General features: G+C 45.2%; 1 protein-coding gene across 3 annotated transcripts; it reads left to right on the top strand.

Annotated features, from left to right (window-relative positions):
* The first annotated feature begins 28,083 nt into the window (after positions 1-28,083).
* Positions 28,084-67,101, top strand: LOC109887334 (dual specificity tyrosine-phosphorylation-regulated kinase 2). Of its 3 annotated transcripts, none has more exons than XR_004209575.1 (4): positions 28,084-28,536; positions 29,270-29,400; positions 60,071-62,163; positions 62,319-67,101. XR_004209575.1 is itself a non-coding variant. In XM_031822035.1 (3 exons), the coding sequence occupies exons 1-3, from the start codon at positions 28,497-28,499 to the stop codon at positions 61,679-61,681; spliced, it is 1,782 nt and encodes a 593-aa protein (XP_031677895.1). In that variant the 5' UTR covers positions 28,084-28,496; the 3' UTR covers positions 61,682-67,101. The 3 variants fall into 3 exon arrangements, 1 of the variants encoding a protein (XP_031677895.1); XR_004209574.1 differs by having other exon boundaries at positions 60,071-64,479; positions 64,570-67,101; XM_031822035.1 differs by having other exon boundaries at positions 60,071-67,101.
* Positions 67,102-72,089: the final 4,988 nt, after the last annotated feature.

The raw sequence follows: 72,089 nt of genomic DNA, 5'->3' as shown, positions 1-72,089 counted from the left end.
CACACACACATACACACACACACACACACACACACACGAGGCCTCCTCTACATGTGACCACCCGCTGAGGGCAGAGGAAAACAGGGTAACAGTAGAGGTAGATTATCCTGAACTAAAGAAAGCTGCCCCAGAATAAAAAGGACTGGGGGGGGGACGACAGCTGGACGGGCCATGCCACGAAATGGCTGCCAAAAATAAAATGATTTGTTTCAGAGAGGTTAAGTCGGTCTGTTCGCACTCCGTTCCTTAGAGAGAGTGAGAGAAAGAACGAGAGAGAGAGAAAAAGAGAGAGAGAGAGAGAGAGAGAGAGAAAGCCAGTCAGCAATCTGAATAGCTATATAAGGAAGCTCTTCTGGAGCAGTGGGGGTTTCTGGGAAGAGAGCTGCTGGTATTGGTGGGGTATTAGAGTGTGTGTGTGTTTGGGTGCGTGTGCGTGCTTTTGTGGAGGAATGCCACGTAGGCTCAGCTGATCACCACTACTGTCCTGGAAACAGGTCAGCACCAGGTCACGGCCATGACCTTTCACCTCTGACCTACTTCTGGTATAGTTACAGCCCTGCTAGTCTACATAGTTACATTATAGCCCTGCTAGTCTACATAGTTACATTATAGCCCTGCTAGTCTACATAGTTACATTACAGCCCTGCTAGTCTACATAGTTACATTACAGCCCTGCTAGTCTACATAGTTCCATTACAGCCCTGCTAGTCTACATAGTTACATTATAGCCCTGCTAGTCTACATAGTTACATTACAGCCCTGCTAGTCTACATAGTTACATTACAGCCCTGCTAGTCTACATGGTTCCATTACAGCCCTGCTAGTCTACATAGTTACATTATAGCCCTGCTAGTCTACATAGTTACATTACAGCCCTGCTAGTCTACATAGTTCCATTACAGCCCTGCTAGTCTACATAGTTACATTACAGCCCTGCTAGTCTACATAGTTACATTACAGCCCTGCTAGTCTACATAGTTACATTACAGCCCTGCTAGTCTACATAGTTACATTACAGCCCTGCTAGTCTACATAGTTACATTACAGCCCTGCTAGTCTACATGGTTCCATTACAGCCCTGCTAGTCTACATAGTTACATTACAGCCCTGCTAGTCTACATGGTTCCATTACAGCCCTGCTAGTCTACATAGTTACATTACAGCCCTGCTAGTCTACATAGTTACATTACAGCCCTGCTAGTCTACATGGTTCCATTACAGCCCTGCTAGTCTACATAGTTACATTACAGCCCTGCTAGTCTACATAGTTACATTACAGCCCTGCTAGTCTACATAGTTACATTACAGCCCTGCTAGTCTACATGGTTCCATTACAGCCCTGCTAACAACTTAAACTTAAAACTTAAAACAAAGCCAGTTCTACTTCTTTTTTCCAGTCTTGCCCTCTAATCAGGCACAGATTTGCTCTGGTGGTGTTATTTGGCAGGCTACCACAGCATGAGGGACAGGAAATAGCTAGCTAGCTAATGGTAGAATAAGCATCATGAGGGGCAGGAAGTAGCTAGCTAACAGTAGAATAAAAATAATGAGGGACAAGAAATAGCTAGCTAGCTAATGGTAGAATAGCATCATGAGAGACAGGAAGTAGATAGCTAGCTAATGGTAGAATAAGCATCATGAGGGGCAGGAAGTAGCTAGCTAACAGTAGAATCAAAATAATGAAGGACAAGAAATAGCTAGCTAGCTAATGGTAGAATAGCATCATGAGGGACAGGAAGTAGCTAGCTGGCTAACGGTAGAATAAAACTAATGAGGGACAAGAAATAGCTAGCAAGCTAATGGTAAAATAGCATCATGAGGGACAGGAAGTAGCTAGCTAGCTAACGGTAGGCAGAAATTGCTTCTCCAATAGAAATTCCTGATCGCACTTGTAGGCGCTGTCATGGTGATGTTGGCTAGCGAAGCTCATGCGCACAAACACGTCATCGCGTCTAATGGTGATGAACAAATAAGGAAGAATGTTTCAGTGTGTGTTTTCAGTAATCACTGTTTTGCCATGTAGCATTGTGGCTAACTACTGGAACTACACACTACTTTTTTTTAATGCCAAAAATTAAAATAAAATTTTGGGCGAAGTATGCAATCATTTCCGTTCCTTTTCGGCATCAGAACTGCCTAATTCTAATTTGAAACATAGTTTTTGTGCTTAATAATAATATATTTACAAAATATGTTAGAACATTGATCTGATTTACAAAATTTGTAGTCTTTGATATTTCAGATTTACATAATTTTTCACAAAGTAGTTTGGAGGTAGTGAAGTACTTTTTCAAACTAGCTTTAGTGTAGCTTAACTTCTTCCAGTGCGAAACTATATTGTCAGAGTAGCATTCCCGACACTGCTAGCTAGCTAACAGTAGAATAAAAATCACGAGGGACAGGAATCAGCTAGCTAACAGTAGAATAAAAGTCATGAGGGACAGGAAGTAGCTAGCTAACAGTAGAATAAAAATCATGAGGGACAGGAAGTAGCTAGCTAACGGTAGAATAAGTATCATGAGGGACAGGAAGTAGCTAGCTAACAGTAGAATAAAAATCATGAGGGACAGGAATCAGCTAGCTAGCTAACTGTAGCATAAGCATCATATCCCAGGAAGTAGCTATCTAGATATATAACGGTAGAATAAGTATCATGAGGGACAGGAAGTAGCTAGCTAATACTAGAGGGTTATGTAGTTGATGAAGAGCCAAAGCCATACTGTCTGTGTGACACTGCTTGATGTTCACAGTAACCAAGCAACAGGGGTTCTAGTTCTCTAAGGGGAGTGAAGTCGAGCTGGAGAGCATCCAGTCAGACTGGGCCAAACAATTCTATCCAATGGTATTCTCTCTAAACATCTTGAATTCCTTACATAATTTACATTAGTGACCAATCACTGTCATGGAGAGACGCATGGTGCCTAGGCATTTTGTACCTGCTCAGCATTACCACACCCGATTCAACAAATCAAGGTCACTGATGAAGTGTTGAGCGGGCTATCTTCATGTTCCTCCCTGAGCAAAAGTATACAATCTTTAATCGCTGTAGACTACAGAACCAGGGTAGAAGTGGTGAACGTAACAGTCTATGGTGGATCAATTAATCACCTATAGATGCTTTCCTGTTGCCACAGACAGTTCAGTTGACATGTCCCTAACTGATGTATATTGACAGCTTGTAGGGCATCTATAGATGGACTCTCCAAATAACTTGTTAGTCCATATTATGTGTCTATCTAATGATTCATTTGGTTGTCAGAAAATGGCCTCCAATCTCCTCTCACAAAGTCATGGTTAATCCCTCTCTCCAGAGACCCTGATATCCCTGTCCATATGGCCAAGTGTGTGTGGTTGCATCTGTGTGTCTGTGTGTATGCGCGTGTGTGTGTGTGTGTGTGTGTCTATGTGTGTGTGTGTGTGTGTGTGTGTGGTGTGTGGTGTGTGTGTGTGTGTGTGTTGTGTGTGGGGGGGGGGGGGGGGGGGGGTCCATATGTCCTCAGACCAGAGGGAGTTAAAGAGGGGATGAGAGAGATGACAGTTGTGGGGGGAGAAAGACATAGAAAGGTCCTAGTTATAACTGGATTAACTCTCCAACAGGAGAAAGGAGGAGAGGAGAGGAGGAGGAGGGAGGAGGAAGAGGAGGAGGAGGATGAAGAGGAGCGGAAGAGGAGGAGGAGGAGGAAGAGGAGGAGGAAGAGAAGGAGGAGGAAAGGGGGAACAGAGTCTCTAGCTGGTTACTGAAGCTTGTGGACTATCTATCACCCATGGTGAGATCCCATCTGTCTTGGAGTTTGATCTGAACCCTGAAACACCACCACCCTCCAACCACCTGCTTGCATCCCAAATGGCACCCCATTCCCCTTAATAGTGCACTACTTTAGAACCAGGGCCCATAGGCTCTATAGGGAATGTAATGCCTATTGGGACAGAGACACCATCTTCTCCAGGCCCACTAGTGTAACAGTTAACTTTTGTCCGTCCCCTCGCCCCGACCCGGGCTCGAACCAGGGACCCTCTGCACACGTTGACAACAGTCACCCACGAAGCATCGTTACCCATTGCTCCGCAAAAGCCGCAGCCCTTGCAGAGCAAAGGGGGACTACTACTTCAAGGTCTCAGAGCAAGTGATGTCACTGATTGAAACGCTATTTAGCGTGAACACCACCGCTAACTAGCTAGCCATTTCTCACATCGGTTACACCAGCACCTCCAACCCTCATCCCTGGTGTCTGGCTGCCCATTGGACAGTACATGAGGCCATATGTCTTGGTGGAGACAGCCAGGTAGAGGCTGGTGTCTGGCTGCCCATTGGACAGTACATGAGGCCATATGACTTGGTGGAGACAGCCAGGTAGAGGCTGGTGTCTGGCTGCCCATTGGACAGTACATGAGGCCATATGACTTGGTGGAGACAGCCAGGTAGAGGCTGGTGTCTGGCTGCCCATTGGACAGTACATGAGGCCATATGACTTGGTGGAGACAGCCAGGTAGAGGCTGGTGTCTGGCTGCCCATTGGACAGTACATGAGGCCATATGACTTGGTGGAGACAGCCAGGTAAAGGCTGGTGTCTGGCTGCCCATTGGACAGTACAATGAGGCCATATGACTGACTGACTGACTGACTGTGTGACTGACGGACAGACTGACTGACTGACTGACTGTGTGACTGACAGACTGACTGTGTGACTGACTGACTGTGTGACTGACAACTGACTGACAGACTGTCTGCACACAGTCTGCACAGTGCTGGCCCAGTAGACACAGAGAGAGAGAGAGAGAGAGAGAGAGAGAGAAGAGGTTGGCTTTCATGTTGACAGAAAATCCCGCCTGCTAGTGACCACATTAGGCTGATTGGGCTGTTTACTCCTGATTTCAGCCCTAACATCACTCAGACCCTGTTGATTGGTAAATTGTCCTCTCGATTGACAATGCCCATCTGGTTGATTGATTGTCTGTACTGATGAATCAGAGAGATAATTACATAATCTACTGCTGTACCATCCCACGTCTCATCATCTCCTCTCCTCTCCTCTCCTCTCCTCTCCTCTCCTAGTCTGTTGCAATGAGCTCTCCTCCCCTCTCCCAGTCTGTTATAGTGGGCTCTCCTAGTGGGCTCTTCCTCCCCTGCCGTTTCCCAGTCTAAGTCTATACAGTAGTAGGGACAGGATAGACACAGGCTAGGGACAGGCTAGAGGCAGGCTAGAGGCAGGATAGGTACAGGCTAGAGACAGGATTGAGACAGGATAGGGACAGGTTAGAGACAGGATATAGGCAGGATAGGGACAGGTTAGAGACAGGATATAGGCAGGATAGGGACAGGCTAGAGACAGGTTAGAAACAGGATAGAAACAGGTTAGAGGCCCACAACTTCCCAATCCCTCCTGCTGCTTGTTCCTCTGTCAAGCTGGTGGATGTGGGATCCAGGCTTCCCATGAATGGGCTGCTGCCCTCCCTCCCTCCCACCCTCCCACCCTCCCTTCCTGCCTGCCTGCCTGCCTGCCTGCCTGCCTGCCTGCCAGCCTCCCTCCCTCCCTCCCTCCCTCCCTCCCTCCCTCCCTCCCTCCCTCCCTCCCTCCCTCCCTCCCACCCTCCGTCCCTCCCTTCCTTCCTTCCTTCCTTCCTTCCTTCCTTCCTTCCTTCCTTCCTTCCTTCCTTCCTTCCTTCCTTCCTTCCTTCCTTCCTTCCTTCCTTCCTTCCTTCCTTCCCTTCCTCCTTCCCTCCCTCCCTCCCTCCCTCCCTCCCTCCCTCCCTCCCTCCCTCCCTCCCTCCCTCCCTCCCTCCCTCCCTCCCTGATGCTGCTCTCCCTCCCTTCCTCCCTGCCTCCCTGTCTCCCTCCCTCCCTGTCTCCCTCCCTCCCTCCTTCCCTCCCTCCCTGCCTCCCTGCCTCTCTGCCTCCCTCCCTCCCTCCCTGCCTCCCTGCCTCCCTGCGTCCCTGCCTCCCTCCCTCCCTCCTTCCCTCCTCCCTGCCTCCCTGTCTCCCTCCCTCCCTCCCTCCCTCCCCTCCCTGATGCTGCTCTCCCTCCCTCCCTCCCTCCCTCCCTCCCTCCCTCCCTCCCTCCCTCCCTCCCTCCCTCCCTCCCTCCCTCCCTCCCTGATGCTGCTCTCCCTCTCTTCCTCCCTCCCTTCCTTCCTTCCTTCCTTCCTTCCTTCCTTCCTTCCTTCCTTCCTTCCTTCCTTCCTTCCTTCCTTCCTTCCTTCCTTCTCTCCCTCCCTCCCTCCCTCCTTCCCTCCCTCCCTCCCTCCCTCCCTCCCTCCCTCCCTCCCTCCCTCCCTCCCTCCCTCCCTCCCTCCCTCCCTCCCTCCCTCCCTCCCTCCCTCCCTCCCTCCCTCCCTCCCTCCCTCCCTGATGCTGCTCTCCCTCCCTCCCTCCCTCCCTCCTCCCTCCCTCCCTCCCTCCCTTCCTTCTTTCCTTCCTTCCTTCCTTCCTTCCTTCCATCCTTCCTTCCTTCCTTCCTCCCTCCCTCCCTCCCTCCCTCCCTCCCTCCCTCCCTCCCTCCCTCCCTGCCTTCCTGCCTTCCTTCCTTCCTCCCTCCCTCCCTCCCTCCCTCCCTCTCTGACTTCCTCCCTCCCTCCCTAGAGACAGGTTAGAGACAGGATAGAGACAAGATAGAGACAGGTTAGAGACAGGATAAAGACAGGTTAGAGTAAGATAGAGACAGGATAGAGAAAGGTTAGAGACAGGATAGAGACAAGATAGAGACATGATAGAGACAGGTTAGAGACAGGATAGAGACAAGATAGAGACAGGTTAGAGACAGGATAGAGACAGGTTAGAGACAGGATAGAGACAGGTTAGAGACAGGATAGAGACAAGATAGAGACAGGTTAGAGACAGGATAGAGACAGGTTAGAGACAGGATAGAGACAAGATAGAGACAGGTTAAAGACAGGATAGAGACAGGTTAGAGACAGGATAGAGAAAGATAGAGACAGGTTAGAGACAGGATAGAGACAAGATAGAGACAGGTTAGAGACAGGATAGAGACAGGTTAGAGACAGGATAGAGACAGGTTAGAGACAGGATAGAGACAAGATAGAGACAGGTTAGAGACAGGATAGAGACAGGTTAGAGACAGGATAGAGACAAGATAGAGACAGGTTAGAGACAGGATAGAGACAGGTTAGAGACAGGATAGAGAAAAGATAGAGACAGGTTAGAGACAGGATAGAGACAAGATAGAGACAGGTTAGAGACAGGATAGAGACAGGTTAGAGACAGGATAGAGACAGGTTAGAGACAGGATAGAGACAAGATCGAGACAGGTTAGAGACAGGATAGAGACAGGTTAGAGACAGGATAGAGACAAGATAGATACAGGTTAGAGACAGGTTAGAGACAAGATAGAGACAGGTTAGAGACAGGATAGAGACAGGATAGAGACAGGTTAGAGGCAGGATAGAGACAGGTTAGAGACAAGCTAGAGACAGGATAGAGACAGGTTAGAGACAAGATAGAGACACGTTAGAAACAAGCTAGAGACAAGCTTGAGACAGGTCAGGGACAGGTTAGACACACTCCCTCCAACTCCCACTCTCTCCTCTTCACCTCAACCAAAAGCTCCACACTCCCACTCTCTCCTCTTCACCTCAACCTAAAACTCCACACTCCCTCCAACTACCACTCTCTCCTCTTCTCCTCAACCAAAAGCTCCATACTCCCTCCAACTCCCACTCTCTCCTCTTCACCTCAGCCTAAAGCTCCACACTCCCTCCAACTACCACTCTCTCCTCTTCACCTCAACCAAAAGCTCCACACTCCCTCCAACTCCCACTCTCTCCTCTTCACCTCAACCTAAAGCTCCACACTCCCTCCAACTCCCACTCTCTCCTCTTCACCTTAACCTAAAGCTCCACACTCCCACTCTCTCCTCTTCACCTCAACCTAAAGCTCCACACTCCCTCCAACTCCCACTCTCTCCTCTTCACCTCAACCAAAAGCTCCACACTCCCTCCAACTCCCACTCTCTCCTCTTCACCTCAGCCTAAAGCTCCATACTCCCTCCAACTACCACTCTCTCCTCTTCACCTCAACCTAAAGCTCCACACTCCCTCCAACTCCCACTCTCTTCTCTTCCCCTCAGCCTAAAGCTCCACACTCCCTCCAACTCCCACTCTCTTCTCTTCCCCTCAGCCTAAAGCTCCACACTCCCTCCAACTCCCACTCTCTCCTCTTCACCTCAGCCTAAAGCTCCACACTCCCTCCAACTCCCACTCTCTCCTCTTCACCTTAACCTAAAGCTCCACACTCCCTCCAACTCCCACTCTCTCAGGCAGAGCTAAGGACACAGTCAGTCTGTCTCCTAGCTTCTGTGCTGATGAGGACATATCAACATCGATGACCTTCCGGGCGGAGAGTACTTTGGTGAGATGGTCACAATCACAGAGAATCTCCTCTTATTGTGAATGTGTGGGATGTACATTAGGACATATGGATGTTTGGTCAGAAAATAGCAACACAATGTGTAACTGCCTCAGAGTTTATTTCCACACCGAAATAGCATTGAACAGGGATGATTTCGAGATCGATAGATTTTGAGTTTTTCAAGCGTTTTCACCAAACGCCCACCAGATGTCTTTATGAATAAATAGTGATGCTAAATTTCGGGCTGGCTGTGTGGGAGAGACATGACGGCAGAACGGACAGAGATACGTTCCTCTCTCTCTGGCTTTATGAATAAACAGTGATGCTAAATATGGGCTGGCTGTGTGGGAGATGAGCTCTCAGCTCCAAGTCATAATGTCTCACGGTCTGGGAAAATATTCTCACGTGTACCGAGAGCTGTCTGTCTGAACTCATACAGGAGATGAATGATAAACTGATAGCAGTCCGTCTGAACTCATACAGGAGATGAGGAGTTTAATGATAAACCGATAGCAGTCCGTCTGAACTCATACAGGAGATGAGGAGTTTAATGATAAACCGATAGCAGTCTGTCTGAACTCATACAGGAGATGAATGATAAACTGATAGCAGTCCGTCTGAACTCATACAGGAGATGAGGAGTTTAATGATAAACCGATAGCAGTCTGTCTGAACTCATACAGGAGATGAGGAGTTTAATGATAAACCGATAGCAGTCTGTCTGAACTCATACAGGAGATGAATGATAAACTGATAGCAGTCTGTCTGAACTCATACAGGAGATAATTGATAAACTGATAGCAGTCTGTCTGAACTCATACAGGAGATGAGGAGACATAAACTGGTCACAAACGATGTGCTCAGTCTTTCTATCTCTAGTCCAGTGTATATATATACTGATTCTACACATTCTATAGCATCCAGTCTTCTATTTCTAGTCCAGTGTATATATACTGATTCTACACATTCTATAGCATCCAGTCTTCTATTTCTAGTCCAGTGTATATATATACTGATTCTACACATTCTATAGCATCCAGTCTTCTATTTCTAGTCCAGTGTATATATATACTGATTCTACACATTCTATAGCATCCAGTCTTCTGTGTGTGTGTGTCTGTCTGTGTTCTCTCCCAGGGCTGTTATGGTTGCTAGGTGAACATGAATCGGTCAGGTGATTTATGTAATATTCTCTCCCAGGGCTGTTATGGTTGCTAGGTGAACATGAATCGATCAGGTGATTTATGTAATATTCTCTCCCAGGGCTGTTATGGTTGCTAGGTGAACATGAATCGATCAGGTGATTTATGTTGTGTTCTCTCCCAGGGCTGTTATGGTTGCTAGGTGAACATGAATCGGTCAGGTGATTTATGTAATATTCTCTCCCAGGGCTGTTATGGTTGCTAGGTGAACATGAATCGGTCAGGTGATTTATGGAATATTCTCTCCCAGGGCTGTTATGGTTGCTAGGTGAACATGAATCGGTCAGGTGATTTATGCAATATTCTCTCCCAGGGATGTTATGGTTGCTAGGTGAACATGAATCGGTCAGGTGATTTATGTAATGTTCTCTCCCAGGGCTGTTATGGTTGCTAGGTGAACATGAATCGATCAGGTGATTTATGTAATATTCTCTCCTCACCCCATTGGGTTCATTTGTTCAGTCCCTCTCCTCAGTCCTAGTTTTGTAGACCAAACCGCTTGGACGCTACAGACGATTTAGTGAGAAGACTGATTTTCGGGGATGTCTCACGGTCTGACAAACATCTCTCCTAGCTCTACCACCTTTCACTACGGATGTCTCTCAGTCTGACAAACATCTCTAGCTCTGTCACCTTTCACTACAGATGTCTCTCAGTCTGACAAACATCTCTCCTAGCTCTGTCACCTTTCACTACAGATGTCTCTCAGTCTGACAAACATCTCTCCTAGCTCTGTCACCTTTCACTACAGATGTCTCTCAGTCTGACAAACATCTCTCCTAGCTCTGTCACCTTTCACTACAGATGTCTCTCAGTCTGACAAACATCTCTCCTAGCTCTGTCACCTTTCACTACAGATGTCTCTCAGTCTGACAAACATCTCTCCTAGCTCTACCACCTTTCACTACAGATGTCTCACAGTCTGACAAACATCTCTCCTAGCTCTACCATCTTTCACCATGGATGTCTCACAGTCCGACAAACATCTCTCCTAGCTCTGTCACCTTTCACTACGGATGAGGAAGTGCGACATCGGTGGATTGAGATGCATCCAATGCAAAAAAGAACAGATATGTATAGTTTAAACTGATGGATTTTGATGGGGATTTATTAATTATGCTAATTCAATTTCCGGGGAGCTGCAGTAATCGACTCTAGGGGGTTAAAAGTGGAAATAAAAACAGATGAGATGACCAGCAGGAGGCCATGCAGGCCAAGGACTCTCCTCTGTAGCTGACTATATTATAGGATAGAATAGAGAGGGTGCTTCATGTTCCTGTTCTCTCTGAAGTCAATCCCTCTACCTCTCCTTCCTGGTCTCTCTGAAGTCAATCCCTCTGCCTCTCCTTCCTGGTCTCTCTGAAGTCAATCCCAATACCTCTCCTTCCTGGTCTATCTGAAGTCAATCCCTGTTTATAACCTATTCCTAACCTGTTCATAACCTATTCCTAACCTGTTCATAACCTATTCCTAACCTGTTCATAACCTATTCCTAACCTGTTCATAACCTGTTTATAACCTATTCCTAACCTGTTCATAACCTATTCCTAACCTGTTCATAACCTGTTCATAACCTATTCCTAACCTGTTCCTAACCTATTCCTAACCTGTTCCTAACCTGTTCATAACCTATTCCTAACCTGTTCATAACCTGTTCATAACCTATTCCTAACCTGTTCATAACCTATTCCTAACCTGTTCATAACCTGTTCATAACCTATTCCTAACCTGTTCCTAACCTATTCCTAACCTGTTCCTAACCTATTCCTAACCTGTTCATAACCTGTTCATAACCTATTCCTAACCTGTTCCTAACCTGTTCATAACCTATTCCTAACCTGTTCATAACCTGGTCATAACCTATTCCTAACATGTTCCTAACCTGTTCATAACCTGGTCATAACCTATTCCTAACATGTTCATAACCTGGTCATAACCTGGTCATAACCTATTCCTAACCTGTTCATAACCTGGTCATAACCTATTCCTAACCTGTTCATAACCTGTTCATAACCTGTTCATAACCTATTCCTAACCTGTTCATAACCTATTCCTAACCTGTTTATAACCTGTTCCTAACCTATTTATCTGTTTATCCTAACCTATCCACACCATATCTATCCTACACCAACTCGTTCAGGTGTGCTTAATTATGATTTAAAAATGTAACCTTTATTTAACTAGGCAAGTCAGTGAAGAACAAATTCATGTTTACAATGACAGCCAAACCCGGGACAAACCCGGGCCAAACGTGTGCCGGCCTATGGGACTCCCGATCACAGGTGATGCAGCCTGGATTCGAACCAGTAGTGTAGTGACAGGTCTTGCACCGAGATACAGTGCCTTAGACTGCTGCGCCACTTGGGAGCCCAGCAACAGCCTGAGGGGAGCCTGTAGCTCTCTGTGTCTCCGGGAGACTGAGTGGTGCTTCAGGTGTAAAAGCTCCACTCTCCTCCATTTTGGATCATAATGAGCTGATTTGTCCCTCAGCTTCATTATTACTGCAGCAGATCACAGAAGTGCAGGTTCAGGGTACATTTACACACACAGATCATTATAACACCAGGGCGTCTCTCTCTCTCTCTCTCTCTCTCTCTCTCTCTCTCTCTCTCTCTCTCTCTCTCTCTCTCTCTCTCTCTCTCTCTCTCTCTCTCTCTCTCTCTGTGTCTCTCAATTCAATTCAATTCAAGGGCTTTATTGGCATGGGAAACATGTGTTAACATTGCCAAAGCAAGTGAGGTAGACAACATACAAAGTGAATATATAAAGTGAAAAACAACAAAAATTAACAGTAAAACATTACACATACAGAAGTTTCAAAACAGTAAAGACATTACAAATGTCATATTATATATATATACAGTGTTCTAACAATGTACAAATGGCTAAAGGACACAAGATAAAATAAATAAGCATAAATATGGGTTGTATTTACAATGGTGTTTGTTCTTCACTGGTTGCCCTTTTCTCGTGGCAACAGGTCACAAATCTTGCTGCTGTGATGGCACACTGTGGAATTTCACCCAGTAGATATGGGAGTTTTTCAAAATTGGATTTGTTTTCGAATTCTTTGTGGATCTGTGTAATCTGAGGGAAATATGTCTCTCTAATATGGTCATACATTGGGCAGGAGGTTAGGAAGTGCAGCTCAGTTTCCACCTCATTTTGTGGGCAGTGAGCACATAGCCTGTCTTCTCTTGAGAGCCAAGTCTGCCTACGGCGGCCTTTCTCAATAGCAAGGCTATGCTCACTGAGTCTGTACATAGTCAAGGCTTTCCTTAATTTTGGGTCAGTCACAGTGGTCAGGTATTCTGCCGCTGTGTACTCTCTGTGTAGGGCCAAATAGCATTCTAGTTTGCTCTGTTTTTTTGTTAATTCTTTCCAATGTGTTAAGTAGTTATCTTTTTGTTTTCTCATGATTTGGTTGGGTCTAATTGTGCTGCTGTCCTGGGGCTCTGTAGTGTGTGTTTGTGTTTGTGAACAGAGCCCCAGGACCATCTTGCTTAGGGGACTCTTCTCCAGGTTCATCTCTCTGTAGGTGATGGCTTTGTTATGGAAGGTTTGTGAATCGCTTCCTTTTAGGTGGTTGTAGAATTTAACAGCTCTTTTCTGGATTTTGATAATTAGTGGGTATCGGCCTAATTCTGCTCTGCATGCATTATTTGGTGTTCTACGTTGTACACGGAGGATATTTTTGCAGAATTCTGCGTGCAGAGTCTCAATTTGGTGTTTGTCCCATTTTGTGAAGTCTTGGTTGGTGAGCGGACCCCAGACCTCACAACCATAAAGGGCAATGGGCTCTATGACTGATTCAAGTATTTTTAGCCAAATCCGAATTGGTATGTTGAAATTTATGTTTCTTTTGATGGCATAGAATGCCCTTCTTGCCTTGTCTCTCAGATCGTTCACAGCTTTGTGGAAGTTACCTGTGGTGCTGATGTTTAGGCCAAGGTATGTATAGTTTTTTGTGTGCTCTAGGGCAACAGTGTCTAGATGGAATTTATATTTGTGGTCCTGGTGACTGGACCTTTTTTGGAACACCATTATTTTGGTCTTACTGAGATTTACTGTCAGGGCCCAGGTCTGACAGAATCTGTGCATAAGATCTAGGTGCTGCTGTAGGCCCTCCTTGGTTGGTGACAGAAGCACCAGATCATCAGCAAACAGCAGACATTTGACTTCGGATTCTAGCAGGGGGAGGCCGGGTGCTGCAGACTTTTCTAGTGCCCTCGCCAATTCGTTGATATATATGTTGAAGAGGGTGGGGCTTAAGCTGCATCCCTGTCTAACCCCACGACCCTGTGTGAAGAAATGTGTGTGTTTTTTGCCAATTTTAACCGCACACTTGTTGTTTGTGTACATGGATTTTATAATGTCGTATGTTTTACCCCCAACACCACTTTCCATCAGTTTGTATAGCAGACCCTCATGCCAGATTGAGTCGAAGGCTTTTTTGAAATCAACAAAGCATGAGAAGACTTTGCCTTTGTTTTGGTTTGTTTGATTGTCAATTAGGGTGTGCAGGGTGAATACACGGTCTGTTGTACGGTAATTTGGTAAAAAGCCAATTTGACATTTGCTCAGTACATTGTTTTCATTGAGGAAATGTACGAGTCTGCTGTTAATAATAATGCAGAGGATTTTCCCAAGGTTACTGTTGACACATATTCCACGGTAGTTATTGGGGTCAAATTTGTCTCCACTTTTGTGGATTGGGGTGATCAGTCCTTGGTTCCAAATATTGGGGAAGATGCCAGAGCTAAGTATGATGTTAAAGAGTTTTAGTATAGCCAATTGGAATTTGTTGTCTGTATATTTGATCATTTCATTGAGGATACCATCAACACCACAGGCCTTTTTGGGTTGGAGGGTTTTTATTTTGTCCTGTAACTCTTTCAATGTAATTGGAGAATCCAGTGGGTTCTGGTAGTCTTTAATAGTTGATTCTAAGATCTGTGTTTGATCATGTATATGTTTTTGCTCTTTATTCTTTGTTATAGAGCCAAAAAGATTGGAGAAGTGGTTTACCCATACATCTCCATTTTGGATAGATAATTCTTCGTGTTGTTGTTTGTTTAGTGTTTTCCAATTTTCCCAGAAGTGGTTAGAGTCTATGGATTCTTCAATTGCATTGAGCTGATTTCTGACATGCTGTTCCTTCTTTTTCCGTAGTGTATTTCTGTATTGTTTTAGTGATTCACCATAGTGAAGGCGTAGACTCAGGTTTTCCGGGTCTCTATGTTTTTGGTTGGACAGGTTTCTCAATTTCTTTCTTAGATTTTTGCATTCTTCATCAAACCATTTGTCATTATTGTTAATTTTCTTCGGTTTTCTATTTGAGATTTTTAGATTTGATAGGGAAGCTGAGAGGTCAAATATACTGTTAAGATTTTCTACTGCCAAGTTTACACCTTCACTATTACAGTGGAACGTTTTACCCAGGAAATTGTCTAAGAGGGATTGAATTTGTTGTTGCCTAATTGTTTTTTGGTAGGTTTCCAAACTGCATTCCTTCCATCTATAGCATTTCCTAATGTTACTCAGTTCCTTTGGCTTTGATGCCTCATGATTGAGTATTGCTCTGTTTAAGTAGACTGTGATTTTGCTGTGGTCTGATAGGGGTGTCAGTGGGCTGACTGTGAACGCTCTGAGAGACTCTGGGTTGAGGTCAGTGATAAAGTAGTCTACAGTACTACTGCCAAGAGATGAGCTATAGGTGTACCTACCATAGGAGTCCCCTCGAAGCCTACCGTTGACTATGTACATACCCAGCGTGCGACAGAGCTGCAGGAGTTGTGACCCGTTTTTGTTGGTTATGTTGTCATAGTTGTGCCTAGGGGGGCATATGGGGGAGGGAATGCTGTCACCTCCAGGCAGGTGTTTGCCCCCCTGTGTGCTGAGGGTGTCAGGTTCTTGTCCGGTTCTGGCATTTAGGTCGCCACAGACTAGTACATGTCCCTGGGCCTGGAAATGATTGATTTCCCCCTCCAGGATGGAGAAGCTGTCTTCATTAAAATATGGGGATTCTAGTGGGGGGATATAGGTAGCACACAGGAGGACATTTTTCTCTGTTAGGATAATTTCTTTTTGAATTTCTAGCCAAATGTAGAATGTTCCTGTTTTGATTAATTTAATGGAGTGAGTTAGGTCTGCTCTATACCAAATTAGCATACCCCCTGAGTCCCTTCCCTGTTTCACACCTGGTAGTTTGGTGGATGGGACTACCAGCTCTCTGTAACCTAGAGGGCAACCAGTGGGTCCATCTCCTCTATACCAGGTTTCTTGCAGGATGTCTCTCTCTCTGTCACTCTCTCTCTCTCTCTCTCTAGGGATCATTTGTTTACTGATGCTTCTAGTCTGTCTCTCCTCTGATGCACTCAACCCTACAGCATTTTTCCATATTAGAGAGGAGAAGACAAGACGTGAACTGTGTCCCACATGGCACCCTATTCCCAACACAGTGCACAACTTTTTACCAGGGCTCATGTCTAAAGTAGTGCACTACATAGGGAATAGGGTGCAATCTGGAAGGCAGCCATGGTCTCGGAGGATGGTGTGACTTCTGACACTGCATGTCTGTTGCATGCCGTAGATTTCTCTGAGACAGAGGCTGAGTTCCAAATGGAACTCTATTCCCTACAGACAGAGGCTGAGTTCCAAATGGAACTATATTCCATACAGACAGAGGCTGAGTTCCAAATGGAACTCTATTCCATACAGACAGAGGCTGAGTTCCAAATGGAACTCTATTCCCTACAGACAGAGGCTGAGTCACAAATGGAACTATATTCCCTACAGACAGAGGTTGAGTTCCAAATGGAACTCTATTCCCTACAGACAGAGGCTGAGTTCCAAATGGAACTATATTCCCTACAGACAGAGGTTGAGTTCCAAATGGAACTCTATTTCTTACAGACAGAGGCTGAGTTCCAAATGGAACTATATTTCCTACAGACAGAGGCTGAGTTCCAAATGGAACTATATTCCCTACAGACAGAGGTTGAGTTCCAAATGGAACTCTATTTCCTACAGACAGAGGCTGAGTCCCAAATGGAACTCTATTCCCTACAGACAGAGGCTGAATGGAACTCTATTCCCTTCGTAGTGCACTACATTTGACTCGGGGCCCTAACATAACAGGAGGTTGGTGGCACCTTAATCAGGGAGGACAGGCATGTGGTAACAGCAGGAGCAGAGTAAGTGTGTTATGGTATCAACTACATAGAGGACATGGTTTCCATGGTGTTTGATACCATTCCATTTACTCTGTTCCAGTCATTATTATGAGCCGTCCTCCCCTCAGCAGCCTCCACTGTGCCCTACGGTCCCTGTGCCCTACGGACCCTGTGCCCTAAGGGGCCTGGTCAAATATAGTGCACTATATAGGGAATAGGGTGCCAGCTGACAGAAGGTGAAATACTGGAGGTGTACGACTCATTAAGAACAGGTTAAGTAACAATATAATAACTCATACATACTGTACCACACACTGGAATGTAATAACTCTCAGATACTACACACTGGAATGTAATAACTCTCAGATACTACACACTAGAATGTAATAACTCTCAGATACTACAGACTATAATGTAATAACTCTCAGATACTACACACTAGAATGTAATAACTCTCAGATACTACACACTAGAATGTAATAACTCTCAGATACTACAGACTGGAATGTAATAACTCTCAGATACTACACACTAGAATATAATAACTCTCAGATACTACACACTAGAATGTAATAACTCTCAGATACTACAGACTATAATGTAATAACTCTCAGATACTACACACTAGAATATAATAACTCTCAGATACTACACACTAGAATGTAATAACTCTCAGATAGTACATACTAGAGTGTAATAACTCTCCTATATAGTACACTACTTTAGACCAGAGCCCTATGTATAGTGCACTACTTTGGACCAGAACCCTATTTCCTATATAGTGCACTACTTTAGACCAGAGCCCTATTCCCTATATAGTGCACTACTTTAGACCAGAACCCGTATCTGATCAGCCACTCTTCAATGACTAATGCCTGATGTGCATTGAGACACAGAACAGCTCTCGGTTGGAAGGGAAGGAAGAGACGGCCGCAGCCTCCCAAACAGCCATATGTCACCGAAGCTCTGTTACGCTGTCAGTGTCTGTAGAACGAGGTGGACGGATGGTACGTGTGAGCAGAAGGCTGAACAACACAGGCTGTGTTTATAACGTAGTAGTCTCTGTTATCATCACGTCTCACCAGAGGGGGAGTGCTGCGGGCCGCGGCGCCGGGCCCAAGCCTGATTGAAATGGATGTTTTGATTTGTTTTGAAGGACATAGTAAGTGGAGCAGGGACCTTTTCAGCCATACAACAAGACATGTCTGTTTATCTGTTGAGAGTAGTAATTCATCTAGCCTGGTTCCCAGGTCTGCTTGTGCTGTCTTGCCAACTCCTACTGTATATATGGATACTGTCGTGGTGACAAAGATCATATAGGAGGGTGGCAAGACAGCACTAACTTGAGAAGCATACAACCAGGCCAATAGGCATTGTGAGGTAACTTGAGAAGCATACAACCAGGCCAATAGGCATTGTGAGGTAACTTGAGAAGCATACAACCAGGCCAATAGGCATTGTGAGGTAACTTGAGAAGCATACAACCAGGCCAGTAGGCATTGTGAGGTAACTTGAGAAGCATACAACCAGGCCAATAGGCATTGTGAGGTAACTTGAGAAGCATACAACCAGGCCAATAGGCATTGTGAGGTAACTTGAGAAGCATACAACCAGGCCAATAGGCATTGTGAGGTAACTTGAGAGGCATACAACCAGGCCAATAGGCATTGTGAGGTAACTTGAGAAGCATACAACCAGGCCAATAGGCATTGTGAGGTAACTCGAGAAGCATACAACCAGGCCAATAGGCATTGTGAGGTAACTTGAGAAGCATACAACCAGGCCAATAGGCATTGTGAGGTAACTTGAGAAGCATACAACCAGGCCAATAGGCATTGTGAGGTAACTTGAGAAGCATACAACCAGGCCAATAGGCATTGTGAGGTAACTTGAGAAGCATACAACCAGGCCAATAGGCATTGTGAGGTAACTTGAGAAGCATACAACCAGGCCAATAGGCATTGTGAGGTAACTTGAGAAGCATACAACCAGGCCAATAGGCATTGTGAGGTAACTCGAGAAGCATACAACCAGGCCAATAGGCATTGTGAGGTAACTTGAGAAGCATACAACCAGGCCAATAGGCATTGTGAGGTAACTCGAGAAGCATACAACCAGGCCAATAGGCATTGTGAGGTAACTTGAGAAGCATACAACCAGGCCAGTAGGCATTGTGAGGTAACTTGAGAAGCATACAACCAGGCCAATAGGCATTGTGAGGTAACTTGAGAAGCATACAACCAGGCCAATAGACATTGTGAGGTAACTTGAGAAGCATACAACCAGGCCAATAGGCATTGTGAGGTAACTTGAGAAGCACTGGGTGTTTAAATTAGAGCCTGTGGATCTTGAGTGATTTAAGAGACTTCCATATTGATCACAGCTCTTAATGTTGCCTGAGTGGATGGAACCAACTGTCATCAATATCATACGACGACAACTGCTCCTATTCCGATAGTAATACAGTCATATGGGCTGGCAGGGTAGCCTAGTGGTTAGAGCGTTGGACTAGTAACCGAAAGGTTGCAAGTTCAAATCCCTGAGCTGACAAGGTACAAATCTGTCGTTCTGCTGGCCTACCTGGTATTTATGTATATTTTAACATTTTATTTCACCTTTATTTAACCAGGTAGGCCAGTATATACTACTAATACCTGGACTAAGTCATGTAGTGACGACACAGACAGAAGATCAACTTGGTTGAGGGAAAGAAGCTGCATTCCTTCACAACTGACAGATCATCAGAGCAGTCAAATACCTGAAGCCGTTGTCCGTCCAAACCTTTTGGAGTCCAGGGAGTTGATACAGACTGAAGGCTGCTGTTTCTGATTGGCTAAGGCTTTACACTAGTCACTACTGGGTCTGTTTCTGATTGGATAAGGCTTTACACTAGTCACTACTGGGTCTGTTTCTGATTGGATAAGGCTTTACACTAGTCACTACTGGGTCTGTTTCTGATTGGATAAGGCTTTACACTAGTCACTACGGGGACTGTTTCTGATTGGCTAAGGCTTTTCACTCTTCACTACTGGGACTGTTTCTGATTGGCTAAGGCTTTACACTAGTCACTACTGGGACTGTTTCTGATTGGCTATGGCTTTACACTAGTCACTACTGGGACTGTTTCTGATTGGCTAAGGCATTACACTAGTCACTACTGGGACTGTTTCTGATTGGCTAAGGCTTTACACTAGTCACTACTGGGACTTTTTCTGATTGGCTAAGGCTTTACACTAGTCACTACTGGGACTGTTTCTGATTGGCTAAGGCTTTACACTAGTCACTACTGGGACTGTTTCTGATTGGCTATGGCTTTACACTAGTCACTACTGGGACTGTTTCTGATTGGCTAAGGCTTTACATTAGTCACTACTGGGACTGTTTCTGATTGGCTAAGGCTTTACACTAGTCACTACTGGGACTGTTTCTGATTGGCTAAGGCTTTACATTAGTCACTACTGGGTCTGTTTCTGATTGGCTAAGGCTTTACACTAGTCACTACTGTGTCCAAGCCATGGACGAGATATCGATTCAGAAGTGTTGTGAGGCGCACACACACACACACACACACAGACAGACAGACAGACAGACAGACAGACAGACAGCTCACGAGGCCCCAGCCATGACCTTAACAACGCACCACAGTCCCCATTATACATACCTGCTGGTTCAGTTCACAGCAGGAACAGCAGTACTTCAGCCATACGCATAAACAAATGGCTCTTCATTGCACTTGGTTTCAAACATAATGTTTTGTATTATTACGGCCAATAGTGAATATACAGTCCCATAGTGTTGTGAAGGCTAGTGTGTAAACACATGCTGCTTATCTGTTTATTTCCTGGTTGCTTCAGGCTCTCTGTCGCTCTGCTGTTGATTTGCATGAAAGCAAAACTGCCATATCAAAGACTTATAGATGACCTGGAGCCAGTGGGTTTGGCGACAGATATGTGGTGAGGGCCAGCCAACGAGAGCATACAGGTCGCAGTGGTGGGTCGTATATGGGGCTTTGGTGACAAAACGGATGGCACTGTGATAGACTGCATCCAGTTTGATGAGTAAATGACATCGCCGAAGTCAAGGATCGGTAGTTAAGTCAGTTTTACGAGGGTATGTTTGGCAGCATGAGTGAAGGAGGCTTTGTTTGCGAAATAGGAAGCCGATTCTAGATTTAATTTTGGATTGGAGATTCTTAATGTGAGTCGAAGGAGAGTTTACAGTCAAGCCAGACACCTAGGTATTTGTAGTTGTCCACATATTCTAGGTCAGAACCGTCCAGAGAAGTGATGCTAGTCGGGCGGGAGGGTGCCGGGCAGCGAATCGGTTGAAGAGCATGAACTTAGTTTTACTACTCTGACTCAGAGGGACGACATGCTAGTGTGTATGGAAGGATCTCACTGCTTTTATTTAGACTTTCAGAGAGGTGTGTGTGTGTGTGTGTGTGTGTGTGTGTGTGTGTGTGTGTGTGTGTGTGTGTGTGTGTGTGTGTGTGTGTGTGTGTGTGTGTGTGTGTGTGTGTGTGTGTGTGTGTGTGTGTGTGTGTGTGTGTGTGGCGTGCATGTGTGTGTGTCTTCACTCCTGAATCCTGACTCCTGTATGGTCAGGGCTGAGACTAGGGGAGTAGACAGACGTTGTGTGTGTGTGTGTGTCTCTTCTCTCCTGAATCCTGACTCCTGTATGGTCAGGGCTGAGACTGGGGGAGTAGACAGACGTTGTGTGTGTGGCGTGCGTGTGTGTGTGTGTGTGTCTTCACTCCTGAATCCTGACTCCTGTATGGTCAGGGCTGAGACTGGGGGAGTAGACAGACGTTGAAGGAGCTAAACCCTTCTAGTAGTCGGTACATTCGTCCATTCCACCAAGCTTCCACCCACACTTCCCTTGGGGAATATTACAATAGTTTGCAGTCTGACAGACAGACTCCATGCCGTATTTTCAAGGTGGGTTGCTCAGCAAACACAGCACTAATTCACTACTAATAATGCAGATTTGTAAACGGTTTGCACTTAAATTGCACTCTAGCTGCAACTCAAATCAGAGTTTATTTGTCACGTGACCCTCAGGATGTAACAGAACTAAACAGTACAGTGAAGTGCTTGCTGGTGGGCTCTTCCTTAACAACGCAACTATACTATATCACCAAAAAGGAAACGCAAACATGAATAAGAAAGTTCTCGAGAATAGAAGACCGGTCAGTATCAGAACCAACCAATAGAAGACAGGTCAGTATCAGAACCAACCAATAGAAGACCGGTCGGTGTCAGAACCAACCAATAGAAGACAGGTCAGTATCAGAACCAACCAATAGAAGACAGGTCGGTATCAGAACCAACCAATAGAAGACAGGTCAGTATCAGAACCAACCAATAGAAGACCGGTCGGTGTCAGAACCAACCAATAGAAGACCGGTCAGTATCAGAACCAACCAATAGAAGACCGGTCAGTATCAGAACCAACCAATAGAAGACCGGTCAGTATCAGAACCAACCAATAGAAGACAGGTCAGTATCAGAACCAACCAATAGAAGACCGGTCAGTATCAGAACCAACCAATAGAAGACCGGTCAGTATCAGAACCAACCAATAGAAGACCGGTCGGTGTCAGAACCAACCAATAGAAGACCGGTCGGTGTCAGAACCAACCAATAGAAGACCGGTCAGTATCAGAACCAACCAATAGAAGACCGGTCAGTATCAGAACCAACCAATAGAAGACCGGTCAGTATCAGAACCAACCAATAGAAGACCGGTCGGTGTCAGAACCAACCAATAGAAGACCGGTCGGTGTCAGAACCAACCAATAGAAGACCGGTCAGTATCAGAACCAACCAATAGAAGACCGGTCAGTATCAGAACCAACCAATAGAAGACCGGTCAGTATCAGAACCAACCAATAGAAGACCGGTCAGTATCAGAACCAACCAATAGAAGACCGGTCGGTATCAGAACCAACCAATAGAAGACCGGTCGGTATCAGAACCAACCAATAGAAGACAGGTAGGTATCAGAACCAACCAATAGAAGACCGGTCGGTATCAGAACCAACCAATAGAAGACAGGTCGGTATCAGAACCAACCAATGGAAGACAGGTCGGTATCAGAACCAACCAATAGAAGACAGGTCGGTGTCAGAACCAACCAATAGAAGACAGGTCGGTATCAGAACCAATCAATAGAAGACCGGTCAGTATCAGAACCAACCAATAGAAGACCGGTCGGTATCAGAACCAACCAATAGAAGACAGGTCGGTATCAGAACCAACCAATGGAAGACAGGTCGGTATCAGAACCAACCAATAGAAGACAGGTCGGTGTCAGAACCAACCAATAGAAGACAGGTCGGTATCAGAACCAACCAATAGAAGACCGGTCAGTATCAGAACCAACCAATAGAAGACAGGTCGGTATCAGAACCAACCAATAGAAGACAGGTCGGTATCAGAACCAACCAATAGAAGACAGGTCGGTATCAGAACCAACCAATAGAAGACCGGTCAGTATCAGAACCAACCAATAGAAGACCGGTCAGTATCAGAACCAACCAATAGAAGACCGGTCAGTATCAGAACCAACCAATAGAAGACCGGTCAGTATCAGAACCAACCAATGGAAGACCGGTCAGTATCAGAACCAACCAATAGAAGACCGGTCAGTATCAGAACCAACCAATAGAAGACAGGTCGGTATCAGAACCAATCAATGGAAGACAGGTCGGTATCAGAACCAATCAATGGAAGACAGGTCGGTATCAGAACCAACCAATAGAAGACAGGTCGGTATCAGAACCAACCAATAGAAGACAGGTCGGTATCAGAACCAACCAATAGAAGACAGGTCGGTATCAGAACCAACCAATAGAAGACAGGTCGGTATCAGAACCAATCAATAGAAGACAGGTCGGTATCATAACCAACCAATAGAAGACAGGTCGGTATCAGAACCAACCAATAGAAGACAGGTTAGTATCAGAACCAACCAATGGATGACTGGTCAGTATCAGAACCAACCAATAGAAGACAGGTTGGTATCAGAACCAACCAATGGAAGACCGGTCAGTATCAGAACCAACCAATAGAAGACAGGTCGGTATCAGAACCAACCAATAGAAGACAGGTTAGTATCAGAACCAACCAATGGATGACTGGTCAGTATCAGAACCAACCAATAGAAGACAGGTTGGTATCAGAACCAACCAATGGAAGACCGGTCAGTATCAGAACCAACCAATAGAAGACCGGTCAGTATCAGAACCAACCAATAGAAGACAGGTCGGTATCAGAACCAACCAATGGATGACCGGTCAGTATCAGAACCAACCAATAGAAGACCGGTCGGTGTCAGAACCAACCAATAGAAGACCGGTCAGTATCAGAACCAACCAATAGAAGACCGGTCAGTATCAGAACCAACCAATAGAAGACCGGTCAGTATCAGAACCAACCAATAGAAGACCGGTCGGTGTCAGAACCAACCAATAGAAGACCGGTCGGTGTCAGAACCAACCAATAGAAGACCGGTCAGTATCAGAACCAACCAATAGAAGACCGGTCAGTATCAGAACCAACCAATAGAAGACCGGTCAGTATCAGAACCAACCAATAGAAGACCGGTCAGTATCAGAACCAACCAATAGAAGACCGGTCGGTATCAGAACCAACCAATAGAAGACCGGTCGGTATCAGAACCAACCAATAGAAGACAGGTCGGTATCAGAACCAACCAATAGAAGACCGGTCGGTATCAGAACCAACCAATAGAAGACAGGTCGGTATCAGAACCAACCAATGGAAGACAGGTCGGTATCAGAACCAACCAATAGAAGACAGGTCGGTGTCAGAACCAACCAATAGAAGACAGGTCGGTATCAGAACCAATCAATAGAAGACCGGTCAGTATCAGAACCAACCAATAGAAGACCGGTCGGTATCAGAACCAACCAATAGAAGACAGGTCGGTATCAGAACCAACCAATGGAAGACAGGTCGGTATCAGAACCAACCAATAGAAGACAGGTCGGTGTCAGAACCAACCAATAGAAGACAGGTCGGTATCAGAACCAACCAATAGAAGACCGGTCAGTATCAGAACCAACCAATAGAAGACAGGTCGGTATCAGAACCAACCAATAGAAGACAGGTCGGTATCAGAACCAACCAATAGAAGACAGGTCGGTATCAGAACCAACCAATAGAAGACCGGTCAGTATCAGAACCAACCAATAGAAGACCGGTCAGTATCAGAACCAACCAATAGAAGACCGGTCAGTATCAGAACCAACCAATAGAAGACCGGTCAGTATCAGAACCAACCAATGGAAGACCGGTCAGTATCAGAACCAACCAATAGAAGACCGGTCAGTATCAGAACCAACCAATAGAAGACAGGTCGGTATCAGAACCAATCAATGGAAGACAGGTCGGTATCAGAACCAATCAATGGAAGACAGGTCGGTATCAGAACCAACCAATAGAAGACAGGTCGGTATCAGAACCAACCAATAGAAGACAGGTCGGTATCAGAACCAACCAATAGAAGACAGGTCGGTATCAGAACCAACCAATAGAAGACAGGTCGGTATCAGAACCAATCAATAGAAGACAGGTCGGTATCATAACCAACCAATAGAAGACAGGTCGGTATCAGAACCAACCAATAGAAGACAGGTTAGTATCAGAACCAACCAATGGATGACTGGTCAGTATCAGAACCAACCAATAGAAGACAGGTTGGTATCAGAACCAACCAATGGAAGACCGGTCAGTATCAGAACCAACCAATAGAAGACAGGTCGGTATCAGAACCAACCAATAGAAGACAGGTTAGTATCAGAACCAACCAATGGATGACTGGTCAGTATCAGAACCAACCAATAGAAGACAGGTTGGTATCAGAACCAACCAATGGAAGACCGGTCAGTATCAGAACCAACCAATAGAAGACCGGTCAGTATCAGAACCAACCAATAGAAGACAGGTCGGTATCAGAACCAACCAATGGATGACCGGTCAGTATCAGAACCAACCAATAGAAGACAGGTCGGTATCAGAACCAACCAATGGAAGACAGGTTAGTATCAGTACCAATCAATAGAAGACAGGTTGGTATCAGTACAAACCAATAAAAGACAGGTTAGTATCAGTACCAACCAATAGAAGACAAGTTAGTATCAGTACCAACCAATAGAAGACAAGTTAGTATCAGTACCAACCAATAGAAGACAGGTTGGTATCAGAACCAACCAATGGAAGACCGGTCAGTATCAGAACAAACCAATAGAAGACCGGTCAGTATCAGAACCAACCAATAGAAGACAGGTCGGTATCAGAACCAACCAATGGATGACCGGTCAGTATCAGAACCAACCAATGGAAGACAGGTTAGTATCAGTACCAATCAATAGAAGACAGGTTGGTATCAGTACAAACCAATAAAAGACAGGTTAGTATCAGTACCAACCAATAGAAGACAAGTTAGTATCAGTACCAACCAATAGAAGACAAGTTAGTATCAGTACCAACCAATAGAAGACAAGTTAGTATCGGTACCAACCAATAGAAGACAAGTTAGTATCAGTACCAACCAATAGAAGACAAGTTAGTATCAGTACCAACCAATAGAAGACAGGTTAGTATCAGTACCAACCAATAGAAGACAGGTCAGTATCAGTACCAACCAATAGAAGACAGGTTGGTATCAGTACAAACCAATAAAAGACAGGTTAGTATCAGTACCAACCAATAGAAGACAAGTTAGTATCAGTACCAACCAATAGAAGACAAGTTAGTATCAGTACCAACCAATAGAAGACAAGTTAGTATCGGTACCAACCAATAGAAGACAAGTTAGTATCAGTACCAACCAATAGAAGACAAGTTAGTATCAGTACCAACCAATAGAAGACAGGTTAGTATCAGTACCAACCAATAGAAGACAGGTCAGTATCAGTACCAACCAATAGAAGACAGGTTAGTATCAGTACCAACCAATAGAAGACAGGTTAGTATCAGTACCAACCAATAGAAGACAGGTCAGTATCAGTACCAACCAATAGAAGACAGGTTAGTATCAGTACCAACCAATAGAAGACAGGTTAGTATCAGTACCAACCAATAGAAGACAGGTCAGTATCAGTACCAACCAATAGAAGACAGGTTAGTATCAGTACCAACCAATAGAAGACAAGTTAGTATCAGTACCAACCAATAGAAGACAGGTTAGTATCAGTACCAACCAATAGAAGACAGGTCAGTATCAGTACCAACCAATAGAAGACAGGTTAGTATCAGTACCAACCAATAGAAGACAGGTTAGTATCAGTACCAACCAATAGAAGACAGGTCAGTATCAGTACCAACCAATAGAAGACAGGTTAGTATCAGTACCAACCAATAGAAGACAGGTCAGTATCAGTACCAACCAATAGAAGACAGGTTAGTATCAGTACCAACCAATAGAAGACAGGTTAGTATCAGTACCAACCAATAGAAGACAAGTTAGTATCAGTACCAACCAATAAAAGACAAGTTAGTATCAGTACCAACCAATAAAAGACAGGTTAGTATCAGTACCAACCAATAGAAGACAGGTTAGTATCAGTACCAACCAATAGAAGGGATAGTTGTAGTCCTGTGAGAACGAATACCACAACGGTTTAGTAAAGTTGATGAACATTAATGTGTAGATCCAATGTTGTGAATCTGTAACAGACGAAACACAGTTGTACCCCTTTGCAGTCTGAAATACCTGCAACTCAAACACTAATGAGAGAGTCTGCGTGCTAAAAGCTCATTATTCCAGTAATGTACAATAGGGATTCCAGTTGCTATTGTCTGAAGAGAATGCATGTTGAAGTCCCATAGTGTGTTTCCTGGTGGCCTCATGATGGGCTCGTTAGACACATAGTGGTTCAGTGGGGCACCAAAGTGGGGCACCACAGTGCAGTAGAGTATCATATGTGTTTAGGGCTATACAGACTATTCTGATGTGCAAAACGATATTTAATTTCAGAATGTGATAAGAATGTGGTTAGGGGGGTGGTCAAGTGTTTGGTTAAGGGTTAAGGTAAAAGTTCTGTTTGAGTTTTTTTGGATCGTTGCGAGTCAGAAAAGTCCTTATAGATCTTCCTATCACGTTATATTAATGAATGGGCCGGTTGGGTTTGGGTTCGTGATCACCAAGTGACCAAGAGGACTTCCCTAATGTAGGCTGTCTGTCGGTTCCTGCTGGGACATTGGCTGGTGGTGCGTCGCCAGCTTAGCAACCGATCCAACCACATCTCACGCTCATTAGTGAGTGAGAGAGAGAGAGAGAGAGAGCGAGGTGGATGAGTGCAAGGACGATAGATAAGGAAGAAGGCAACACCCAAACTTGTTGCCCGACTATGTATTTGCAGTGTAGGTGAGAGAGAATGATGGCGCTTCTGTTGCATCTAACGTTAGAATGTTGCTTGTGTTGAAGAAAAAAACAAAACACGGAGTTTGTTTGTTGTTGTATTGATCTACAGTAGCCTCGCGTGGGATATTTTTTTTTGTTGTATCTATAGGTTCATGTTTTTGGGGTTGTATTTCCAAGCGATGGTGGCAGCAGAAGCAACATTTCAGCTGGTGTTGATGGAAGACTTCCCAGTTTTGCAGAGTTGCACGTTGCGAATGCAAGACTGGATGTAGCTGATTGGAGTAGCGAAATTGGTGATCACACAGCCGAGTGGGAGGAGGGGAGATTCTGAAAGTGGGTTTTTCCGTGTGTGACTCTCCAGCGGCCATGTTATCCAAGAAGCCGTGCGCTGCCGTCTACCCAACTGGTAAGGAACAACAATATGGAGCCGAACGGGCTAAACAATACGGTTAAACTCACTTTGATCGCCGGAGGAATATTGTTGATGGATTTTATGCCTTTTTTGTCGGGTCCTTTGTAACAAGTTTATTACACGTTTACGCCGAGTCTTGCTTCGGGTTTTCCCTGGTCTGTTGAAGAGGGGGGGAGCCTTTGCTAAAATAGTGTATCCCTGCTCTATGTTTTGAGTAGTTAATGGCGATACATTCGGGGATTTTTTTTCTTTCTTTCTCTAAAGCCTGAAGTGGGCTGTGTGCAAAACCAAAGTCAAATGCTGGTGTGTTATTTATCCCATATGACAGTATGTGTGTCAAGAGAGAACACAGGTTTATTTCTGCAAGCACGACGGAATCATATGCCCACTGGTTTCTGTGTTGTTTTTTTCCCGATCTCTATATGCTACACGACTATGGGGCGCAAAAGGATCTTAAAACCAACGACAGCCTACACTCTGGCGGTCATCATCTGTTGTTCCAAGCACACATAATGTGGAATTAACCTACCTGTTTTGCCGAAGCCATTGTCGCAAGAAGGATTTCCACCTACAATGACCCCCTAAATGCCTGATTAAATTACTATCCTTAAAAGGGATTAAGACCATAGCCTACTCTACAGCCTGATAACTCTGAGGTGGCCCTATGTGGGTAAATAGGCCCATTCAGATTAACCTCATTTCCTGTGTCATTTTGTACGATCTGCAGGCAAAGGGGGTGAGATCTGCCAGCTACAGTCTTCCCCCGGAATCGGAGTCGGGGGTCCCCGGGCCGGAGCAGCGACAGACCCGCCATCGCCGGTCACATTACCACCCCTCAGGAATATCAAGTCGCTCACGGTACGTAACCTACAGAGCCATGCTTGCTTGTGGGTTTACTGTGGACTAAACATCGGCTTCTTATTATAATACTAATAATGGTGTGGACCTGCTGCCTATTGCAATGGGATACAGTAGTTTCATTTACATCGTGCATCGCTTATCTATAGGCTATAGAGACCGGAAATGGTGTCTAATAACAACATGTTTTGTTGCGAACAGGGAGGGTTGTGTCGTTACATGGTTGTTACAACGTAGCGCCGCTGTTTGGTTTAGATTCAGCTCAACGGAATGCAACCACGTAACAAGTTGTCCTGCCACACTGTCACGTGAGGTGTACATTATAGGGCATTAGCACGTGTAGGGTACAGCAGACAATACATAGATATCAAGCTATATATCGTGTAATCCTAGATAACGCGTACGGTGGTAGCCTATGTCACGTGTGCTTATAGTTTTGTTTATGACCGTGGAAGGGCTACACGGTATTCGTTCTTTACGGTGCTGTAACTTTTACGATGATCGTAGCAGGCGGCATAGGCTAGATTTCAAGCTTGGAGCTTTAACGTTAGTTAGACTACTCAGTGATACAGTTGCAACTTGCAAAATCCCAGGCACCATATTTAGGATTTGTTGTTGTTGCTGTTGTTGTTGCTGTTGTTGTTGCATGCCTACAGCGTTGTTGAGTTGACAGTTAGTTACGATGTTTAGCATGTTGTCAGACTGGTATAAAATGTGAGGCCACACGATAAGAGTCTTGTCTAGAAGCCATGGCCGGTGTGTGTGTGTGTGTCTGGGGGGAGGAGGGGGGCGTTCCTCCCTGCTCGGTTTGGAACGCACGGGGATTCAGGGAAATAGAAGGTTGAGATTTAATATGAGTTTGCATGCTGTAGAAAAAGATACCGTTTTATTTATTGTTATGATAATCACGTTGACAGAGATACTCAGGTAAGCAGAGGCTATGTGTCTTGTGGAGGTTGTAGCTACGTTAGCCGACTGACTTATAGCCTACCCGATGTTTGCACATGATCTCCGACTGATATGTATTTATTTGATCAATCGAGACTATAAGGGCCATATGTTGGGAGGGATGTGTAAACATGACCCACATGTAAACATGATATTGTAATGTTTTAACACTGGTGGATAGTTGGTCCAGCAGGCTCTATAAGCGTGTCCTGAAGTAATGGAGGATTTGGACTCCAGTTAAATGAAGGAGGAGTCTCCAGGCCTTTATTTAGTCCTTCCTTCAAATAGATATAAATATAGACTCGGCCAGAAGGACGAGCTCAGCAGCTCAGCAGCTTTCTCCTGACAGAGGATTTTATTGGGCCCTTGTGTTTATCTTCAACTATGATTTAAGGAAAATAAAACCTGACCAGGAAGTTCAAATCAAAATGAGGAAGATTTATATTGGTCCTTCCTGAAATAGCCCCAGGGACAACGTTGTTAAGTTGTAAATAAACCACAGATATATTCCTCACCAGTGTCTGTGCTGTGAGGAACAGACATATTACTCACCAGTGTCTGTCTCTGTGCTGTGAGGAACAGACATATTACTCACCAGTGTCTGTGCTGTGAGGAACAGATATATTCCTCACCAGTGTCTGTGCTGTGAGGAACAGACATATTCCTCACCAGTGTCTGTGCTGTGAGGAACAGACATATTCCTCACCAGTGTCTGTGCTGTGAGGAACAGACATATTCCTCACCAGTCTCTGTGCTGTGAGGAACAGACATATTCCTCACCAGTGTCTGTGCTGTGAGGAACAGACATATTCCTCACCAGTGTCTGTGCTGTGAGGAACAGACATATTCCTCACCAGTCTCTGTGCTGTGAGGAACAGACATATTCCTCACCAGTGTCTGTGCTGTGAGGAACAGACATATTCCTCACCAGTGTCTGTGCTGTGAGGAACAGACATATTCCTCACCGGTGTCTGTGCTGTGAGGAACAGACATATTCCTCACCAGTGTCTGTGCTGTGAGGAACAGACATATTCCTCACCGGTGTCTGTGCTGTGAGGAACAGACATATTCCTCACCAGTGTCTGTGCTGTGAGGAACAGACATATTACTCACCAGTGTCTGTCTCTGTGCTGTGAGGAACAGACATATTCCTCACCAGTGTCTGTCTCTGTGCTGTGAGGAACAGACATATTCCTCACCAGTCCCTGTCTCTGTGCTGTGAGGAACAGACATATTCCTCACCAGTCCCTGTGCTGTGAGGAACATACATATTCCTCACCAGTGTCTGTCTCTGTGCTGTGAGGAACAGACATATTCCTCACCAGTCCCTGTCTCTGTGCTGTGAGGAACAGATATATTCCTCACCAGTGTCTGTCTCTGTGCTGTGAGGAACAGACATATTACTCACCAGTGTCTGTCTCTGTGAGGAACAGACATATTCCTCACCAGTGTCTGTCTCTGTGCTGTGAGGAACAGACATATTCCTCACCAGTCTCTGTGCTGTGAGGAACAGACATATTCCTCACCAGTCCCTGTCTCTGTGCTGTGAGGAACAGACATATTCCTCACCAGTGTCTGTGCTGTGAGGAACAGACATATTCCTCACCAGTGTCTGTGCTGTGAGGAACAGACATATTCCTCACCAGTCCCTGTCTCTGTGCTGTGAGGAACAGACATATTCCTCACCAGTCTCTGTGCTGTGAGGAACAGACATATTCCTCACCAGTCCCTGTCTCTGTGCTGTGAGGAACAGACATATTCCTCACCAGTCTCTGTGCTGTGAGGAACAGACATATTCCTCACCAGTCTCTGTGCTGTGAGGAACAGACATATTCCTCACCAGTGTCTGTCTCTGTGCTGTGAGGAACAGACATATTCCTCACCAGTCTCTGTGCTGTGAGGAACAGACATAATCCTCACCAGTCTCTGTGCTGTGAGGAACAGACATAATTCTCACCAGTCTCTGTGCTGTGAGGAACAGACATATTCCTCACCAGTGTCAGTCTCTGTGCTGTGAGGAACAGACATATTCCTCACCAGTCTCTGTGCTGTGAGGAACAGACATATTCCTCACCAGTCTCTGTGCTGTGAGGAACAGACACATTCCTCACCAGTCTCTGTGCTGTGAGGAACAGACATATTCCTCACCAGTGTCAGTCTCTGTGCTGTGAGGAACAGACATATTCCTCACCAGTCTCTGTGCTGTGAGGAACAGACATATTCCTCACCAGTCTCTGTGCTGTGAGGAACAGACATATTCCTCACCAGTCTCTGTGCTGTGAGGAACAGACATATTCCTCATCAGTCTCTGTGCTGTGAGGAACAGACATATTCCTCACCAGTGTCTGTGCTGTGAGGAACAGACATATTCCTCACCAGTCTCTGTGCTGTGAGGAACATACATATTCCCCACCAGTCTCTGTGCTGTGAGGAACAGACATATTCCTCACCAGTCTCTGTGCTGTGAGGAACAGACATATTCCTCATCAGTCCCTGTCTCTGTGCTGTGAGGAACAGACATATTCCTCACCAGTCCCTGTCTCTGTGCTGTGAGGAACAGACATATTACTCACCAGTCTCTGTGCTGTGAGGAACAGACATATTACTCACCAGTGTCTGTGCTGTGAGGAACAGACATATTCCTCACCAGTGTCTGTCTCTGTGCTGTGAGGAACAGACATATTCCTCACCAGTGTCAGTCTCTGTGCTGTGAGGAACAGACATATTCCTCACCAGTCCCTGTGCTGTGAGGAACAGACATATTCCTCACCAGTGTCTGTCTCTGTGCTGTGAGGAACAGACATATTCCTCACCAGTCCCTGTCTCTGTGCTGTGAGGAACAGATATATTCCTCACCAGTGTCTGTCTCTGTGCTGTGAGGAACAGACATATTACTCACCAGTGTCTGTCTCTGTGAGGAACAGACATATTCCTCACCAGTGTCTGTCTCTGTGCTGTGAGGAACAGACATATTCCTCACCAGTCTCTGTGCTGTGAGGAACAGACATATTCCTCACCAGTCCCTGTCTCTGTGCTGTGAGGAACAGACATATTCCTCACCAGTGTCTGTGCTGTGAGGAACAGACATATTCCTCACCAGTGTCTGTGCTGTGAGGAACAGACATATTCCTCACCAGTCCCTGTCTCTGTGCTGTGAGGAACAGACATATTCCTCACCAGTCTCTGTGCTGTGAGGAACAGACATATTCCTCACCAGTCCCTGTCTCTGTGCTGTGAGGAACAGACATATTCCTCACCAGTCTCTGTGCTGTGAGGAACAGACATATTCCTCACCAGTCTCTGTGCTGTGAGGAACAGACATATTCCTCACCAGTCTCTGTGCTGTGAGGAACAGACATAATCCTCACCAGTCTCTGTGCTGTGAGGAACAGACATAATTCTCACCAGTCTCTGTGCTGTGAGGAACAGACATATTCCTCACCAGTGTCAGTCTCTGTGCTGTGAGGAACAGACATATTCCTCACCAGTCTCTGTGCTGTGAGGAACAGACATATTCCTCACCAGTCTCTGTGCTGTGAGGAACAGACATATTCCTCACCAGTCTCTGTGCTGTGAGGAACAGACATATTCCTCACCAGTGTCAGTCTCTGTGCTGTGAGGAACAGACATATTCCTCACCAGTCTCTGTGCTGTGAGGAACAGACATATTCCTCACCAGTCTCTGTGCTGTGAGGAACAGACATATTCCTCACCAGTCTCTGTGCTGTGAGGAACAGACATATTCCTCATCAGTCTCTGTGCTGTGAGGAACAGACATATTCCTCACCAGTGTCTGTGCTGTGAGGAACAGACATATTCCTCACCAGTCTCTGTGCTGTGAGGAACATACATATTCCCCACCAGTCTCTGTGCTGTGAGGAACAGACATATTCCTCACCAGTCTCTGTGCTGTGAGGAACAGACATATTCCTCATCAGTCCCTGTCTCTGTGCTGTGAGGAACAGACATATTCCTCATCAGTCCCTGTCTCTGTGCTGTGAGGAACAGACATATTCCTCACCAGTCTCTGTGCTGTGAGGAACAGACATATTCCTCACCAGTGTCTGTCTCTGTGCTGTGAGGAACAGACATATTCCTCACCAGTCCCTGTCTCTGTGCTGTGAGGAACAGACATATTCCTCACCAGTCTCTGTGCTGTGAGGAACAGACATATTCCTCACCAGTGTCTGTCTCTGTGCTGTGAGGAACAGACATATTCCTCACCAGTCCCTGTCTCTGTGCTGTGAGGAACAGACATATTCCTCACCAGTCTCTGTGCTGTGAGGAACAGACATATTCCTCACCAGTCTCTGTGCTGTGAGGAACAGACATATTCCTCACCAGTGTCTGTCTCTGTGCTGTGAGGAACAGACATATTCCTCACCAGTCTCTGTGCTGTGAGGAACAGACATAATCCTCACCAGTCTCTGTGCTGTGAGGAACAGACATAATTCTCACCAGTCTCTGTGCTGTCAGGAACAGACATAATCCTCACCAGTCTTTTCCAATACAATTGTGAGACAATGTAGTCTATCAATCAGTAGTCTAACGAAGAATTCTGCAACTTAACGCAGCTACACTGGTAGTTGGAATTATGTCATTGTAGCTACGCTCCCTGTCAGGCCTGTCATTTGTTCAAGTAGTCCTGGTGTCCATTCAAGTAGCTACGCTCCCTGTCAGGCCTGTCGTTTGTTCAAGTAGTCCTGGTGTCCATTCAAGTAGCTACGCTCCCTGTCAGGCCTGTCATTTGTTCAAGTAGTCCTGGTGTCCATTCAAGTAGCTACGCTCCCTGTCAGGCCTGTCCTTTGTTCAAGTAGTCCTGGTGTCCATTCAAGTAGCTACGCTCCCTGTCAGGCCTGTCATTTGTTCAAGTAGTCCTGGTGTCCATTCCAGTAGCTACGCTCCCTGTCAGGCCTGTCATTTGTTCAAGTAGTCCTGGTGTCCATTCCAGTAGCTACGCTCCCTGTCAGGCCTGTCATTTGTTCAAGTAGTCCTGGTGTCCATTCCAGTAGCTACGCTCCCTGTCAGGCCTGTCATTTGTTCAAGTAGTCCTGGTGTCCATTCCAGTAGCTACGCTCCCTGTCAGGCCTGTCATTTGTTCAAGTAGTCCTGGTGTCCATTCAAGTAGCTACGCTCCCTGTCAGGCCTGTCGTTTGTTCAAGTAGTCCTGGTGTCCATTCAAGTAGCTACGCTCCCTGTCAGGCCTGTCCTTTGTTCAAGTAGTCCTGGTGTCCATTCCAGTAGCTACTGGTTCCGGAACAGATGAAGACATCTGTTGTGCCCCCTGTCAGGCCTGTCCTTTGTTCAAGTAGTCCCGGTGCCCATTCCAGGCAGGTCACTGGCAGTAACAGTTGCTCCATGTGTTCCAGACAGTCATTGTTATCCAGAGAGGAGGAGGACAGAGACACAATAAGGTCACATGTTCAGGTGTTATTAGTGGTAGAATTGGCCCATCTAATGCTGTCAAGGTTGCTAGCTCTCTGTCCACTCAGTTATTGACTGTTCTGTTTCTTCTCCTGTTTGTCCCGACCTGAACTAACCTCATTAGTGTTGACACAAACACATCTGTTCTGGAACCAGAACCTCTACAGTACAGAGAGGTGGTGTAGACATCTGTTCCGGAACCAGAACCTCTACAGTACAGAGAGGTGGTGTAGACATCTGTTCCGGAACCAGAACCTCTACAGTACAGAGAGGTGGTGAAGACATCTGTTCCAGAACCAGAACCTCTACAGTACAGAGAGGTGGCGAAGACATCTGTTCCGGAACCAGAACCTCTACAGTACAGAGAGGTGGTGTAGACATCTGTTCCGGAACCAGAACCTCTACAGTACAGAGAGGTGGTGTAGACATCTGTTCCGGAACCAGAACCTCTACAGTACAGAGAGGTGGCGAAGACATTTGTTCTGGAATCAGAACCTCTACAGTACAGAGAGGTGGTGTAGACATCTGTTCCCGGAACCAGAACCTCTACAGTACAGAGAGGTGGCGAAGACATTTGTTCTGGAATCAGAACCTCTACAGTACAGAGAGGTGGCGAAGACATCTGTTCTGGAATCAGAACCTCTACAGTACAGAGAGGTGGTGTAGACATCTGTTCCGGAACCAGAACCTCTACAGTACAGAGAGGTGGTGTAGACATCTGTTCTGGAACCAGAACCTCTACAGTACAGAGAGGTGGTGAAGACATCTGTTCCGGAACCAGAACCTCTACAGTACAGAGAGGTGGTGTAGACATCTGTTCCAGAACCAGAACCTCTACAGTACAGAGAGGTGGTGTAGACATCTGTTCCCGGAACCAGAACCTCTACAGTACAGAGAGGTGGTGTAGACATCTGTTCCCGGAACCAGAACCTCTACAGTACAGAGAGGTGGCGAAGACATCTGTTCTGGAACCAGAACCTCTACAGTAGAGAGAGGTGGCGAAGACATCTGTTCTGGAACCAGAACCTCTACAGTACAGAGAGGTGGTGAAGACATATGTTGTGGAACCAGAACCTCTACAGTACAGAGAGGTGGCGAAGACATCTGTTCCGGAACCAGAACCTCTACAGTACAGAGAGGTGGCGAAGACATCTGTTCCGGAACCAGAACCTCTACAGTACAGAGAGGTGGTGAAGACATATGTTGTGGAACCAGAACCTCTACAGTACAGAGAGGTGGCGAAGACATCTGTTCCGGAACCAGAACCTCTACAGTACAGAGAGGTGGCGAAGACATCTGTTCCGGAACCAGAACCTCTACAGTACAGAGAGGTGGTGAAGACATCTGTTGTGGAACCAGAACCTCTACAGTACAGAGAGGTGGTGAAGACATATGTTGTGGAACCAGAACCTCTACAGTACAGAGAGGTGGCGAAGACATCTGTTCCAGAACCAGAACCTCTACAGTACAGAGAGGTGGCGAAGACATCTGTTCCAGAACCAGAACCTCTACAGTACAGAGAGGTGGCGAAGCAAGGCCTCTTACTGGAACACAACGCTGGGAGCAAAACACAGCTCTCCTCTTCCCAAATGGCCCCCTATTCCATATCTAGTGCCCTAGCTGTGACCAAAGCCCATCGGCTCTATATGAGAATAGGCAGCTATTTGAGACATATTTGCAGTCAGATATTATCACTCTCTTAGTTGGGGCACTGGGGGTGGTGAGGGGGGTGATAAATGACTGAGGTACCCCCAGCCATCTGCAGAGAGCTGGGTCTTGTTCATCGTGCCCCAAACGGACTGAAACAGGGAGGGACTGACTTGCTACCGACTTCTACTGAACACGTGTGGTTTGTGTGTGTGGTTTGGGCTACAGACCAGTGGTATCCTGTAATATGCAGCTGTCGTCCTCTCTACCCTCTCCCTGACCTGCCCCCCAATCCTGTCCACATCATGTCCCTGTTATCCAACCAAGACACAGGGCAAGTGTTAAAAAGACAGCATTTAGAAGAGCTATTTAGACACACACACACACTGTAGATTGTCTCAGAGGCATGGCTGATCATTTCACAGACACACTAGTTGAACATGATGTGACTGTGTATAGATAAATATTTTAGTAAGTGTTGTATAAGTATGGTGGAATAACTCTAGTTGACATGGTGGAATAACTAGTTGACATGGTGGAATAACTAGTTGACATGGTGGAATAACTCTAGTTGACATGGTGGAATAACTCTAATTGACATGGTGGACATGGAGGAATAACTCTAGTTGACATGGTGGAATAACTCATGTTGACATGGTGGAATAACTCTAGTTGACATGGTGGAATAACTCTTGTGAACATGGAGGAATAACTCTAGTTGACATGGTGGAATAACTCATGTTGACATGGTGGAATAACTCAAGTTAACATGGTGGAATAACTAGTTAACATGGTGGAATAACTAGTTGACATGGTGGAATAACTCTAGTTGACATGGTGGAATAACTAGTTGACATGGTGGAATAACTAGTTGACATGGTGGAATAACTCTAGTTGACATGGTGGAATAACTCTAGTTGACATGGTGGAATAACTAGTTGACATGGTGGAATAACTAGTTGACATGGTGGAATAACTCTAGTTGACATGGTGGAATAACTCTAGTTGACATGGTGGAATAACTCTTGTGAACATGGAGGAATAACTCTAGTTGACATGGTGGAATAACTCTAGTTGACATGGAGGAATAACTAGTTGACATGGTGGAATAACTCAAGTTGACATGGAGGAATAACTCTAGTTGACATGGTGGAATAACTAGTTGACATGGTGGAATAACTCTAGTTGACATGGTGGACATGGTGGAATAACTCTAGTTGACATGGTGGAATAACTCTAGTTGACATGGTAGAATAACTCTAGTTGACATGGTGGAATAACTCACGTTGACATGGTGGAATAACTCACGTTGACATGGTGGAATAACTAGTTGACATGGTGGAATAACTCACGTTGACATGGTGGAATAACTCTAGTCGACATGGTGGAATAACTCACGTTGACATGGTGGAATAACTAGTTGACATGGTGGAATAACTCACGTTGACATGGTGGAATAACTCACGTTGACATGGTGGACATGGTGGAATAACTCTAGTGGACATGGTGGAATAACTCACGTTGACATGGTGGAATAACTCTAGTTGACATGGTGGACATGGTGGAATAACTCACGTTGACATGGTGGAATAACTAGTTGACATAACTCTAGTTGACATGGTGGAATAACTAGTTGACATGGTGGAATAACTAATTGACATGGTGGAATAACTCTAGTGGACATGGAGGAATAACTAGTTGACATGGTGGAATAACTCTAGTTGACATGGTGGAATAACTAGTTGACATAACTCTAGTTGACATGGTGGAATAACTCTAGTTGACATGGTGGAATAACTAGTTGACATGGTGGAATAACTCTAGTTGACATGGTGGAATAACTAGTGGACATGGAGGAATAACTAGTTGACATGGTGGAATAACTCTAGTTGACATGGAGGAATAGCTCTAGTTGACATGGTGAAATAACTAGTTGACATGGTGGAATAACTCTAGTTGACATGGAGGAATAACTCTAGTTGACATGGTGAAATAACTAGTTGACATGGTGGAATAGCTCTAGTTGACATGGTGGAATAACTTTAGTTGACATGGTGGAATAGCTCTAGTTGACATGGTGGAATAACTATAGTTTATAGCTCCCCCACCTCTCAATCCTGTTCTGTAGTACAGAGACCAGCTGACAACCACCTCTCAACCCTGTTCTGTAGTACAGAGACCAGCTGACAACCACCTCTCAACCCTGTTCTGTAGTACAGAGACCAGCTGACAACATACAGGCATCAGGAACAGGGTGACATGCTGAACATTTCAGAAGGGGTCTATAGTTTATGACCGTGGTGCTTTAAAAAGACACACAATGTAAGCCTGTGCATTTACATCAAGGACATGCTGGGACTGACTGTCCCCTTAACCCAGAGGACTAGTACCAGCTCTGTCCTGTCTCTGTTCCAGGGGACTGACTGTCCCCTTAACCCAGAGGACTGGTACCAGCTCTGTCCTGTCTCTGTTCCAGGGGACTGACTGTCCCCTTAACCCAGAGGACTGGTACCAGCTCTGTCCTGTCTCTGTTCCAGGGGACTGACTGTCCCCTTAACCCAGAGGACTAGTACCAGCTCTGTCCTGTCTCTGTTCCAGGGGACTGACTGTCCCTTAACCCAGAGGACTGGTACCAGCTCTGTCCTGTCTCTGTTCCAGGGGACTGACTGTCCCCTTAACCCAGAGGACTGGTACCAGCTCTGTCCTGTCTCTGTTCCAGGGGACTGACTGTCCCTTAACCCAGAGGACTGCTACCAGCTCTGTCCTGTCTATGTTCCAGGGGACTGACTGTCCCCTTAACCTAGAGGACTAGTACCAGCTCTGTCCTGTCTCTGTTCCAGGACAAGGGGACTGACTGTCCCCTTAACCCAGAGGACTAGTACCAGCTCTGTCCTGTCTCTGTTCCAGGACAAGGCGACTGACTGTCCCCTTAACCCAGAGGACTAGTACCAGCTCTGCCTTGTCTCTGTTCTGTGATGAATTATCACACAGTGACCTCTAGGAGACCAGTCTCTATTACTGTCCTCTGATATGTTGTGATGAATTATCACACAGTGACCTCTAGCTGCGTCTGAAGTGGCGCACTATAAAGTATACACACGACAGTGGTGCACTATGTAGGGAATAGGGTGACATTTGGGACACCTCCCCAGGCGAATAGAGGACGTTTAGAAGTGAAATGACCATCGGGTTGGAGTGCAGACAGAGTAATAAACCAGTTCTACCAGCTGATTACAGTGTAATGTAGGGAACACTTGCTGTATGGAGACAGACTCTGGTCTATAGACAGGACAGTAATGGTTTGTGGAGACAGACAGGACAGTAATGGTTTGTCTAGTCTACAGACAGGACAGTAATGGTTTGTGGAGACAGACTCTAGTCTACAGACTGGACAGTGATGGTTTGTCTAGTCTACCGACAGGACAGTAATGGTTTGTCTAGTCTACAGACAGGACAGTAATGGTTTGTCTAGTCTACAGACTGGACAGTGATGGTTTGTCTAGTCTACCGACAGGACAGTAATGGTTTGTCTAGTCTACAGACAGGACAGTAATGGTTTGTGGAGGGAGAGAAGAAGGACTCTAACCATGCAAATTCAGGGTCTGAAAGGTCTAGTGTGTGTGTGTGTGTGTGCGCGTGTGTGTGTGTGTGTGCGGCGTGCGTGCGGTGTGCGGAAGCAGTAGGACAAGGGGAACAGACAATCCCCTGCCTGAACGAAGCAACAGGATGCTGCAGAGAAAACAAGATGTCTGCCGAGCGAGGAGGTAATCACCTTATCTCATAGGGAAGGGTCTGGTGGGGATGCAGCTCAGGAACACAGGAAGTCCACTAATAGTGTTCACGCTAAACATTTATAGGAGAGAAGGAGCTAGATATACACAGAGTATTGAAGTTAGCATGAAAGAACATTTCCCCCCAAAAAACAACCTAAAACTTCTCTCTACGCATTCTGAATGCAGGGGCATATTGTACATGTCATTCTCTATGGAGTTTACTGGTGACTAGTCTGACCTGGTAGTGAGTCTAGTGACTAGTCTGACCTGGTAGTGAGTTTACTGGTGACTAGTCTGACCTGGTAGTGAGTTTACTGGTGACTAGTCTGACCTGGTAGTGAGTCTAGTGACTAGTCTGACCTGGTAGTGAGTTTCTAGTGACTAGTCTGACCTGGTAGTGAGTTTCTACTGACTAGTCTGACCTGGTAGTGAGTCTAGTGACTAGTCTGACCTGGTAGTGAGTCTAGTGACTAGTCTGACCTGGTAGTGAGTCTAGTGACTAGTCTGACCTGGTAGTGAGTCTAGTGACTAGTCTGACCTGGTAGTGAGTTTCTAGTGACTAGTCTGACCTGGTAGTGAGTTTCTACTGACTAGTCTGACCTGGTAGTGAGTCTAGTGACTAGTCTGACCTGGTAGTGAGTCTAGTGACTAGTCTGACCTGGTAGTGAGTCTAGTGACTAGTCTGACCTGGTAGTGAGTCTAGTGACTAGTCTGACCTGGTAGTGAGTTTCTAGTGACTAGTCTGACCTGGTAGTGAGTTTCTAGTGACTAGTCTGACCTGGTAGTGAGTCTAGTGACTAGTCTGACCTGGTAGTGAGTCTAGTGACTAGTCTGACCTGGTAGTGAGTCTAGTGACTAGTCTGACCTGGTAGTGCGTCTAGTGACTAGTCTGACCTGGTAGTGAGTCTAGTGACTAGTCTGACCTGGTAGTGAGTCTAGTGACGAGTCTGACCTGGTAGTGAGTTTACTGGTGACTAGTCTGACCTGGTAGTGAGTCTAGTGACTAGTCTGACCTGGTAGTGAGTCTAGTGACTAGTCTGACCTGGTAGTGAGTTTCTAGTGACTAGTCTGACCTGGTAGTGAGTCTAGTGACTAGTCTGACCTGGTAGTGAGTCTAGTGACTAGTCTGACCTGGTAGTGAGTCTAGTGACTAGTCTGACCTGGTAGTGCGTCTAGTGACTAGTCTGACCTGGTAGTGAGTCTAGTGACTAGTCTGACCTGGTAGTGAGTTTACTGGTGACTAGTCTGACCTGGTAGTGAGTCTAGTGACTAGTCTGACCTGGTAGTGAGTCTAGTGACTAGTCTGACCTGGTAGTGAGTTTCTAGTGACTAGTCTGACCTGGTAGTGAGTTTCTAGTGACTAGTCTGACCTGATAGTGAGTTTCTAGTGACTAGTCTGACCTGATAGTGAGTTTCTAGTGACTAGTCTGACCTGGTAGTGAGTCTAGTGACTAGTCTGACCTGATAGTGAGTTTCTAGTGACTAGTCTGACCTGATAGTGAGTTTCTAGTGACTAGTCTGACCTGGTAGTGAGTCTAGTGACTAGTCTGACCTGGTAGTGAGTTTCTAGTGACTAGTCTGACCTGGTAGTAAGTCTAGTGACTAGTCTGACCTGGTAGTGAGTCTAGTGACTAGTCTGACCTGGTAGTGAGTTTCTAGTGACTAGTCTGACCTGGTAGTGAGTCTAGTGACTAGTCTGACCTGGTAGTGAGTTTCTAGTGACTAGTCTGACCTGGTAGTGAGTTTCTAGTGACTAGTCTGACCTGGTAGTGAGTCTAGTGACTAGTCTGACCTGGTAGTGAGTTTCTAGTGACTAGTCTGACCTGGTAGTGAGTTTCTAGTGACTAGTCTGACCTGGTAGTGAGTTTCTAGTGACTAGTCTGACCTGGTAGTGAGTTTCTAGTGACTAGTCTGACCTGGTAGTGAGTTTCTAGTGACTAGTCTGACCTGGTAGTGAGTTTCTAGTGACTAGTCTGACCTGGTAGTGAGTCTAGTGACTAGTCTGACCTGGTAGTGAGTTTCTAGTGACTAGTCTGACCTGGTAGTGAGTTTCTAGTGACTAGTCTGACCTGGTAGTGAGTTTCTAGTGACTAGTCTGACCTGGTAGTGAGTTTCTAGTGACTAGTCTGACCTGGTAGTGCGTCTAGTGACTAGTCTGACCTGGTAGTGAGTTTCTAGTGACTAGTCTGACCTGGTAGTGAGTTTCTAGTGACTAGTCTGACCTGGTAGTGAGTCTAGTGACTAGTCTGACCTGGTAGTGAGTCTAGTGACTAGTCTGACCTGGTAGTGAGTCTAGTGACTAGTCTGACCTGGTAGTGAGTCTAGTGACTAGTCTGACCTGGTAGTGCGTCTAGTGACTAGTCTGACCTGGTAGTGAGTCTAGTGACTAGTCTGACCTGGTAGTGAGTTTCTAGTGACTAGTCTGACCTGGTAGTGAGTTTCTAGTGACTAGTCTGACCTGGTAGTGAGTCTAGTGACTAGTCTGACCTGGTAGTGAGTTTCTAGTGACTAGTCTGACCTGGTAGTGAGTCTAGTGACTAGTCTGACCTGGTAGTGAGTTTCTAGTGACTAGTCTGACCTGGTAGTGAGTTTCTAGTGACTAGTCTGACCTGGTAGTGAGTCTAGTGACTAGTCTGACCTGGTAGTGAGTTTCTAGTGACTAGTCTGACCTGGTAGTGAGTTTCTAGTGACTAGTCTGACCTGGTAGTGAGTTTCTAGTGACTAGTCTGACCTGGTAGTGAGTTTCTAGTGACTAGTCTGACCTGGTAGTGAGTTTCTAGTGACTAGTCTGACCTGGTAGTGAGTTTCTAGTGACTAGTCTGACCTGGTAGTGAGTCTAGTGACTAGTCTGACCTGGTAGTGAGTTTCTAGTGACTAGTCTGACCTGGTAGTGAGTTTCTAGTGACTAGTCTGACCTGGTAGTGAGTTTCTAGTGACTAGTCTGACCTGGTAGTGAGTTTCTAGTGACTAGTCTGACCTGGTAGTGAGTTTCTAGTGACTAGTCTGACCTGGTAGTGCGTCTAGTGACTAGTCTGACCTGGTAGTGAGTTTCTAGTGACTAGTCTGACCTGGTAGTGAGTTTCTAGTGACTAGTCTGACCTGGTAGTGAGTCTAGTGACTAGTCTGACCTGGTAGTGAGTCTAGTGACTAGTCTGACCTGGTAGTGAGTCTAGTGACTAGTCTGACCTGGTAGTGAGTCTAGTGACTAGTCTGACCTGGTAGTGCGTCTAGTGACTAGTCTGACCTGGTAGTGAGTCTAGTGACTAGTCTGACCTGGTAGTGAGTTTACTGGTGACTAGTCTGACCTGGTAGTGAGTCTAGTGACTAGTCTGACCTGGTAGTGAGTCTAGTGACTAGTCTGACCTGGTAGTGAGTTTCTAGTGACTAGTCTGACCTGGTAGTGAGTCTAGTGACTAGTCTGACCTGGTAGTGAGTCTAGTGACTAGTCTGACCTGGTAGTGAGTCTAGTGACTAGTCTGACCTGGTAGTGAGTCTAGTGACTAGTCTGACTTGGTAGTGCGTCTAGTGACTAGTCTGACCTGGTAGTGAGTCTAGTGACTAGTCTGACCTGGTAGTGAGTTTACTGGTGACTAGTCTGACCTGGTAGTGAGTCTAGTGACTAGTCTGACCTGGTAGTGAGTCTAGTGACTAGTCTGACCTGGTAGTGAGTTTCTAGTGACTAGTCTGACCTGGTAGTGAGTCTAGTGACTAGTCTGACCTGATAGTGAGTTTCTAGTGACTAGTCTGACCTGATAGTGAGTTTCTAGTGACTAGTCTGACCTGGTAGTGAGTCTAGTGACTAGTCTGACCTGATAGTGAGTTTCTAGTGACTAGTCTGACCTGGTAGTGAGTCTAGTGACTAGTCTGACCTGGTAGTGAGTTTCTAGTGACTAGTCTGACCTGGTAGTAAGTCTAGTGACTAGTCTGACCTGGTAGTGAGTCTAGTGACTAGTCTGACCTGGTAGTGAGTTTCTAGTGACTAGTCTGACCTGGTAGTGAGTCTAGTGACTAGTCTGACCTGGTAGTGAGTTTCTAGTGACTAGTCTGACCTGGTAGTGAGTTTCTAGTGACTAGTCTGACCTGGTAGTGAGTCTAGTGACTAGTCTGACCTGGTAGTGAGTCTAGTGACTAGTCTGACCTGGTAGTGAGTCTAGTGACTAGTCTGACCTGGTAGTGAGTTTCTAGTGACTAGTCTGACCTGGTAGTGAGTCTAGTGACTAGTCTGACCTGGTAGTGAGTTTTCTAGTGACTAGTCTGACCTGGTAGTGAGTTTCTAGTGACTAGTCTGACCTGGTAGTGAGTCTAGTGACTAGTCTGACCTGGTAGTGAGTCTAGTGACTAGTCTGACCTGGTAGTGAGTTTCTAGTGACTAGTCTGACCTGGTAGTGAGTTTCTAGTGACTAGTCTGACCTGGTAGTGAGTTTCTAGTGACTAGTCTGACCTGGTAGTGAGTTTCTAGTGACTAGTCTGACCTGGTAGTGAGTTTCTAGTGACTAGTCTGACCTGGTAGTGAGTTTCTAGTGACTAGTCTGACCTGGTAGTGAGTTTCTAGTGACTAGTCTGACCTGGTAGTGAGTTTCTAGTGACTAGTCTGACCTGGTAGTGAGTCTAGTGACTAGTCTGACCTGGTAGTGAGTTTCTAGTGACTAGTCTGACCTGGTAGTGAGTTTCTAGTGACTAGTCTGACCTGGTAGTGAGTTTCTAGTGACTAGTCTGACCTGGTAGTGAGTTTCTAGTGACTAGTCTGACCTGGTAGTGAGTTTCTAGTGACTAGTCTGACCTGGTAGTGAGTTTCTAGTGACTAGTCTGACCTGGTAGTGCGTCTAGTGACTAGTCTGACCTGGTAGTGAGTTTCTAGTGACTAGTCTGACCTGGTAGTGAGTCTAGTGACTAGTCTGACCTGGTAGTGAGTCTAGTCAAATCAAATCAAATCAAATTTATTTATATAGCCCTTCGTACATCAGCTGATATCTCAAAGTGCTGTACAGAAACCCAGCCTAAAACCCCAAACAGCAAGCAATGCAGGTGGAGAAGCACGGTGGCTAGGAAAAACTCCCTAGAAAGGCCAATACCTAGGAAGAAACCTAGAGAGGAACCAGGCTATGTGGGGTGGCCAGTCCTCTTCTGGCTGTGCCGGGTGGAGATTATAACAGAACATGGTCAAGATGTTCAATGTTCATAAATGACCAGCATGGTCGAATAATAATAAGGCAGAACAGTTGAAACTAGAGCAGCAGCACAGTCAGGTGGAAGTTGAAACTGGAGCAGCAGCATGGCCAGGTAGACTGGGGACAGCAAGGAGTCATCATGTCAGGTAGTCCTGGGGCATGGTCCTAGGGCTCAGGTCAGTTGAAACTGGAACAGCAGCATGGCCAGGTGGACTGGGGACAGCAAGGAGTCATCATGTCAGGTAGTCCTGGGGCATGGTCCTAGGGCTCAGGTCCTCCGAGAGAGAGAAAGAAAGAGAGAAGGAGAGAATTAGAGAACGCACACTTAGATTCACACAGGACACCGAATAGGACAGGAGAAGTACTCCAGATATAACAAACTGACCCCAGCCCCCCGACACATAAACTACTGCAGCATAAATACTGGAGGCTGAGACAGGAGGGGTCAGGAGACACTGTGGCCCCATCCGAGGACACCCCCGGACAGGGCCAAACAGGAAGGATATAACCCCACCCACTTTGCCAAAGCACAGCCCCCACACCACTAGAGGGATATCTTCAACCACCAACTTACCATCCTGAGACAAGGCTGAGTATAGCCCACAAAGATCTCCGCCACGGCACAACCCAAGGGGGGGGGGGCGCCAACCCAGACAGGATGACCACAACAGTGAATCAACCCACTCAGGTGACGCACCCCCTCCAGGGACAGCATGAGAGAGCCCCAGCAAGCCAGTGACTCAGCCCCTGTAATAGGGTTAGAGGCAGAGAATCCCAGTGGAAAGAGGGGAACCGGCCAGGCAGAGACAGCAAGGGCGGTTCGTTGCTCCAGAGCCTTTCCGTTCACCTTCCCACTCCTGGGCCAGACTACACTCAATCATATGACCCACTGAAGAGATGAGTCTTCAGTAAAGACTTAAAGGTTGAGACCGAGTTTGCGTCTCTGACATGGGTAGGCAGACCGTTCCATAAAAATGGAGCTCTATAGGAGAAAGCCCTGCCTCCAGCTGTTTGCTTAGAAATTCTAGGGACAATTAGGAGGCCTGCGTCTTGTGACCGTAGCGTACGTATAGGTATGTACGGCAGGACCAAATCAGAGAGATAGGTAGGAGCAAGCCCATGTAATGCTTTGTAGGTTAGCAGTAAAACCTTGAAATCAGCCCTTGCTTTGACAGGAAGCCAGTGTAGAGAGGCTAGCACTGGAGTAATATGATCAAATTTTTTGGTTCTAGTCAGGATTCTAGCAGCCGTATTTAGCACTAACTGAAGTTTATTTAGTGCTTTATCCGGGTAGCCGGAAAATAGAGCATTGCAGTAGTCTAACCTAGAAGTGACAAAAGCATGGATTAATTTTTCTGCATCATTTTTGGACAGAAAGTTTCTGATTTTTGCAATGTTACGTAGATGGAAAAAAGCTGTCCTCGAAATGGTCTTGATATGTTCTTCAAAAGAGAGATCAGGGTCCAGAGTAACGCCGAGGTCCTTCACAGTTTTATTTGAGACGACTGTACAACCATTAAGATTAATTGTCAGATTCAACAGAAGATCTCTTTGTTTCTTGGGACCTAGAACAAGCATCTCTGTTTTGTCCGAGTTTAATAGTAGAAAGTTTGCAGCCATCCACTTCCTTATGTCTGAAACACATGCTTCTAGCGAGGGCAATTTTGGGGCTTCACCATGTTTCATTGAAATGTACAGCTGTGTGTCATCCGCATAGCAGTGAAAGTTTACATTATGTTTTCGAATAACATCCCCAAGAGGTAAAATATATAGTGAAAACAATAGTGGTCCTAAAACGGAACCTTGAGGAACACCGAAATTTACAGTTGATTTGTCAGAGGACAAACCATTCACAGAGACAAACTGATATCTTTCCGACAGATAAGATCTAAACCAGGCCAGAACATGTCCGTGTAGACCGATTTGGGTTTCCAATCTCTCCAAAAGAATGTGGTGATCGATGGTATCAAAAGCAGCACTAAGGTCTAGGAGCACGAGGACAGATGCAGAGCCTCGGTCCGATGCCATTAAAATGTCATTTACCACCTTCACAAGTGCCGTCTCAGTGCTATGATGGGGTCTAAAACCAGACTGAAGCATTTCGTATACATTGTTTGTCTTCAGGAAGGCAGTGAGTTGCTGCGCAACAGCCTTCTCTAAAATTTTTGAGAGGAATGGAAGATTCGATATAGGCCGATAGTTTTTTATATTTTCTGGGTCAAGGTTTGGCTTTTTCAAGAGAGGCTTTATTACTGCCACTTTTAGTGAGTTTGGTACACATCTAGTGACTAGTCTGACCTGGTAGTGAGTCTAGTGACTAGTCTGACCTGGTAGTGAGTCTAGTGACTAGTCTGACCTGGTAGTGAGTCTAGTGACTAGTCTGACCTGGTAGTGCGTCTAGTGACTAGTCTGACCTGGTAGTGAGTCTAGTGACTAGTCTGACCTGGTAGTGAGTTTACTGGTGACTAGTCTGACCTGGTAGTGAGTCTAGTGACTAGTCTGACCTGGTAGTGAGTCTAGTGACTAGTCTGACCTGGTAGTGAGTTTCTAGTGACTAGTCTGACCTGGTAGTGAGTCTAGTGACTAGTCTGACCTGGTAGTGAGTCTAGTGACTAGTCTGACCTGGTAGTGAGTCTAGTGACTAGTCTGACCTGGTAGTGAGTCTAGTGACTAGTCTGACTTGGTAGTGCGTCTACTGACTAGTCTGACCTGGTAGTGAGTCTAGTGACTAGTCTGACCTGGTAGTGAGTTTACTGGTGACTAGTCTGACCTGGTAGTGAGTCTAGTGACTAGTCTGACCTGGTAGTGAGTCTAGTGACTAGTCTGACCTGGTAGTGAGTTTCTAGTGACTAGTCTGACCTGGTAGTGAGTCTAGTGACTAGTCTGACCTGATAGTGAGTTTCTAGTGACTAGTCTGACCTGATAGTGAGTTTCTAGTGACTAGTCTGACCTGGTAGTGAGTCTAGTGACTAGTCTGACCTGATAGTGAGTTTCTAGTGACTAGTCTGACCTGGTAGTGAGTCTAGTGACTAGTCTGACCTGGTAGTGAGTTTCTAGTGACTAGTCTGACCTGGTAGTAAGTCTAGTGACTAGTCTGACCTGGTAGTGAGTCTAGTGACTAGTCTGACCTGGTAGTGAGTTTCTAGTGACTAGTCTGACCTGGTAGTGAGTCTAGTGACTAGTCTGACCTGGTAGTGAGTTTCTAGTGACTAGTCTGACCTGGTAGTGAGTTTCTAGTGACTAGTCTGACCTGGTAGTGAGTCTAGTGACTAGTCTGACCTGGTAGTGAGTCTAGTGACTAGTCTGACCTGGTAGTGAGTCTAGTGACTAGTCTGACCTGGTAGTGAGTCTAGTGACTAGTCTGACTTGGTAGTGCGTCTAGTGACTAGTCTGACCTGGTAGTGAGTCTAGTGACTAGTCTGACCTGGTAGTGAGTTTACTGGTGACTAGTCTGACCTGGTAGTGAGTCTAGTGACTAGTCTGACCTGGTAGTGAGTCTAGTGACTAGTCTGACCTGGTAGTGAGTTTCTAGTGACTAGTCTGACCTGGTAGTGAGTCTAGTGACTAGTCTGACCTGATAGTGAGTTTCTAGTGACTAGTCTGACCTGATAGTGAGTTTCTAGTGACTAGTCTGACCTGGTAGTGAGTCTAGTGACTAGTCTGACCTGGTAGTGAGTTTCTAGTGACTAGTCTGACCTGGTAGTGAGTCTAGTGACTAGTCTGACCTGGTAGTGAGTTTCTAGTGACTAGTCTGACCTGGTAGTATGTCTAGTGACTAGTCTGACCTGGTAGTGAGTCTAGTGACTAGTCTGACCTGGTAGTGAGTTTCTAGTGACTAGTCTGACCTGGTAGTGAGTCTAGTGACTAGTCTGACCTGGTAGTGAGTTTCTAGTGACTAGTCTGACCTGGTAGTGAGTTTCTAGTGACTAGTCTGACCTGGTAGTGAGTCTAGTGACTAGTCTGACCTGGTAGTGAGTCTAGTGACTAGTCTGACCTGGTAGTGAGTTTCTAGTGACTAGTCTGACCTGGTAGTGAGTTTCTAGTGACTAGTCTGACCTGGTAGTGAGTTTCTAGTGACTAGTCTGACCTGGTAGTGAGTCTAGTGACTAGTCTGACCTGGTAGTGAGTTTCTAGTGACTAGTCTGACCTGGTAGTGAGTTTCTAGTGACTAGTCTGACCTGGTAGTGAGTTTCTAGTGACTAGTCTGACCTGGTAGTGAGTTTCTAGTGACTAGTCTGACCTGGTAATGAGTCTAGTGACTAGTCTGACCTGGTAGTGAGTCTAGTGAGTTGTCTGACCTGGTAGTGCGTCTAGTGACTAGTCTGACCTGGTAGTGAGTTTCTAGTGACTAGTCTGACCTGGTAGTGAGTTTCTAGTGACTAGTCTGACCTGGTAGTGAGTTTCTAGTGACTAGTCTGACCTGGTAGTGAGCCTAGTGACTAGTCTGACCTGGTAGTGAGTCTAGTGACTAGTCTGACCTGGTAGTGAGTTTCTAGTGACTAGTCTGACCTGGTAGTGAGTTTCTAGTGACTAGTCTGACCTGATAGTGAGCTGACCACGTTGTCTATAATCTCGTTGTCTCGTTGTCTAGAATCACGTAGCGCTCGGCCGGGGGAGAGACGGAGGCCCTCTTCCTTATGGAACATAGAACATGTCATTATTCAAACACATAATGCAGTATGTCATTGACACAATGCAGAGAGACAGAGAGAGGGAGAAAGATAGAGGAGAGAGAGAGAGAGAGAGAGGAAGAGCAAAACAGACCAGTTGGTTGAGGCAGGGTTGTATTACGGTCTATGAGGTCATCAGATATGCATCAGCCCAGGAATTGGGCTGGGCTGGTCAGTTATGTTATGTAGAGTAAGGGAGGGTATAGGGCTGGTCAGTTATGTTATGCAGAGTAAGGGAGGGTATAGGGCTGGTCAGTTATGTTATGCAGAGTAAGGGAGGGTATAGGGCTGGTCAGTTATATTATGCAGAGTAAGGGAGGGTATAGGGCTGGTCAGTTATGTTATGTAGAGTAAGGGAGGGTATAAGGCTGGTCAGTTATGTTATGCAGTGTAAGGGAGGGTATAGGGCTGGTCAGTTATGTTATGCAGAGTAAGGGAGGGTATAGGGCTGGTCAGTTATGTTATGCAGAGTAAGGGAGGGTATAGGGCTGGTCAGTTATGTTATGCAGAGTAAGGGAGGGTATAGGGCTGGGCTGGTCAGTTATGTTATGCAGAGTAAGGGAGGGTTTAGGGCTGGTCAGTTATGTTATGCACAGTAAGGGAGGGTATAGGGCTGGGCTGGTCAGTTATATTATGCAGAGTAAGGGAGGGTATAGGGCTGGTCAGTTATGTTATGCAGAGTAAGGGAGGGTATAGGGCTGGTCAGTTATGTTATGCAGAGTAAGGGAGAGTATAGGGCTGGTCAGTTATGTTATGCAGAGTAAGGGAGGGTATAGGGCTGGTCAGTTATGTTATGCAGAGTAAGGGAGGGTATAGGGCTGGTCAGTTATGTTATGCAGAGTAAGGGAGGGTATAGGGCTGGTCAGTTATATTATGTAGAGTAAGGGAGGGTATAGGGCTGGGCTGGTCAGTTATGTTATGCAGAGTAAGGGAGGGTTTAGGGCTGGTCAGTTATGTTATGCAGAGTAAGGGAGGGTATAGGGCTGGTCAGTTATGTTATGCAGAGTAAGGGAGGGTATAGGGCTGGTCAGTTATGTTATGCAGAGTAAGGGAGGGTATAGGGCTGGTCAGTTATGTTATGCAGAGTAAGGGAGGGTATAGGGCTGGTCAGTTATATTATGTAGAGTAAGGGAGGGTATAGGGCTGGGCTGGTCAGTTATGTTATGCAGAGTAAGGGAGGGTTTAGGGCTGGTCAGTTATGTTATGCAGAGTAAGGGAGGGTATAGGGCTGGTCAGTTATGTTATGCAGAGTAAGGGAGGGTATAGGGCTGGTCAGTTATGTTATGCAGAGTAAGGGAGGGTATAGGGCTGGTCAGTTATGTTATGTAGAGTAAGGGAGGGTATAGGGCTGGTCAGTTATGTTATGTAGAGTAAGGGAGGGTATAGGGCTGGTCAGTTATGTTATGCAGAGTAAGGGAGGGTATAGGGCTGGTCAGTTATGTTATGCAGGGTAAGGGAGGGTATAGGGCCTGGCAGCGAGCAGCAGGCAGTACTTCTAACTGAGGAGGTGATCACTAACTAAGAGACAGCCTCGTCCCCATGGCAGCTGATCTCTTGAATCCTGTTGAGTCTGGAAATCCAGATTGTTCACCATTGTGTCCTATTTCACAATCCTCCTGCAGCTCACACACACACACACACACACACACACACACACACACGCTCACACACACACACACGCTTGATAGGCTCTTTGTCAAGCGCTGTCTTCTCTGTTGATTTGGTCCAGAGCAGAGTAGGACGGGGAGAGAGAGAGTCCCCCTTTGTCTTCTGTTGTCTCCTCCCCCATTCCTTAATCAGCTGGACTAGTATAGTAACACAACTCTCCCTACAGCTTCCTGGTTCCTTAATCAGCTGGACTAGTATAGTAACAACTCTCCCTACAGCTTCCTTCTTCCTGGTTCCTTAATCAGCTGGACTAGTATAGTAACACAACTCTCCCTACAGCTTCCTGGTTCCTTAATCAGCTGGACTAGTATAGTAACACAACTCTCCCTACAGCTTCCTGGTTCCTTAATCAGCTGGACTAGTATAGTAACACAACTCTCCCTACAGCTTCCTTCTTCCTGGTTCCTTAATCAGCTGGACTAGTATAGTAACACAACTCTCCCTACAGCTTCCTTCTTCCTGGTTTTGTAATCTAAGGAACGTGTGTGATTGCGTTCTTTAGAACCAGACACACACACACTACTCCCTGCTAACATCCTTCACACACACACACACACACACACACACACACACACACACACACACACACACACACACACACACACACACACACACGCACTACTCCCTGCTAAGAGCCTTATCCTGCAGATCAGTACGGCGAGCTAGATAAAGCTTTAGTCTGCTATAGATACAACACCACTGTCATGTAGATGCTGTAACGTCTTTATAAACCACAAGCTAAGACCTAGACAAGCTAAGACCTAGACAAGCTAAGACAAGCTAAGACCTAGACAAGCTAAGACCTAGACAAGCTAAGACCTAGACAAGCTAAGACCTAGACAAGTAGACAAGCTAAGACCTAGACAAGCTAAGACCTAGACAAGCTAAGACCTAGACAAGCTAAGACCTAGATAAGCTAAGACCTACACAAGCTAAGACCTAGGCAAGCTAAGACCTAGGCAAGCTAAGACCCAGATAAGCTAAGACCTAGACAAGCTAAGACCTAGACAAGCTAAGACCTAGACAAGCTAAGACCTAGACAAGCTAAGACCTACACAAGCTAAGACCTAGACAAGCTAAGACCTAGACAAGCTAAGACCTAGACCAGCTAAGACCTAGACCAGCTAAGACCTAGACCACCTAAGACCTACACAAGCTAAGACCTACACAAGCTAAGACCTACACAAGCTAAGACCTAGACAAGCTAAGACCTAGACAAGCTAAGACCTAGACAAGCTAAGACCTAGACCAGCTAAGACCTACACAAGCTAAGACCTACACAAGCTAAGACCTACACAAGCTAAGACAAGCTAAGACCTAGACAAGCTAAGACCTAGACAAGCTAAGACAAGCTAAGACCTACACAAGCTAAGACCTAGACAAGCTAAGACCTAGACAAGCTAAGACCTAGACAAGCTAAGACCTAGACAAGCTAAGAGCTAGACAAGCTAAGACCTACACAAGCTAAGACCTAGACAAGCTAAGACCTAGACAAGCTAAGACCAACACAAGCTAAGACCTACACAGCTAAGACCTACACAAGCTAATACCTGTTCCTGTCAGTGGTAGTTGGACTATATCTAGAAACACATCTAAAACCAGGTGTTCCTGTCAGTGGTAGTTGGATTATATCTAGAACCACATCTAAAACCTAGACCAGGTGTTCCTGTCAGTGGTAGTTGGATTATATCTATAAACACATCTAAGACCAGGTGTTCCTGTCAGTGGTAGTTGGATTATATCTATAAACACATCTAAGACCAGGTGTTCCTGTCAGTGGTAGTTGGATTATATCTAGAAACACATCTAAAACCTAGACCAGGTGTTCCTGTCAGTGGTAGTTGGATTATATCTAGAACCACATCTAAAACCTAGACCAGGTGTTCCTGTCAGTGGTAGTTGGATTATATCTATAAACACATCTAAGACCAGGTGTTCCTGTCAGTGGTAGTTGGATTATATCTATAAACACATCTAAGACCAGGTGTTCCTGTCAGTGGTAGTTGGATTATATCTAGAAACACATCTAAAACCTAGACCAGGTGTTCCTGTCAGTGGTAGTTGGATTATATCTATAAACACATCTAAAACCAGGTGTTCCTGTCAGTGGTAGTTGGATTATATCTAGAAACACATCTAAAACCAGGTGTTCCTGTCAGTGGTAGTTGGATTATATCTATAAACACATCTAAAACCTAGACCAGGTGTTCCTGTCAGTGGTAGTTGGATTATATCTAGAAACGCATCTAAAACCAGGTGTTCCTGTCAGTGGTAGTTGGATTATATCTAGAAACACACCTAAAACCAGGTGTTCCTGTCAGTGGTAGTTGGATTATATCTAGAAACACATCTAAAACCAGGTGTTCCTGTCAGTGGTAGTTGGATTATATCTAGAAACACATCTAAAACCTAGACCAGGTGTTCCTGTCAGTGGTAGTTGGATTATATCTAGAAACACATCTAAAACCAGGTGTTCCTGTCAGTGGTAGTTGGATTATATCTAGGCTGGCCCTCGCTTCATACTCGTCGCCAAACCCACTGGCTCCATGTCATCTACAAGACCCTGCTAGGTAAAGTCCCCCCTTATCTCAGCTCGCTGGTCACCATAGCATCTCCCACCTGTAGCACACGCTCCAGCAGGTATATCTCTCTAGTCACCCCCAAAACCAATTCTTTCTTTGGCCGCCTCTCCTTCCAGTTCTCTGCTGCCAATGACTGGAACGAACTACAAAAATCTCTGAAACTGGAAACACTTATCTCCCTCACTAGCTTTAAGCACCAACTGTCAGAGCAGCTCACAGATTACTGCACCTGTACATAGCCCACCTATAATTTAGCCCAAACAACTACCTCTTTCCCAACTGTATTTAATTTTAATTAATTTATTTATTTTGCTCCTTTGCACCCCATTATTTTTTATTTCTACTTTGCACATTCTTCCATTGCAAAACTACCATTCCAGTATTTTACTTGCTATATTGTATTTACTTTGCCATCATGGCCTTTTTTTGCCTTTACCTCCCTTCTCACCTCATTTGCTCACATTGTATATAGACTTGTTTATACTGCATTATTGACTGTATGTTTGTTTTTACTCCATGTGTAACTCTGTGTCGTTTTATCTGTCGAACTGCTTTGCTTTATCTTGGTCAGGTCGCAATTGTAAATGAGAACTTGTTCTCAACTTGCCTACCTGGTTAAATAAAGGTGTTCTCAACTAGCCTACCTGGTTAAATAAAGGTGTTCTCAACTAGCCTACCTGGTTAAATAAAGGTAAAATAAAAATAAAATAAATAAATATCTAGAAACACACCTAAAACCAGGTGTTCCTGTCAGTGGTAGTTGGATTATATCTAGAAACACATCTAAAACCAGGTGTTCCTGTCAGTGGTAGTTGGATTATATCTAGAAACACATCTAAACCTAGACCAGGTGTTCCTGTCAGTGGTAGTTGGATTATATCTAGAAACACATCTAAGACCAGGTGTTCCTGTCAGTGGTAGTTGGATTATATCTATAAACACATCTAAGACCAGGTGTTCCTGTCAGTGGTAGTTGGATTATATCTAGAAACACATCTAAAACCAGGTGTTCCTGTCAGTGGTAGTTGGATTATATCTAGAAACACATCTAAAACCTAGACCAGGTGTTCCTGTCAGTGGTAGTTGGATTATATCTAGAAACACATCTAAAACCAGGTGTTCCTGTCAGTGGTAGTTGGATTATATCTAGAAACACATCTAAAACCAGGTGTTCCTGTCAGTGGTAGTTGGATTATATCTAGAAACACATCTAAAACCTAGACCAGGTGTTCCTGTCAGTGGTAGTTGGATTATATCTAGAAACACATCTAAGACCAGGTGTTCCTGTCAGTGGTAGTTGGATTATATCTATAAACACATCTAAGACCAGGTGTTCCTGTCAGTGGTAGTTGGATTATATCTAGAAACACATCTAAAACCTAGACCAGGTGTTCCTGTCAGTGGTAGTTGGATTATATCTAGAAACACACCTAAAACCAGGTGTTCCTGTCAGTGGTAGTTGGATTATATCTAGAAACACATCTAAAACCTAGACCAGGTGTTCCTGTCAGTGGTAGTTGGATTATATCTAGAAACACATCTAAAACCAGGTGTTCCTGTCAGTGGTAGTTGGATTATATCTAGAAACACATCTAAAACCAGGTGTTCCTGTCAGTGGTAGTTGGATTATATCTAGAAACGCATCTAAAACCAGGTGTTCCTGTCAGTGGTAGTTGGATTATATCTAGAAACACATCTAAAACCTAGACCAGGTGTTCCTGTCAGTGGTAGTTGGATTATATCTAGAAACACATCTAAAACCAGGTGTTCCTGTCAGTGGTAGTTGGATTATATCTAGAAACACATCTAAAACCAGGTGTTCCTGTCAGTGGTAGTTGGATTATATCTATAAACACATCTAAAACCAGGTGTTCCTGTCAGTGGTAGTTGGATTATATCTATAAACACATCTAAAACCAGGTGTTCCTGTCAGTGGTAGTTGGATTATATCTATAAACACATCTAAAACCAGGTGTTCCTGTCAGTGGTAGTTGGATTATATCTATAAACACATCTAAAACCAGGTGTTCCTGTCAGTGGTAGTTGGATTATATCTATAAACACATCTAAGACCAGGTGTTCCTGTCAGTGGTAGTTGGATTATATCTAGAAACACATCTAAAACCAGGTGTTCCTGTCAGTGGTAGTTGGATTATATCTAGAAACACATCTAAAACCAGGTGTTCCTGTCAGTGGTAGTTGGACTATATCTAGAAACACATCTAAAACCAGGTGTTCCTGTCAGTGGTAGTTGGATTATATCTAGAAACACATCTAAAACCTAGACCAGGTGTTCCTGTCAGTGGTAGTTGGATTATATCTAGAAACGCATCTAAAACCTAGACCAGGTGTTCCTGTCAGTGGTAGTTGGATTATATCTAGAAACGCATCTAAAACCTAGACCAGGTGTTCCTGTCAGTGGTAGTTGGATTATATCTAGAAACGCATCTAAAACCTAGACCAGGTGTTCCTGTCAGTGGTAGTTGGATTATATCTAGAAACGCATCTAAAACCTAGACCAGGTGTTCCTGTCAGTGGTAGTTGGATTATATCTAGAAACGCATCTAAAACCTAGACTAGGTGTTCCTGTCAATGGTAGCTGGATTATATCTAGAAACACATCTAAAACCAGGTGTTCCTGTCAGTGGTAGTTGGATTATATCTAGAAACACATCTAAAACCTAGACCAGGTGTTCCTGTCAGTGGTAGTTGGATTATATCTAGAAACACATCTAAAACCAGGTGTTCCTGTCAGTGGTAGTTGGATTATATCTAGAAACACATCTAAAACCAGGTGTTCCTGTCAGTGGTAGTTGGATTATATCTAGAAACAAATCTAAAACCAGGTGTTCCTGTCAGTGGTAGTTGGATTATATCTAGAAACACATCTAAAACCAGGTGTTCCTGTCAGTGGTAGTTGGATTATATCTAGAAACACATCTAAAACCAGGTGTTCCTGTCAGTGGTAGTTGGATTATATCTAGAAACACATCTAAAACCTAGACCAGGTGTTCCTGTCAGTGGTAGTTGGATTATATCTAGAAACACATCTAAAACCAGGTGTTCCTGTCAGTGGTAGTTGGATTATATCTAGAAACAAATCTAAAACCAGGTGTTCCTGTCAGTGGTAGTTGGATTATATCTAGAAACACATCTAAAACCTAGACCAGGTGGTCCTGTCAGTGGTAGTTGGATTATATCTAGAAACACATCTAAAACCAGGTGTTCCTGTCAGTGGTAGTTGGATTATATCTAGAAACAAATCTAAAACCAGGTGTTCCTGTCAGTGGTAGTTGGATTATATCTAGGAACGCATCTAAAACCTAGACCAGGTGTTCCTGTCAGTGGTAGTTGGATTATATCTATAAACACATCTAAAACCAGGTGTTCCTGTCAGTGGTAGTTGGATTATATCTAGAAACGCATCTAAAACCTAGACCAGGTGTTCCTGTCAGTGGTAGTTGGATTATATCTATAAACACATCTAAAACCAGGTGTTCCTGTCAGTGGTAGTTGGATTATATCTAGAAACACATCTAAAACCAGGTGTTCCTGTCAGTGGTAGTTGGATTATATCTAGAAACACACCTAAAACCTAGACCAGGTGTTCCTGTCAGTGGTAGTTGGATTATATCTAGAAACACACCTAAAACCAGGTGTTCCTGTCAGTGGTAGTTGGATTATATCTAGAAACACATCTAAAACCAGGTGTTCCTGTCAGTGGTAGTTGGATTATATCTAGAAACACATCTAAAACCAGGTGTTCCTGTCAGTGGTAGTTGGATTATATCTAGAAACACATCTAAAACCAGGTGTTCCTGTCAGTGGTAGTTGGATTATATCTAGAAACACATCTAAAACCAGGTGTTCCTGTCAGTGGTAGTTGGATTCTATCTAGAAACAAATCTAAAACCTAGACCAGGTGGTCCTGTCAGTGGTAGTTGGATTATATCTAGAAACACATCTAAAACCAGGTGTTCCTGTCAGTGGTAGTTGGATTATATCTAGAAACAAATCTAAAACCAGGTGTTCCTGTCAGTGGTAGTTGGATTATATCTAGGAACGCATCTAAAACCTAGACCAGGTGTTCCTGTCAGTGGTAGTTGGATTATATCTATAAACACATCTAAAACCAGGTGTTCCTGTCAGTGGTAGTTGGATTATATCTAGAAACGCATCTAAAACCTAGACCAGGTGTTCCTGTCAGTGGTAGTTGGATTATATCTATAAACACATCTAAAACCAGGTGTTCCTGTCAGTGGTAGTTGGATTATATCTAGAAACACATCTAAAACCAGGTGTTCCTGTCAGTGGTAGTTGGATTATATCTAGAAACACACCTAAAACCTAGACCAGGTGTTCCTGTCAGTGGTAGTTGGATTATATCTAGAAACACACCTAAAACCAGGTGTTCCTGTCAGTGGTAGTTGGATTATATCTAGAAACACATCTAAAACCAGGTGTTCCTGTCAGTGGTAGTTGGATTATATCTAGAAACACATCTAAAACCAGGTGTTCCTGTCAGTGGTAGTTGGATTATATCTAGAAACACATCTAAAACCAGGTGTTCCTGTCAGTGGTAGTTGGATTATATCTAGAAACACATCTAAAACCAGGTGTTCCTGTCAGTGGTAGTTGGATTCTATCTAGAAACAAATCTAAAACCTAGACCAGGTGCAGGGTTCAAAGGACATATCAACTGTTTCTGTCCGTTGTTTTCAGTTGGGTCTTTTCCTGTTGATGCTGCTGCTGATTCTAATGTCTTGTTCTGTCCCTCTGATCTCTTCCAGGTTGGAGGCAATAAGCACACCATGAGTGACCACATGCACGTGGGGAACCACCAACAGATCCACGTTCAACAGCTGTTTGAGGAGAACAGCAACAAACGGACAGTGTTGACTGCACAGCCCAATGGGTTGACCTCTGTGGGCCGGGCAGGTCTACCGCTGCCTGACCGACAGCAGCCCGACGTCACCACTACCACGGCCCAGTGTCGGCAGGGCAGCTCAGCCTCCCTCAAGTCCACCGACAGCAAGCCCCAGCCGGCCACCCTGACCCCGGAGCAGGCCATGAAGCAGTTCATGCCCAAGCTTACGGCCTTCGAGCACCATGAGATCTTCAGTTACCCAGAGGTTTATTTCGCTGGACCCAACGCCAAGAAGAGGCCGGGGGTGATCGGGGGGTCCAACAACGGAGGCTACGACGACGATCAGGGCTCCTACATCCAGGTGCCCCACGACCACGTCTCCTACCGCTACGAGGTCCTCAAGGTGATTGGCAAGGGCAGTTTCGGTCAGGTGGTGAAGGCCTACGACCACAAGGCCCACTGCCACGTGGCGCTGAAGATGGTGAGGAATGAGAAGAGGTTCCACCGCCAGGCGGCCGAGGAGATCCGGATCCTGGAGCACCTGAGGAAGCAGGACAAAGACTCCACCATGAACGTGATCCACATGCTGGAGAACTTCACATTCCGTAACCACATCTGCATGACCTTTGAACTCCTCAGCATGAACCTCTACGAGCTCATCAAGAAGAACAAGTTCCAGGGCTTCAGCTTGCCGCTCGTCAGGAAGTTCGCCCACTCTATCCTGCAGTGTCTAGACTCGCTGCACAAGAACCGTATCATCCACTGTGACCTGAAGCCAGAGAACATTCTCCTGAAGCAGCAGGGACGCAGTGGGATCAAGGTCATCGACTTCGGCTCCAGCTGCTACGAGCACCAGCGGGTTTACACCTACATCCAGTCTCGTTTTTACAGAGCTCCCGAGGTCATCCTGGGGTCGCGCTATGGGATGCCTATTGACATGTGGAGCCTGGGCTGCATCTTAGCGGAGTTGCTCACTGGGTACCCTCTCCTGCCGGGCGAAGATGAAGGGGACCAACTGGCATGTGTCATCGAGCTGCTGGGCATGCCCTCGCAGAAACTGCTGGACTCTTCCAAGAGAGCCAAGAACTTTGTGAGCTCCAAGGGTTACCCCCGGTACTGCGCGGTGACGACCCTGCCGGACGGCTCGGTGGTGCTGAACGGGGGGCGCTCCCGCCGGGGCAAACTGAGGGGACCCCCGGGGAGCAAGGAGTGGGTGACGGCCTTGAAGGGCTGCGACGACCCCCTGTTCCTGGACTTCATCAAGCAGTGTCTGGAGTGGGACCCTGCCGTGCGCATGTCCCCCAGCCAGGCCCTCAGACACCCCTGGCTCAGGAGGCGCTTGCCCAAACCTCCCACGGGGGACAAAACAGCGGTGAAGCGTATCACCGACGGGGGCTCTGGCGCTATCACGTCGATCTCCAAATTACCTCCCACCTCGGGCTCCGCCTCCAAGATAAGGACTAACCTGGCGCACATGACGGACGCCAACGGGAACATCCAACAGAGGACAGTGTTGCCAAAACTAGTCAGTTGAAGAAACTGTAAACGACAGCTAGTTCGTTGTCTCATCTAGGATATCTCTTCTTAATGGTTTTGTTTTTGTTTGTTTTTTAAATGGAGAGATGATTGTGTCTCTGAGAGAGAGAGAAAAACAACCGGGGGAACCCGAACAGTACCAGTCACAGTACTCAACCGTGTGTTTTGTAAATGGAGAGATGATTGTGTCTCTGAGAGAGAGAGAAAAACAACCGGGGGAACCCGAACAGTACCAGTCACAGTACTCAACAGTGTGTTTTGTAAATGGAGAGATGATTGTGTCTCTGAGAGAGAGAGAGAAAAACAACCGGGGGAACCCGAACAGTACCAGTCACAGTACTCAACCGTGTGGTTTTTCTTTAGACAGAGGGGTTTATTCAGCGTTATTAATTCACCGCGTCATTGTTTAGTAGCTTTTATTTTAATATAAACAAGAGAAAAACATGAAAGTGGTCATCATGAAGGGAACAATGCTTTTAGGTGTTTAGTCTCAGGACTGTGTGCTATGATGGAGCAGGTGGCTATCGGTCACACAATCTGGCCCAAGCAGAGACTGATAACCTGGGCATGATAGTGTAGAATAACAGAATGGGTGGCTGGCCAACACATGGCGATAACTAACTCATATCTTTTAGGTGTTTAGTCTCAGGACTGTGTGCTATGATGGAGCAGGTGGCTATCGGTCACACAATCTGGCCCAAGCAGAGACTGATAACCTGGGCATGATAGTGTAGAATAACAGAATGGGTGGCTGGCCAACACATGGCGATAACTAACTCATATCTTTTAGGTGTTTAGTCTCAGGACTGTGTGCTATGATGGAGCAGGTGGCTATCGGTCACACAATCTGGCCCAAGCAGAGACTGATAACCTGGGCATGATAGTGTAGAATAACAGAATGGGTGGCTGGCCAACACATGGCGATAACTAACTCATATCAGACAGTCTGAAGATATTTAGGCTCTGCTTCTCTACCTTATCTGATTGATGTAGTGACATTAAATAGCTGTGAGAAAGGTGTTTTTTTTTATAAGCTAAGATCACAGTATCTGAGATTAGGTTTTGGTCAAAGAAATGCAAGGATGGAAAGTGGCTGTTTTAAGACTGTTAAGAGTTAAAGTGAGAGGTTGGACCGCGGCGTGGAAACATTCGTTTACCTGACAGACTACGCCTGTAATTCTCTTGACATTCCTTAAACAACTGAACTAGAACGAGGGGGGAAATTAGTGCAGGTTTGTCTTGTTTTCACCTGTACCAGAAACAAGGGAGTGATACACGGAATAATGAGTTCTGTCAGAGAAGAGGAGGGGAGAGGAGGGGAGGGGATGGGAGAGGGGGGGAGAGAATAAGGAGAGGTGGAGAGAATAAGGAGAGGAGAGAAGAGGGAGAAGAGGAGAGAAGAGGGAGAGGAGGGGAGGGGAGAGAAGAGGGGAAGATGAGAGGAGGGGAGAGGAAGGGGGAGAGAAATGGCATCTATCAAAATATGAGATGTCAACATAATAAGTTATTAGGTGCTATTCCTTGGTACAGCTGCTGTGAAATGTATATCCTCACAGCAAAACAATGGTGCTTTTTAGTTGAAAATTGATGTAAAGAGGATTTTAGAGCAAAAATGTCTACTTTGTTTTGTTCTATCAGATTATTGGATGATTAGAAACTAAATGTGCTGAGGCAGAGTAGAGCTGAGGTGAAGTGGCTTTGTGATGATGTCCTCATCAGAGAGGACTGTGTCTGTGATGAAGGACTGTGGATATTATAATTTCCTCATCAGAGAGGACTGTGTCTGTGTTGAAGGACTGGATATTATAATGTCCTCATCAGAGAGGACTGTGTCTGTGTTGAAGGACTGTGGATATTATAATGTCCTCATCAGAGAGGACTGTGTCTGTGATGAAGGACTGTGGATATTATAATTTCCTCATCAGAGAGGACTGTGTCGGTGATGAAGGACTGTGGATATTATAATGTCCTCATCAGAGAGGACTGTGTCTGTGTTGAAGGACTGGATATTATAATGTCCTCATCAGAGAGGACTGTGTCTGTGTTGAAGGACTGTGGATATTATAATTTCCTCATCAGAGAGGACTGTGTCTGTGATGAAGGACTGTGGATATTATAATGTCCTCATCAGAGAGGACTGTGTCTGTGATGAAGGACTGTGGATATTATAATGTCCTCATCAGAGAGGACAGTGTCTGTGTTGAAGGACTGTCGATATTATAATTTCCTCATCAGAGAGGACTGTGTCTGTGTTGAAGGACTGGATATTATAATGTCCTCATCAGAGAGGACTGTGTCTGTGTTGAAGGACTGTGGATATTATAATGTCCTCATCAGAGAGGACTGTGTCTGTGTTGAAGGACTGGATATTATAATGTCCTCATCAGAGAAGACTGTGTCTGTGTTGAAGGACTGGATATTATAATTTCCTCATCAGAGAGGACTGTGTCTGTGTTGAAGGACTGTGGATATTATAATGTCCTCATCAGAGAGGACTGTGTCTGTGATGAAGGACTGTGGATATTATAATGTCCTCAACAGAGAGGACAGTGTCTGTGTTGAAGGACTGTGGATATTATAATGTCCTCATCAGAGAGGACTGTGTCTGTGATGAAGGACTGTGGATATTATAATGTCCTCATCAGAGAGGACTGTGTCTGTGTTGAAGGACTGTGGATATTATAATGTCCTCATCAGAGAGGACTGTGTCTGTGTTGAAGGACTGATCTAGGGTCAGGCTGGGTAGGTAGGTAGGTGCTTACTACATGGGCATGACTGCATATACTTGAATAGAAGGTGTTCTTCAGAGCCTGGGGTTGTCTCAGTAATACTGAATAGAAGGTGTTCTTCAGAGCCTGGGGTTGTCTCAGTAATTCTGACTAGAAGGTGTTCTTCAGAGCCTGGGGTTGTCTCAGTAATACTGAATAGAAGGTGTTCTTCAGAGCCTGGGGTGGTCTCAGTAATACTGAATAGAAGTTGTTCTTCAGAGCCTGGGGTTGTCTCAGTAATACTGAATAGAAGGTGTTCTTCAGAGCCTGGGGTGGTCTCAGTAATACTGAATAGAAGTTGTTCTTCAGAGCCTGGGGTTGTCTCAGTAATACTGAATAGAAGTTGTTCTTCAGAGCCTGGGGTGGTCTCAGTAATACTGAATAGAAGTTGTTCTTCAGAGCCTGGGGTGGTCTCAGTAATACTGAATAGAAGTTGTTCTTCAGAGCCCGGGTGGTCTCAGTAATACTGAATAGAAGTTGTTCTTCAGAGCCCGGGTGGTCTCAGTAATACTGAATAGAAGTTGTTCTTCAGAGCCCGGGTGGTCTCAGTAATACTCCGGGTTGTAGTGAAAGGCAGTTAGTGTTATAAGACGTGCGTATAAAGCCCTCTGATTAATCAGGACTTAAAGGTTGACTCATGTAGCTTTTTGAATGGCTTAGTTTATACCATGTTGACTGTTGCAACTGTAGAGGAGCAGTTGTATTTTTCACTTGATCCTTTCTTTAATCATATTTTCAGTAGTGAACCCGATACGTGTCTCTGGCCAGAGTGTCAATTCCTAAAACGCTTGTTCCCTTGCACAGCCCCCCCCCAAAAAAGTGTTCCCATATCCCCCTTTGCTTTATGCGGAAGGCAACCTGTAAAACAGACTCCTAAACCTAGTAATGAACATTTTCCCCAAATGTGTTGAACCTTCAGATTTTCTACATTTTCTAAAATATTTGACAAAGGTTTTTATTAGTTCACCATAAATCACACTGAGAATTCTTTAAAGCTTTTGTCAAAGTTGTACTTGTTTATTTCACATAAACCAACATTGTTAAATAAAAGAGGCAATCTAAAAGATATGAAACTGAACTTTAGGGCTGAATGGAACAGAATGTTGTGTTGTTGTCTGGTTGGTCGGTCGGTAACCACGGAGCCACTTATGACCTAATGCACAAGAACTATACTATTGGGATCCTATCAGACTGTCACTGTGTGGATACTTGGAGGCTCCAGGACACGGAGCAGAAGACTCTGTTTTGATTGGAGTTCAGAACAGGTGTGGCTGGCTGGGGATTGGATGGACGACCTGGTGACCTCATCAGGTCAGGGAGTAGAGCCCCGGCCTGCCCCGCTGATGATTGGTTCAGTGCCTGCCAGCTGCACACTGCTCAGTAGCCCCGCCCCCTTTGGAACCCATTGCCACCTGCTGATTGGAGAACATCAGCGGGGAGGGGCAGGACAGGGGGCGGGGTCACAACATTCTTTTTGACTTTTTTATTGTAGTTGTTTTGTGGATTGATAGTCGGGAGGAATCGTGTCCTTAGGTCGAATACAATGTGCCTTTGGTTATTAATGCCATTCATTTAGTAACCCAGGACCAGTAACATAATGACTTCATTCCCCTACACCTCCCTACAGCACATCTCCCCTGAACATACATCCATTTCACAGATGTTTGAAATGTTTACAGTCATTTTTCATGGATGTTTTCTTCAAGCCCAAAGACAGTCTTCCTGGCTTAACCTCTGATGTGGTAGCGAGGAGAAAGCCAAGCGGCCGCACAATGACAGGTATTACATGGTCTGCATCCACAATGGCACCCTATTCCCTATATAGTGCACTACTTTTGATAGGGCTCTGGTCAAAAGTAGTGCACTATATAGGGAATAGGGTGCCATTTCGGGAAACAGCCGTGCAGTTTTCGAGACAGAGCGTCAGATCTTTTGGGATGACTAACTCTCACCTGGAAACACCCTTTGCCAACAGGGAACGCTTGGTAAGAAGCGATCACCTTATGCTCTGAAAGTGTTGAGGAACTGACAGCCTCTGTCTTGTCTTAACATCAAAACAATTCAAGGGGTTATAGCTGTTAGCTTCATTTTATTACTCCGAGAGAGAAGGACAAAAATACATTTGAATCTTTACCTCAGACTGTTGTGATAGATATCTCTTCTTATTGTGATGTGAATAACCCAGGGCATTTGGTTACATACCAAAGTGCATTTCTTTCTACGTTTGTGGCTATGAGGAAATGAAGCCAGTGGATTTTGCCTCTTATTTTTCTGAGTAAAAAAATAAGGCACTCAAACCACTTTTGGTCATTCAAGGGCCATATCTATCTATATCTCTATCTATCGATCTGTCTGGAGAATGCTTGTCTTCAGCTGAGAAGGAAGTAGAGAGATTGGAGTACAGTGTTTATTTTATTACACCACTGTCTGAACGGCGTAGCACAACTCCAAACCTCTGTGTGCTCGACACGGTTGGATGTAGCTTCTTTTCAGTGCAGTGTCAACTGTCCTATCACAATCTGCAGTCTATAGTCAGTCAACCCAATGTGCTACTCCACGGTAAGGTAACATAGCTGTGGCAGAATCAAGCATTTGGCTATATTGTAAATGTTTAGAAAATGTTAAAAAATTAAAATACTTTTTTTTGCTACTTGTAAGAATTTTAACTCTTGACTGTCTCGAGAGTTCTACTACACAACTTTTAGAAGACAGTCTCTAGTTCTACTACACAACTTTTAGAAGACTGTCTCTAGTTCTACTACACAACTTTTAGAAGACAGTCTCGAGAGTTCTACTACACAACTTTTAGAAGACTGTCTCTAGTTCTACTACACAACTTTTAGAAGACAGTCTCTAGTTCTACTACACAACTTTTAGAAGACTGTCTCGAGAGTTCTACTACACAACTTTTAGAAGACAGTCTCTAGTTCTACTACACAACTTTTAGAAGACAGTCTCTAGTTCTACTACACAACTTTTAGAAGACAGTCTCGAGAGTTCTACTACACAACTTTTAGAAGACAGTCTCGAGAGTTCTACTACACAACTTTTAGAAGACTCTCGAGAGTTCTACTACACAACTTTTAGAAGACAGTCTCGAGAGTTCTACTACACAACTTTTAGAAGACAGTCTCTAGAGTTCTACTACACAACTTTTAGAAGACTCTCGAGAGTTCTACTACACAACTTTTAGAAGACAGTCTCGAGAGTTCTACTACACAACTTTTAGAAGACAGTCTCGAGAGTTCTACTACACAACTTTTAGAAGACAGTCTCGAGAGTTCTACTACACAACTTTTAGAAGACAGTCTCGAGAGTTCTACTACACAACTTTTAGAAGACAGTCTCGAGAGTTCTACTACACAACTTTTAGAAGACTGTCTCTAGAGTTCTACTACACAACTTTTAGAAGACAGTCTCGAGAGTTCTACTACACAACTTTTAGAAGACAGTCTCGAGAGTTCTACTACACAACTTTTAGAAGACTCTCGAGAGTTCTACTACACAACTTTTAGAAGACAGTCTCGAGAGTTCTACTACACAACTTTTAGAAGACAGTCTCGAGAGTTCTACTACACAACTTTTAGAAGACTGTCTCTAGAGTTCTACTACACAACTTTTAGAAGACAGTCTCGAGAGTTCTACTACACAACTTTTAGAAGACAGTCTCGAGAGTTCTACTACACAACTTTTAGAAGACAGTCTCGAGAGTTCTACTACTCAACTTTTAGAAGACAGTCTCTAGTTCTACTACGCAACTTTTAGAAGACAGTCTCTAGTTCTACTACACAACTTTTAGAAGACAGTCTCGAGAGTTCTACAACACAACTTTTAGAAGACAGTCTCGAGAATTCTACTACACAACTTTTAGAAGACAGTCTCGAGAGTTCTACAACACAACTTTTAGAAGACAGTCTCTAGAGTTCTACTACACAACTTTTAGAAGACAGTCTCTAGAGTTCTACTACACAACTTTCAGAAGAAGGAAGTAAGAAAACAGAATCTTGAACCGAGCAACAACGTTGATAGATGTTAGTACTCTGTACCACAGCCACATACGCTGTACATATGTGAAAATTTGCGATGGGATTCAATGTGGATCTGTACATATGTATAATGTCTTTGTCTTTGGTGAAATGCTGCTGGAAGCACTACATGAATGTTGTAGTGGGTTTTAAGCTTGGTCCGTTTTACTATAGTGTATGTAATGTACAGCTAATGGAAGGTCACACTCTTTTTTTTAGTGATGATTTGTTAAATTTTATTGTTGTGGCCGGGAAAATGTTATTAAATAATTTAAAAAAAAAGGTTTTAATGTCCATCTTTATAAATGAATTGTTTACTGGTGGTTATTTGTCACAGGAAGTGTCATTCCAGGTTAAAGGTCATCAGGGAACATACAGCTCTGTGTGTTTTCATATTGAATAGATAGAGTACTAGCCACTAGCACACAGCTCTGTGTGTTTTCATATTGAATAGATAGAGTACTAGCCACTAGCACACAGCTCTGTGTGTTTTCATATTGAATAGATAGAGTACTAGCCACTTGCATACAGCTCTGTGTGTTTTCATATTGAATAGATAGAGTATTAGCCACTAGCACACAGCTCTGTGTGTTTTCATATGGAATAGATAGAGTACTAGCCACTAGCACACAGCTCTGTGTGTTTTCATATTGAATAGATAGAGTACTAGCCACTAGCACACAGCTCTGTGTGTTTTCATATTGAATAGATAGAGTACTAGTCATTAGCACACAGCTCTGTGTGTTTTCATATTGAATAGATAGAGTACTAGCCATTAGCACACAGCTCTGTGTGTTTTCATATTGAATAGATAGAGTACTAGCCACTAGCACACAGCTCTGTGTGTTTTCATATTGAATAGATAGAGTACTAGTCATTAGCACACAGCTCTGTGTGTTTTCATATTGAATAGATAGAGTACTAGCCACTAGCACACAGCTCTGTGTGTTTTCATATTGAATAGATAGAGTACTAGCCACTAGCACACAGCTCTGTGTGTTTTCATATTGAATAGATAGAGTACTAGCCACTAGCACACAGCTCTGTGTGTTTTCATATTGAATAGATAGAGTACTAGCCACTAGCATACAGCTCTGTGTGTTTTCATATTGAATAGATAGAGTACTAGCCACTAGCACACAGCTCTGTGTGTGTTCATATTGAATAGATAGAGTATTAGCAACTAGCACACAGCTCTGTGTGTTTTCATATTAAATAGATAGAGGTTGAAACTTGTCCTTTGGGCTGAGGGCTTCGCCTCAGTTGACTCCCTCTAAGAATACCGTATGACACTACAGCCAGTCATGAGACGGGTCTGAGTCTGGAGCTCTGGCCAGAGACCTCTGTACTGTACACTGACTGGCTGGCTGTTTCACATAGCGTATGGTGCAGAGAAATGCATTTACAGGACACAGTAATGCCCACACACACACACACACACACACACACACACACACACACACACACACACACACACACACACACACAATATACACTATATACACTGCTCAAAAAAATAAAGGGAGCACTAAAATAACACATCCTAGATCTGAATGAATGAAATATTCTTTTTAAATACTTTTTTCTTTACATAGTTGAATGTGCTGACAACAAAATCACACATTATCAATGGAAATCAAATGTATCAACCCATGGAGGTCTGGATTTGGAGTCACACTCAAAATTAAAGTGGAAAACCACACTACAGGCTCATCCAACTTTGATGTAATGTCCTTAAAACAAGTCAAAATGAGGCTCAGTAGTGTGTGTGGCCTCCACGTGCCTGTATGACCTCCCTACAATGCCTGGGCATGCTCCTGATGAGGTGGCGGATGGTCTCCTGAGGGATCTCCTCCCAGACCTGGACTAAAGCATCCGCCAACTCCTGGACAGTCTGTGGTGCAACGTGGCGTTGGTGGATGGAGCGAGACATGATGTCCCAGATGTGCTCAATTGGATTCAGGTCTGGGGAACGGGTGGGCCAGTCCATAGCATCAATGCTTTCTTCTTGCAGGAATTGCTGACACTCCAGCCACATGAGGTCTAGCATTGTCTTGCATTAGGAGGAACCCAGGGCCAACCGCACCAGCATATGGCCTCACAAGGGGTCTGAGGATCTCATCTCGGTACCTAATGGCAGTCAGGCTACCTCTGGCGAGCACATGGAGGGCTGTGCGGCCCCCCAAAGAAATGCCACCGCACACCATGACTGACCCACCGCCAAACCGGTCATGCTGGAGGATGTTGCAAGCAGCAGAACGTTCTCCACATCGTCTCCAGACTGTCACGTCTGTCACATGTGCTCAGTGTGAACCTGCTTTCATCTGTGAAGAGCACAGTTCATCTGATGAAGCACGCTTCACAATCTGGCAGTCCGATGGACAAATCTGGGTTTGCCAAGATGCCAGGAGAACGTTAACGTTACTCTCAAGTTTTGTGGAGGAGCAATGATGTTCTGGGGCTGTTTTTCATGGTTCGGGCCTCCAGAGAAAGGAAATATTAACGCTACAGCTTACAATGACATTCTAGACAATTCTGTGCTTCCATCTTTGTGGCAACAAAATTCCAGGCCTAATCGCCCAACATCGGTGTCCGACCTCACTAATGCTCTTTTTTCCGTCCTTTATTTAACTAGGCAAGTCAGTTAAGAACAAATTCTTATTTTCAATGACAGCCTAGGAATAGTGGGTTGACTGCCTTGTTCACGGGCAGAACGACAGAATTTTACCTTGTCAGCTCGGGGATTCAATCTAGCAACCTTCCGATTACTGGCCCAACGCTCTAACCACTAGGCTACCTGTCACCCCGTGGCTGAACGGAATCAAGTCCCTGCAGCAATGTTCCAACATCTAGTGGAAAGCCTTCCCAGAAGAGTGGAGGCTGTTATAGCAGCAATGTTCCAACATCTAGTGGAAAGCCTTCCCATAAGTGTGGAGGCTGTTATAGCAGCAATGTTCCAACATCTAGTGGAAAGCCTTCCCAGAAGAGTGGAGGCTGTTATAGCAGCAATGTTCCTACATCTAGTGGAAAGCCTTCCCAGAAGAGTGGAGGCTGTTATAGCAGCAATGTTCCAACATCTAGTGGAAAGCCTTCCCAGAAGAGTGGAGGCTGTTATAGCAGCAATGTTCCAACATCTAGTGGAAAGCCTTCCCAGAAGAGTGGAGGCTGTTATAGCAGCAATGTTCCTACATCTAGTGGAAAGCCTTCCCAGAAGAGTGGAGGCTGTTATAGCAGCAATGTTCCAACATCTAGTGGAAAGCCTTCCCAGAAGAGTGGAGGCTGTTATAGCAGCAATGTTCCTACATCTAGTGGAAAGCCTTCCCAGAAGAGTGGAGGCTGTTATAGCAGCAATGTTCCAGCATCTAGTGGAAAGCCTTCCCAGAAGAGTGGAGGCTGTTATAGCAGCAATGTTCCAACATCTAGTGGAAAGCCTTCCCAGAAGAGTGGAGGCTGTTATAGCAGCAATGTTCCTACATCTAGTGGAAAGCCTTCCCAGAAGAGTGGAGGCTGTTATAGCAGCATTAATAGCACCTATTAATGCCCTTCGAGGACAGACGCTGGGAGACGAGAAGCAAGCAACAGGGAGTGAATATTTAATAAATAACAGACACGA

The sequence above is a fragment of the Oncorhynchus kisutch genome, unplaced genomic scaffold, assembly GCF_002021735.2.
Source record: "Oncorhynchus kisutch isolate 150728-3 unplaced genomic scaffold, Okis_V2 scaffold4049, whole genome shotgun sequence".
In the NCBI taxonomy this organism is placed as follows: Eukaryota; Metazoa; Chordata; class Actinopteri; order Salmoniformes; family Salmonidae; genus Oncorhynchus; species Oncorhynchus kisutch.
The sequence above is the reverse complement of the archived record's forward strand: the minus strand, read 5'-3'. Positions and strand labels throughout refer to the sequence as shown.

Coding starts and splice junctions, on each gene's coding strand:
- LOC109887334 (XM_031822035.1), top strand. CDS start 28,497: ATGTTATCCAAGAAGCCGTGCGCTGCCGTCTACCCAACTG. Junction 28,537..29,269: donor CGCTGCCGTCTACCCAACTG/GTAAGGAACAAC, acceptor TACGATCTGCAG/GCAAAGGGGGTGAGATCTGC. Junction 29,401..60,070: donor GGAATATCAAGTCGCTCACG/GTACGTAACCTA, acceptor GATCTCTTCCAG/GTTGGAGGCAATAAGCACAC.